Source organism: Amblyomma americanum, chromosome 5 (assembly GCF_052857255.1).
Source record: "Amblyomma americanum isolate KBUSLIRL-KWMA chromosome 5, ASM5285725v1, whole genome shotgun sequence".
Taxonomy (NCBI): domain Eukaryota; kingdom Metazoa; phylum Arthropoda; class Arachnida; order Ixodida; family Ixodidae; genus Amblyomma; species Amblyomma americanum.
The window spans coordinates 66,567,264-66,628,211 of record NC_135501.1 but is presented as its reverse complement, the minus strand read 5'-3'; the positions used below and the strand labels follow the sequence as shown (position 1 = coordinate 66,628,211).

At 45.9% G+C, this 60,948-nt stretch overlaps 1 long non-coding RNA gene and 1 pseudogene across 2 annotated transcripts; one reads left to right on the top strand and one right to left on the bottom strand.

Annotated features, from left to right (window-relative positions):
• Window positions 1-23,133: 23,133 nt before the first annotated feature.
• On the bottom strand, window positions 23,134-34,314 carry LOC144133945 (putative phospholipase B-like 2 pseudogene; annotated as a pseudogene). The gene is made up of 4 exons (XR_013315112.1): window positions 34,277-34,314; window positions 30,519-30,671; window positions 25,476-25,635; window positions 23,134-23,337 (listed from the first exon to the last, which is right to left on the bottom strand). The product of XR_013315112.1 is annotated as a putative phospholipase B-like 2 pseudogene (transcript).
• Window positions 34,315-49,126: 14,812 nt separating this feature from the next.
• LOC144134759 (uncharacterized) lies at window positions 49,127-51,358 on the top strand. The gene is made up of 2 exons (XR_013315245.1): window positions 49,127-49,212; window positions 51,261-51,358. It is a non-coding gene; the product is annotated as an uncharacterized LOC144134759 (long non-coding RNA).
• The last annotated feature ends 9,590 nt before the right edge of the window (window positions 51,359-60,948 follow it).

The window sequence follows — 60,948 nt, the reverse complement described above, 5'->3', positions numbered from 1 at the left end:
AGCAGCGACTTCATATGCACTTCAATAATTCAAATACAAATGAAATGTGCAACAGACTACATACATTGTCCTATTTACTGAGTACAATAGTTAAAATGCAAGTGAATATTGTAATGGAATACACGGACTTCATTCATCAACTTAACTACGCCACAAAAGAACAATGTGCACTACAATCAAACTACGCAACAAACGAATAAAAATTAGTACCATAAAGAGTTTGACATGTGAGATCCCGATGAGAAGGCAAACACACACACACACTCACTCTGTATGCCCAATTTCACAATTACCACTCAAAATCATAAAACAGTCTTAGAAAATTGCCCAGAAACAAACATGCTGCGCAATGCGGTGCGCGTTAGGGCAATGGAACCAGAAAATTGCGTTTTAATCTTGTTTAATAGAAATGGTACGTTGTACGTTAATGTTTGCAGAAGATAATTAGTGCGTGGCCGCGGTTCAAACCATTCCTCAGACGACCTGGTTCGATATGTGCGAGTTTGCAAAGTAAGAGTTCACAGCTCCTTCAGGAACTGCTGGTAAGATACACTAGAGAAGTACAGCAGGTATAGTAGACGGTAATCGTAAATCTGTTGTATACTGACCAACTTGAACTGAGTAAAGAGGTCATGAGTGTTGTGAAAGTATGAAACATTAGCGATGCAACGAACAGCTTTCTTTTCGAGCCTATGTAGTATAGTTATGTTTTTTTTAGTAGTCGTGGCCCAAATTAACGTGCAGTAGTTAATGTGGGACCGAAAGACGGAGTGAAAAACTTGAAGTTTAATGTTAGTTAGAAAAATATCTCGAGATCGACGTATTAAGCCAACAGCGGAAGAGAGTTTTTTCACCAGTTGCTGTATATGCGCATCCCAAGTCATACGGTGCGATAGTACCACTCCTAAAACCTTGTGCTCTTTGACTATATCGATTGTAGAGCTGCCCAAGCGGGGCTCGCCAATCAAACTTACTGGTTTGTTTTTTGAAGCAAACAGAATGGCTTTTGATTTTTTAGGATTTATTCTTAAACAGTTTTTGCTCGACCAATCAAGCAATTTGCAGAGAGTTTCATTAGCGGTATGCAGTAGGTGAGAACTATTATCTGATGTGAAAAACAAGCTGGTATCATCAGCGTACAAAACAAACTTGACATGCTTATCAATACGAACCACATCGTTAACATAGATATTGAACAGAAACGGTCCCAAAACGCTGCCTTGAGGGACGCCGCATGGTATTTCTTTAAAGGACGACAGACTGCCATCGATAACTACAGATTGCATGCGTGTTGCAAGGTACGACTTTAATAGTGAGTGGGGTACGCCCCGAATGCCATAGTGATACAGTTTATTAAGGAGAACAGTATGGTTGAGGCAGTCGAAAGCTTTGCTATAATCTACAAACACCCCAAGCGTCAGTTTATTCGCATCCATGTTTTTGAGTATCAATTCCTTTTGAATCAAAAGGGCGGACTCGGTAGAGCACCCTTTTCTGAACCCATGCTGACATTCAGAAAGAAGTTTATGCTTGGTAAAAAAGGGGTCGAGACGAGACAGAATAACTTTTTCAAGACCTTTTGAAAACACTGGGAGAACTGACACTGGTCGGTAGTTGGCAGCATCATTTTTGTCGCCGCCTTTATATATAACTGAAACTTTTGCGCGTTTCATGTTTAGTAGAAAAAAACCAGTCTTCAAAGCAAGGTTATAAATGTGTACGAGGGCTGGACAGATGACGTCGAGGACGTATTTGACCGGTCGGATCTGGATATTATCTATGTCAAGGCTTTTACTGTTCTTTAGTGACGTAAATATGTTGTAAACCTCAGCTGTATTAGTTGGCACCATAAAAACAGTGTTCAAGAGGTTGTCGTCAAGGACGCAAGACGTTACAGAAGGAGCAGCATTGTTAGTCATGGCAGTTATGTAGTGGGTGTTGAAATGCTCTGCTAGAGCACCCTCAGTAAGCAGTTGACCTTGGACAGTCATCTGAAACTGATTAGGCGCAGCTGTACGCAGGCCGAGTGCGTCGTTCACAATCTTCCAGATCCGATCAGGACGAGATGTCGAGGCATCCTGAATCAGCTGCTGAAAGTACTGCACTTTGGCTTTCCTTAGTTCTGATGTGATTCGATTGCGTAGTTTCTTGAACTCTGCTAATATGGAAGGCTTACGCGTTTTTAAGAACAGGGCGAAAAGCTTATTTTTATCTTCAATCATTTTTACCTGCTCGATGCCGATCCAAGGTTTTCTTATCGATCGACGCTGCCTAACAGATTTAAGTTTGAAGCATGCTATGTAATGGGCAGAAAAAATAGTCATAAAAGTGTCGTATGCTTTATCTGCAGTACTTTCTGCAAAAACCTCAGACCAGTCAGTGCTAATAATTTTATTCCTAAAATCATCCATACTGGTGTCATTTATAGATTGAAAAATGAACTTTGAACGAGAAGGTTTGCGACGCACAGCGACGTCTGAATAAGCCATAAAAACAGGACAATGATCACTGAGGCTGCAATTGACGGTTCCAGCTGCGGTTACTGGTGTGTTGCTGTTCGTAATCAATAGGTCCAAAACCGATGAAGTTGTTGATGTGACACGCGTTGGTGTTTTAATGACGTTTTGAAACCCACAGGCTGCAAGTTTGTTGTTCAGTTCAGTAGAAGAGGTATTACCTGCAGTAACGTTAATATTAAAATCTCCACCAAGAACTAGCCGCAATCGTTACCGAAAAGGGGCAACAAACGAAAAGGGGCGCTACCGAAAAGGGGCAACAAACGTGGTTGCTGACGCGTTGCCGCACGCGCCGGTGAATGATCTCTCATTAGACGGTGGAGAGGAGGAGCCGCCGCAGCAACTTCGCCACGCATCGGGAAAGCGGAGCCGAGGCGTGAAAGATCTCGCTCGATTGCACGCGCATCTCGTTGGTGTGAAGGTTCCCATCGATGCTGAGTTCAGCAGAGAAGAGCTTATCAAGGCTCAGCAGGAAGACTCGTACTGTCGGAGGCCGGTCGCCGGCCTTAGTGAAGAGACGGACCGCCCGACGAATCTAGTCAAAGGGCGCCCAGGAACCGCAGGGAACGCGGTAGGCGCGAGCTCTAATGCAGCTTGCAGTGCTGCGGGTGAGCTGGAGAGTTTCCTGCTTGATGCCGCCGCAGATTTGCTGAAATACGTGCCAGGCAAAGAGGACTGAAACGAATGCTTCAAAGCCGTCATCCCGCAACAGCTCAAGCAAGCTATAATGCAGCATTGCCACGATGCGGACAGCCATGGGAGAGCGCCACAGCCTTGGATGAAACTATGTCGGTTCGCTACCTGGCCTGGAATGAAGGTTGAAGTACGCAAATACGTGCAAGCCTGCCATGTCTGTCAAGAAAGAAAGCCGAGAGGGGGGAAGACCACCCGGCTTGCTTCAGCCGATCGTGAGCACAAATCCATGGAAAATCGTGGCGTGCGACTTGATCGGACCGCTGCCGCGCAGCAAAAGAGGGCGCAGATTTGTGCTGGTGGTCACTTGCCACTTCAGCGGGATCGCTGAACTCTATGCGCTGCGAAAAGGCACTAGGAAGGAGATCTTGGCGAGAATCTCAGGATTATTTTGTCATTTTGGATTCCCCGACTGGTTAATCACCGACAATGCATCATACTTCACGTCAAAGGTTTTTCGTGATACGTGCGCAGCAATGGGAGTACGGCAGCATAAAACGACGTGTTATCATTCGCAGTGCAATGTGACAGAGCGTCGCAGTCGCGATGTGAAACCACTGCTCGGGGCATACGCCCGGACGCACAGCGTCTGGGACGAGCACCTCAACGTCATCACCATCGCTCTGCGAACGAGCGGAAACCTCTCTACGGGCTTCACGTCGGCTTTCCTGATGTTCGGGAGGGAGTTACAGACGCCAACTGACATTGTCCTTTGCCAAAAGGAGGGATACTGCTCCGGCCCAGACAGCAGCTGCCGACTACGCGCGGCGTGTGCGAGAACGCATAGAAAATGCAGTGAAGGAGGCCAGCCGCAATCGCGCAAGAACCAGGGCGAGCCAGAAGGCGGCCTATGATTTAGCGCATCGGGACTTGGAATTCCAAGTGGAAGATTTGGTTCTCAAACGCAACCATGCGCTCAGCGATGCGGGAACGGGATTTGCGGAAGACCTCGCGCCCAAATGGGTCGGCCCGTTCATCGTTGCTGAGAAGCTCTCGCCACTTAACTACAAGCTAAGGAATCCGAACTCGGCTCGATTCAGCGGGCCCATCCACGTAGGGGAGCTAGAAGGTTACTTCCAAAGGGAAGTCACCGTGGAGAGGTAGGCTCCGGCCATGCGAAATCACGGGCAAATGTCGCTGCCCCTAATGCACTCCTACAATACCCGCAGCAAGCGAAAGCGCTGCTAAGGGGACACACTGGGCGCAGGTGGCCCGGACGGCGCCGGAGGCGAATTAGCGGACGAAGGACGGAGGGAGCCGCGGGAGACTGCGCCCACCGGCGCAAAGGGGCGGCCGCAGTCACAAGGAAGTCAATGGACTTCAAAATTCTGAGAAGCGGGCAACGCGATGACCTCTCCAACCCCTGCTCCTCAGACGAAACATTACTGGACCAAGTGCAAGCTACGACAGATTAGAATAACATGTAAGAGAAAATGGAGAGCGTAAATGCGTTTCCCAGAGGACACTACGGGAGGACGGTCTTCAGCCCACAGTAACCGCGGTGCTCACTCCCCACGCAACCATCATGTAGGCACCGTCGCAATTCTCGCTGGAGCGAGCACGGGGACCTTTGCACGAGCGTCGGGCTGTCCACCAGCGGCAACGGGCTCGCCGACAATGGTCAGCGAGAATACGCGACCAGCCGGCGCCGCAGCAACACGCAGGACCACAGCCGAGACCGCGGTAGCACGGAGGCCGCGGTACAACAAGACAGCACCCGTCGCCGCGGCCACACGCAGGACCACGGCCGCGACTGCGGCTGCACGGAGGCCGCGGAGCTGCACGCTGGCTGGCCGCAAGCGCCTGGCCCCCGCCACCAGGTTTCGGGGGCCGCGCCCGCACCTCACCACCCAGATCATGCAGCTGGGCACCCAGGATCCGCTCCGGCCAGGACAGCCGGACCCCGTGGTCGGTCCATCGCCCACTAGTCCGATCTGGCCGGCAGTGCGCCACCTCGCTCCTACGTGAGCATGGCGCCGTGGGATCGGCAGCTGCAGGTGGAGGCGGGCCTGGCGCGGGAGCGAGTTCCTTGCATTTTTCGTGGCAGCACCTGGAGGTAGGGGCGACCTCGACGCCGAGGTGGTGCGGGCCCGGATGGCCCGGGACCCTGTGTTCGCGGCCAGGGTGCTTCGAGAAGACATCGCCCCGGAGCTCCCAGCCCTGGTCGCACAACCCGGGCCAAGGAACGAGCACCCTACCGCGCCCCCTCACAAGGAGCACCACCCCCCGAGGACGACTAGATCGGGGCCATGGCGATGAACTTCGGTCTTCTGGGGCATTTATAAGCGGCACATAAAGGTAAAGATTTCAGAGATCATTTCACTCTACCGTACGCTGAACTCAGGGGATGTTCGGTATTTAAGGGCGCTGTACAAACGTTTGTTTTCCGCATGCGCATGCGTCCTTGAGACCATGTGCCCGGGCGCGCGAGGGCGCGTTGCGGATGAGGTGCTGTACGATCAACCTTGCAGCATGCGACCGAGCGGACGACTACGGCGTTCTGATTGGTGCACTCGGCAGTGCCGCCCGTGCGGCAGCACAGGCATCTGCCGTAACAAATTACGAAGATATCTTGCCGTGCGAATATACACACGTTGGTATTGTGGCTCACCCGAGACATGTTTAGCTGTGAGATTTTTCGTAGCAGGTAACACCCCGATCGGCTGTGATAGCCGTGGATCTCGGCGCGCCCAATTCTGACGTCCGCGAACGAAGTCGGAACAAGGTTTACATCACTGCAGGCGAGGTTCTAAAACAGCGTCAGCGGGAAACGATAAACTTTTGGGCGATTTCCACTTCAGAAATTGAAAAAACGCATCAGACTGCGATCGTGACACAACTCGTTCGACCGTTAGTCGGCTAGACTCCGCGGAAGGCCACCTATATATGCACCGTACTACTACGATCTAAGATTTTTGCCTCCTAATATTTGAAGAGTGCCCCAATTGAAAGTCACTTTATACCCTAGTATGCAATAACGATTTCAGAACGACGACGCGATTCGTATCGCGGATTCTCGGAGCCAAGGATACGGGACCAGAAGCTATAGGTTAGCAGTACAGTCATATTCGATCGATTCTAATTATATAACAGGTAAATTCACATACCTGAGATCAGGCACCGGTTAAATCATCAGTTATTCAAACTAGTGCACTGCAGTCTTTTTATGTAGATTTTAATAGTCATTATTTTGTAGCTTTTTCATTAATCCACGCACACTTAACATATCATATATAAACGCTGGTTGTTACTGTCAAGTAAACAGGCCTCCTTGCTGTCTCCCCACTCAACTGTTATTGCAAAAGACACTTATCTATTCATCGATATCAGAAGTGTGTCTCAATTGTGCATGTATTAAAAATTCTATATTTTAGCACACTTCTGTCGAATGCGAACGCAAATACACGAAAAAATTATGGCGTTCCCAGTAATTTGGAGTATGTAAAATCAGTTGTAACTGAAGCAGTTTTGCATTTCACAGAAGAGTGACCGTGCAACAGTACTGCTTTCTCTCTTTAATGTTATTCAATCCGTTAGAAAAGCTAAAATTGAAATAGCACAGTGTGGTGGCAATTAAAGGGGCCAAGCCATCTATCACTGCTCGGAAATGCAAAGCTTTGTTTATTGCACTGTGACAGCGGGCGACCAGTTTTATTTTAGCAGTCAATTTTTTTTTTCGTTGCCTGCGAACTGCAAGGACCCGTTTGACTACGTCACTTGGTGATCCTTGCGGGTGGAGGGGTTCAACATTTTCAATTGCATTAATTTTAATCTAACTCCGCCGCGAAATGGCACGTTGACAGGTTGCCGCACCTGTCACCTGTCAACCGTCCTCCTCTCCACAGCCCGTTCTCTCCCCCTCTTGGTAGGTGGCCACACCTGGCAGCCATCATCCTTTCCCTCTGCCTCCTTCCACCCTTATTCCTCTCGACTACTAGGAGAGAGGGGTAGACACCGGAATAGGATTGACTGAGCTATATGAAAATAGCGAAGACTGGCGCAGCCTAAATTCCTAAAAACGATTAGAACCAAAATAGAACCATAAACGGAAGAGAATAAAGAGCGGAATATAATTAGAATTGTGACACAATCAGAGTTAGAATAGATTGGCATGTGAAAGAGAAATGCTGCCGTATTTCCTCTGCATCAATTCCATTGATCGACCGTATATTTTTGATGGTGTAACCCTTACTAGGTTTCTTCGGCAGTCCCCACAAGTCTCACATCGTTCAGTAGCATACAAAATGCGACAAAAACCTTCAAGGAATTTCTAACGGAGACACAGCACGTAAGAGCACTCAGAGCATGGTGTCAGAAAACATAAATGAAAGTCAACTAAACTTACAAAGATCGAGGGACTCCGGATATCTCCCGTGAAAAATCCAGCGTGTTTTTCTCCAAGGCGTCATTCATGCCAGCAAGTTGCTTCATTTGAAGGTAAGCCTGTGATTCGAGAAGATAAAAGCACGTGCCCATGATATCAAACACTTCTGTAGAAACGTATTCTCCTGATAGGACGCTGCTCAGACTTTGCAAACTTACTCATTTAACCGGGTGCTAGTTCTAGTGCTGTTTCGACTGGTCAGTTAAAGCTGTTATTGATAAAAAGCGGTGCACAGTGGCCGCATTCTAATGCCTTTTACCAAACTTATGCTGCCCTAATAGCCCAAAAAGGATATCCATAACAGGAATCAAAAGGAGTGCCCCACCTATCTGGCTTACAGATAGCATACATTGCTACTATTGGGGGAAGCGCATCAAATATCTTGCACAGCATTTTAGATATACAAAACGTGAAAGATAGAGTTATACCTATTAGTCAAAAATTCAAAAGTGAGCGTTCTACAATTAAGGTGTTATTAACACGTAAGCATTGTATGGCTATGCAGGCGGTTTCGGCGTGGAGTAAATAATCTTGGTCCTATAACGGAAAACTAGATGGTATATCGGAAAAACAAAATCGCCGGATAGAGCATCAAAAGAGGATGTGCAACTGAAAAAATGGTTAAGATAGATTAATTAGGTAGATAATTAAAGCCAAAAACGTCCAAAAAGTGGGCGGGGCAGGGGCAAAGGTGGCGGCAAATTTGAAAGCACCGTAGGTAGGCGGAGCTAAACCGTGGCGCCAAATTTGAAAAACCGGAAGTGTAGACGGAGCGAAGCATGATGCGAAGATCTAAAACTCAAAATGGGCAATGATGAAACTTGACTAATTTAAGCAAAGAGGGCAAAGAGGGGCGAGCAGGCGTCAATGCTTACGCATTCCTTCAATGCGAGGGCCACAGTGATGTCATAATTTTGTTCTTTTTGACTTTGCATTTCCGCTCGCATAAGTAGACTGGGCTGTTGTCTTTTCTTCTTTATACATCATTACCTAATTTTGCATAGATTGTGCACGTTGTACAGCGAAAATATCAATTTTTCATCCTGACGAGGACTGCACGGCTGCGGAGCCGCGTCCGGAATGTTATCTGCTTATTTGTTCCATCCCGTCGGACCTAGTATGCCTGAATAACATCTCAATCAATCAAGGACTAAAGCACGTGCCAATTTTCTGTTATGCTTTACAAGGACATCACTGAAACTATATTATATGGTATCTTTTACGTCGACAGCTGAACGGAGGGACTTCGCATGCGTGAGCGTCCTACGTAGTTTCCTCACCACATTAGAACAATGAAATAAAAAAAATTGAATTAATATTCGAAAGTCGCGGAATGGAACAGCAGTTTTCGATTAGTACCGAGTTGCTGAATAGGGCAAGGAAATACGTCTACTTAGAGCAGGCAGAGACCGCAAATACAGGCCTCGAGAAGGAAATAACTGGAAGAATAACAATGGGGCGCAATTGGCAGTCTCTCAGATCATGAATAAATAGGGGTTGGCTATATTCTGCGCATTTCTCTAATACCTAATTGATAGTGCGAATATTATCGACTAAACTGTCGAGTAGCCTTTCTGAAAGCCAGCCTGGCTTTTTGGTTCATTGAAGAGCCGGAATGCTGTATTTCTATGAGGCAATTGCCTTAGTGAATGCTTTACAGGCAACAGACAATAAGCTGACCGACCTGCAGAGTTTACATCCTTAGTGTTGCCACTTTTATAGATTAAGAGATTAAATGTTCTCGTCCAACAATCCGGTACGCTCGAGGTCGTGAAACATTGCACATTCCGGGTAGAAAATATTTCTAGCACAATCTTCTCACCGTCCTTTAACAGAACTGCTTTTACCTGATTCTCGCCAGCCACTTTCTGCCTCTGCATTGAATGTAAGGTTTTCTTTACTTTCTCTTTAGTTACAGCAGCGATGCCCAGTACATCCTTAACAATTCCTCCATCATTAATATCATACTTTTTTCGGCTACTATATAGATTTAAGCATATTTCGGCGCCTAATTCAACTATCTTATTCATATTGGTAACGACATTGCCCTCCTAGTCACTTGGTGCGTAGATGTGAGATTTGCCAGGCCTATTTTCTCTTGTCCGATATCAGACTACTTCCGCTTTTTACCTCATTCTCGATGGTCAGTTTGTCCTTATGTCCTTTGCCTTAATCTTATTAATTAGTTTTCGCAGTTCATATAGCGTTGTTCCATCTACGCGGTTGCCCGCTTTTCTGCTTAGACGTTTCCTAATCAAAGCATTCTTCTGCTCGTAGAGCTTTCCAGTATCCCGTCTGTCTACTCTACCTCTGACTTCTAATGCACACTTTAGTATAATATTTGTGAGATTATCGTACTTGACTGGAACACTAAATCCGCTGTTCTCTGCTAGACCAAAATATCTGTGATTTTATGAGATCCAGAATTTCTTTACCTTCCCTCTTACAGCCAGCTAGCTGATCTGCTTTTTCCTGACTTGTTCCCTGCGTTCCGTCTTGAAATCTAGGCTACTTCGCATCGCATTTTGACGAGCACCGCGGCATCCAGCATGATGCGAACGTGCCCTCACAATAGCGTCTTTTTTATTTTATACACGCCATTCCGGTTCTTCTAAGTCCATTTGCGGTTGTCCTGCTTACAGAATGTAGCTATTATGCATAAGCATTTCTTTCTGGGCGCGCCAGTAATAAATTTTCCTGCTATTCCAGGAATTTATGCAATAGTCCCTGACTACATGGCCTCCTGCCTGCATCTTGCCTACCTTGGTAATGAAAAAGCCCATCGGTGTACTGCATTACGCTTTCTCTCTACTTACTGGTGATTCCATATCTTCACAGAACCTTTTACTATCGCGTCATCATGAGTGGATGTGGGTGCGTAGTCGTGTAAAACATTCAATTACGATCTCTTATTCAGCTAATTACAGTAACTGCCACCTTCTCGTACTGCTGTTATGGTGCATAGAATATTGTCACACTTGCGCAGCAGATAGGTCTGTTACCGGCCTTTATCGTATATCATCGCATAAAGGCAAAGTTAAGCAACCAGCTGACTAGCCTCAAGATGATAAATCCCGGCGCTCACAAACAACGACAAAGAGGGGACACAGCGCTTATTCGCAACTGCAAGACTTTTTATTCAGAGGCATCTATATACACTACAAAAAACCAAACTAAAGATCTGTGGCTAGCTTGCAGACACTAGCCTGCTCGAGCCTGCAAGTCCTGACTCTGAAAATCGGCCATATGCATGCCACATGACATGAACGCGCCTCCCTTCGCAGGTGCGCGTGTTTTTTCTTTCTAATTTTTTCGATCCATGCCTCTGAGTGCCGGCCGTTCCAAGCCTCATCTCCGGTGGTGAAGTAGCAAGAGCTGTCGACAAGAAAATGCAATTAGGTCGCTTTACAGAACGGGTTCTTGAATTGGAAAAGGAATGCATCTACTGAGAAGAAATAGTGACTGCATATTTGGACCACGATACCTCAAAACCCCAAGAATAGCAGCGAGGCGGTGCGCTTTTGGCAAGTATTCTCAGATGATGAGTGGCAGTTTACGAGTATTTCGTAACAGGGAGGTGGACAACAGCAGTATCTTTCTGACACTCACCTACGGGTAAGAAACGTGGAGGCTAACGAAGAGGGTTCAACTTAAGTTCAGAACAACGCAGCGAGCTAGGTAAGGAAAATGATAGCTGTAACTTCAAGAGACGGGAAGAGAGGAGTGTGTGTCAGGGAACAAACGCGCATTAATGAAATACTAGTCGAAATCAAGAAGAAATGGGTATGGGAATGGCATGTCACGCAAAGCCAAGACAACTTATGGTCGTTAAGGGTAACGGTACAAGACCGGGTTAACTGGAGATACACGGGGGAGGCCTTTTCCCAACAGTCGCTGTACTCTGGGTGGTGATGATGAAGAGAGCACCGACTTCCTATAAGCAGCACCAGCTGTCTACATCCCAATAACTCTGCGTCGGCGATGCCCGGATCTCGTACGGGTGCGAACGAACATGTGATTTCTTTCAAGCAGTTTTTGCACGCTAAGCTGCGTAACTTCCCATGTCGGGTATAACGCCCCTGCCTTCAGCGGAAGCGTAAGGATTTGCCCGCGACCGAGAATGAATAAGGCAAGCCTATTAACGCACTTCGTTCATCAGAATACTGAGGTCTATACTCGTCGGCGTCAAGGCCCGTAGTGCGCGTCGCCGAAGCCGCAGCAAATAGGGTGCGATGTGCAAACGCCGCGGTGCATTCCGCCAAAGCTTGGTCGTAAGCACTGGAGCGTGAGGACCACAGTGTGCTTTCCGCACATTTAATTGGTCACTGGAGGCAAGCAGAAGACGAAGAAGCCACTCAAGCGTTTCACGAATGTTTCTATGAAAGGCCACGTTTATACCGTCTATATTTGTTTAACAGTGTGCAGTTCCGCCACTACCTGTTGGCATAACATTGGCGGCTAAGGCCGGCAGGCGTATGGCCCGGTCGCATGCTGCAAGAAGCGTTTCAGAGTGCCATCCTTATACTGAATTTTATTAGAACCCAACCTATCGATAAATTTTGAGTTACATTGCCTTAACCATGGCGTTATTTTTTACACACGACACTCCATTACCTTCCAATTCTAAACAAGTACAAGGAAATCGCAAGACCCGCGGGTGCATTGATTCACTGTGACATACAGACAGAAAGAAATGCGGTCAAAGAGAAAATAATTATTGAGCAACCTGCATAGAATGTCTCGATTCAGCGGCATATTAAAATACTTTTTCTTGTACATGTTTATGCCTTGCGCGCATCAATTTTGTGCAACATATGCGGATAGAGCGACAGAACCAGTCAATGGGAAAATAACGCTTCGGCAAGTTCCATGAAATATATATGTAGGCCGGCATTCTAAGTTATGTTGGGCACGCATATTTATTAATTTATTGGCTTACAAACAGTAATAGCTTAAGTTGCACATTATAGGTAAGCTTGAATGCATAAAGAGCCGTTAGAGGCGTTACAAAGGCCGTGTCACCTTATCTATGATGGAGGTATTTTTTCAACTCTTTTTGCTTTGCCGCCAGCCATTCCGAGTAAAGATTGTGGGGGCCTGCCCTGCAGTCCCCTTTGTAGGCTTACCCGCGATGCACCCCACAGCAACGGCAATGCCTCAAGGGAGGGGCGCATTCCCTGGTTTGTTACCGTAGCTAACAAGAGAGGGCGCCACAGAGACTCCTTGCGCTCGCGAGTGGGACGTAGCCTACAGCATCACTCTCTTCGGCTGGGATCGTCGGCGCGAGCGGACTTGTGGCTCGTTGCTCCGCTCTGCGCCAGCGGGGCGAAGAAGGGGCGGGGACACTTGCGACCGTATCTTGTCCCGTCCAGCCTCGGAGTACATCTTGCCCTGGCGTTGGCGAACACTCGCTCATAACCTTGCTTGTAAGTCGGACGACCTCGATTCATTAGCGTACTTTGTTTCCAGCTGGAGTTATTGTTCTTGTAGCAATAAATGCCTGTTTGTGTCAGCCAGTGTGTCGTTCCTTTGTTCCCTCAGCGCAAGGCCCGCCGTGTCGGCGACCGCTCGGTATCGTACGCGATCACGAGGTGAGGTCTAGCGGTTTTGAACTGTGTCAGCCGCGGTTAAGCGGGGAGAACGTATTTATCTTCCCAATTAAAAACCCCACAAGAACCTTCCTCTGTTCATTGTGCACATTGTCTCTTTGTTGACTGTCAATCGCATATTTTGTGTTTTCTTGCCACTGCCAAGAGGCAGTCGGCAGTATTTATTAAATCAACAAACCGCATCGCAGCAATTAAAAACAGCTGCTCTATCAACTAATAAGTATACTCCCGTCACAAGGTACATGTGGTACGAAGCACTGTTTATCACGAAAAAGAGAAGGAAAGTTGCGGCAGCAGCTCATCTTGCAAGTGTGTTAAGACACTGACTTCAAAACGACAAAAGAATCAAACAGGTCGTGCAGGTACTTTGAAAACAAGACCATGGGTCGTATTTTATAAGCTTTCTTTCTACAATTGCTTACTTTTGTCCTTCACTATTCACAGTGGCAGCCTGTTATATCAGATACCCGGCAAGCAAGATCGCTAAGCGGCTTTCTATCGAAGAAATACTGTGAACCAATGACAAAAGCGCAAGCGAAGGAAGACGAAAATAAATATTGCAAAATATATCTTCAGATCCCTTTTTGCCCTCACCCTGATATGAACAGAAGCATCCAGCTCAAATACTTCTTTGTTTAGCATGAAAAATTCTTACGAAAAAGGCTGGGGTGCATTCTGCGCAGATTCAGCAGCCAACATCCATCTCCACTTCACATGTGAATAATAATCCGCATTACGACGTCCACTTCTTAACTGGTTATGCTCGAGTTCGTAAAAAAAACCTCACATTCGTATTTACTATACAAATTTCTAGCCTCTGTCTATCTGCTCAGCTTCAAATCTTTCTAATTTTTCAAAATATATACACACTTTACCATGTTCCAAAAAGAGTTCTTGTGTCTCTGGCGATGCTGCTCCCTCTGTGAGTATTGGATGTTCCTGTCGATAAACTTCTCCAGCTTGTGGCAGTATTCAGTCTGGTTGTTGCAGTACAGAGCAAAGAGGTTCGTCCAGTGATATTCAATCAGCTGCCGCTTGAGATGAGCTTCCAAAGCCCCGGCTGCATATGCCTGCACATCATCCTGCACTTGCTCACTTGACTCCACCTGGAGGTACGACCATCTGCAGCATTTTATCAGCAATTCCGTTTTTTTAAGAGCCCTTAGATATCCACAGTGCCAGAAATGTCATGAAATACGTTGTAAACACGAGATCCACGTGTTAGTAAAGAACAGGAAGATGATATGAAGCTAGGTTGCGCTCTCGACATGTCGTATGTGTTTCTTTGTTGTGTCCCGTCTCCTTTGCACAACTACATACCCTTTCAACGATGAACCAACTCGCCAAACAAAAGTATTAATTGAACATATTTCTCCTACATTCCGCTCTGTTCTGTCTGCATCGAAGATTCTTGACCCCGCTACTACGTGCGTCAGTTTCATCGCCAGCACCGTCTGCCAACATAGATGGCGCTCTGTACATGTCGTGTGCGTTTCTTTGTTGCGTCGCGTCTTATTCTCGCAAGTGCCAACCTTTTCATAGATGAACCAACTCGTCCAAACAGGAGTATTAATTGAATATATTTCTTCTACATTGGGCTGCGTTCTGTCTGCATCAAGATTCCTGACCCCGCAACCACGTGCGTCAGTTTCATCGCCAGCACCATCTGCCAACATAGATGGCGCTCTGTACATGTCGTGTGCGATTCTTTGTTGTGTCCCGTCTTCTTCGCGCAAGTACCTACCCTTTCAAAGATTAATCAACTCATCCAAACAAGTGTAGTAGTTGAACATATTTCTCCTACATTCGGTTCTGTTCTGTCTGCATCGGAGATTCTTGACCCCGCTACTACGTGCATCAGTTTCATCGCCAGCACCATCTGCAAAGCTAAATTGCGCTCTGTACATGTCATGTGCGTTTCTTTGTTGCGTCGCGTCTTATTCGCGCAAGTTCCAACCTTTTCATAGATGAACCAACTCGTCCAAACAGGAGTATTAATTGAATATATTTCTCCTACATTGGGCTGCGTTCTGTCTGCATCAAGTTTCTTGACCCCGCAACCACGTGCGTCAGTTTCATCGCCAGCACCGTCTGCCAACATAGATGGCGCTCTGTACAGGTCGTGTGTGATTCTTTGTTGTGTCCCGTCTTCGCGCAAGTTCCTACCCTTTCAAAGATGAGCCAACTCGCCCAATTAAGAGTATTACTTGAACATACTTCTCCTACATTGAGCCCTGTTCTCTCTACATCGAAGATTCTCGATCTCACAATTAATGCGTTTCGTCGCCAGCTCCGTCTGCCAAGCTAGGTTACGCTCTGTACATTTCGTGTGTGTGTTTTTTTTTGTTGTGTCCCGTCTTCGTCGCGCAAATATGTACCCTTTTAAGATTTCCTCACCCAAGGATCATAAGAACTAAATTATTTTTCTAGCACTCAACATATGCGACAAAACGCGACTTTGTGATGTCCTTGTGGAGCTAAAGTAAATGTAGTGGTTCTACGGCTTGCTCTAAACTTTACCCACTTTTTCCGCTCTCTAGAACAGTCCGAATGCAGAAAATTAAAAACATGAGTGCTGCTTAGTGCACGGAGGATATGAAAAAAAGCTCTGAGAGCTACAAGCAGCACCAACGCTATCAATTGTTTTGATGCTGTAAAAAACACCAACAATAGAACTGAAATAGAAATGAGGCAATATGGATTGCAAGAACAGCATAAAAAGCTTTCTGGATCTGAGCACCGCTCTGTGTCCGCCGGGTAAACATTGCTTGAACAACAGATTTTTTTGAACAACAGATTGCTTGAACAGCACGCTGTTTTTAATCTGGCCTACAGTCATTCGCATCCATGTGATCACGCATTACGAACCAATCCAAATCGCATTTCCATTCCAGAGAGCTTTGTGGAAGAACAGCAGCAGTGAGATTAAAACCGTAAGACATTGGGATGAACGACCGAAATTTGAAAAATATTGCGCAGCCAGCCTGCACGCACAAAGCACGGCGTATTGGGCCACTGTATTGGGCCACTGTATTGGGCCACTGGACAAAACAGTGCTATTTTCTAGGGTAGAGTGTCTGTACTTTGATTGGAGTCTTAAAGGTTGTCTAGATGTTCGTGAAACCAACTTTATGCGTACCTCTTGGAAGGATGAGCAATACCATGATTTTGGAAGAGTGTATCCTTTCCATCCATGCGCTGTGTTCATTTGCACCGCAGTGTGGGCAAAATGCGACATTTTTAAATTTCAAATTTGAGCAAGTTTGACCATGTTTCTCATGAGTTGACCTTTTTACATTTGACGAACGCGATGCCAGAATGGTGGGAAATAATTCTGTAATATTTTTTTCTGCAAGAGTGGTATATTTGGTGGCGCTGAGAGCAACTGAAGCAGTGGTGCTCCGTCGTCGGTTGCGACGAGCTGGGCCTCGCTCGGAGTGATGTCAGTGCGGCTGGGCTAATGCGCATCTTCTGCTAACAATGACCGCGGGGAGAAAAAATGGCTGTGGTTTAGCTCTGGAAAACCTGGACTGACGCGATAGCTACGTGGTTTAGCTCTGGAAAACCTGGACTGACGCGATAGCTACATCTGGATTCGCTCTCTCCCCCTCTACACTCCGCCCGACTCGGTTTCGCCGGCGCGCCGCGCCGCGCCACGTAACCAGCCGCGGCGCCGCCACGGAGCTCAAGGGCTGCCACGCAGCTCAAGGGGTTCCACGGTGAAGCCTTGAAATGCTAGCGTAATGTAGCTATCGCAACAAAAGAGCCATGCTGGCTACTCATGGGGCCGACAATACAGGCATGTCGTACTACGGCTTGAGGCGTTCAACATGGAGTCTCGCGGACACGGCGGCGGATATCGCCAGACTGCTTGAGTGGCTCGGTTATCTAGTTAATTGGGAGGTGCGTTTCAGGACGCGGTAGGGACTGTTGATATTTTGAAATATTTTTCTGAGAGACGCCGGGAGTACTAGAAGGTATCCACAGCCACAACATCGAACCAGGTGGAAAGCCTAATGCAAGCTTATCTTCGTCTTTGCGGTGTTTGTGGCGCCCCTGCATGTCTGTCGTGAATGACCGTGAGATCTGGCGAAAGTGTTCGGCGGGCTGGGCAGCTTCAGAGACAGTTGCACACTCACAGCGGGAGGGCTGTAGGGGAGAACTGTGTCGATGGGAGCGGATGGATACCGGCCGTAAAGCAGAAAACACGGAGAGAAGCCGGTGGTGGATTGCGTAGCACTGTTATAGGCGTACATCATGTACGTTAGAACCGAATCCCAGTTAGTCTGCTTCAAGGGTAGGATTATAATGTTCGGTTAGACAATTTGTTTGTGGAAGGCAGGCGGTACAATTCCGATTAATTATATTCCACTCGGCGAGCAGAGCTTCAACGACGTCAGGCAATAAGACGCGTCCTCTGCCACTGAGGAGTTCACGAGGAGCACCGTGGCGAAGAATGAAACGCTGCAGAATGAACGACGGCACATCACTAGCTGTAGCATCCGGGAGGCTGCGGTTTCAGCATACCTGGTCAGGTAATATATGGCAACAATTACCCTGCGGTTTCCAGCAGCGGTGTACGGCAGACGGCTGTATAAATCGATTCCGTCTCGGTCGAAGGGGCGAAGCGGACAGGGTAGTAGTTGCAGCTCACCAGCGGCGCGATTAGGCTGTAGCTTACGGCGTTGGCAGGCCACGCATGAACGGACATACCTGAGGATGTAGTTGTACATGACACGCCAGTAATACCTGAGACGGATGCGAGTGCAAGTCTTGAATACTCTGGCGTGACCGCATTGCGGGTCAGCGTGGAAACAGGTGTAGATTTGGGACCATACAGGGCGTGAAATGAGGAGAAGCCATTTGCGTTCATCAGGGTTATAGTTACGTCAGAAAGGAGGTTAGCCCAAATGGCAAAATGTGAAGCTTGGCGGCGAAAAATGCGGGATTCCGGAACCGCAGATGAAACGGACAGAAAGTGGAGAAGAGAGGCAATCCATTGATCTCTACGCTGCTCTGAAGGCATGTCGTTGATGGCGGGCGAAGGCCCAGTGGCTTCGAGGGCGGAGAGGCTGGCAATCTCGGCCAGTAGAGGGGAGCGGGACAAGATGCTGACGTCCTGATGCTTGCGGCCTGACCGCTAAACTACGCGTATGGCATATTCTTGGAGGCGGAAAGCCATTCGAGCAAGGTGGCCGGAGGGATCCTTTAACGAAGAAAGCAAACAAAGGGCATGGTGGTGCGTTACCACGTCAAAAAGAAGGCCATAGAGGTAGGGGAGAAATTTGCCGAAGGCCCAAACGATAGCCAAGCACCCTTTTTCCGTGACTGAGTACTTGGGCTCGGGTTTAGTCAGGGTGCGGCTGGAGTAAGCAACTACACATTCTTCGAATCCAGATTTGCGCTGAGCAAGCAGAGCCCCGAGTCCAATATTATTGGCGTCGGTGTGAACTTCGGATGGGGCTTGCGGGCAAATTGACGCAGGATGGGTGGTGCTGTGAGGAGAGTGCTTAAGGTGTTGTAGGTCGCATGCAGGCGACCAACTAGAGAAATCCACGTTGCTGCCAACGAGCTGAGTTAAAGGGGCAACAATCAAATAAAACACCTAAAATAGAAACAGAGGCCTAGGAAGCTGCACAGTTCCTTATGGAAGTTAGTTGGGAAAAGTAGTCACAGCACGAAGTTTGGCGGTGTCAAAACGAACACCCTCCTTTAACACAACGTGGCCTGAAATGGTTAATTCGCGAGCAGCAAAGTTGCACTTTTTTAAGTTGAGCTGCAGGCCGGCGTCCGTAAGGCGGTCAAGACGTGCTTGAGCCGGGACAGATAAGTCTCGAACTCACTCTAGAAGACCACGACGTCGTCCAGATAGCACAGGCAAGACGTCACGTTAGGCCACGCAAAATAGTGTCCACCATGCGCTCGCAGCATTACTGATGCCGAAATGCATCACATTAAATTCATACAGACCGTCAGTGGTCATAAATGCGGTCTTTCGGCGATCTTCGGCTGCCATGGGCACCTTCCAGTAACCAGAGCGCAAACCGAGAGAAGAGAAGAGTTCCGCTCCTTGAAGGCAGTCCAGAGCGTCATATATACGTTGGAGAGGGTAAACGTGCGTCCGTGTTACCTTATTCAGGCGGCGGTAATAAACGCAAAAACGATTAGAGTCATCCTCCTCCTTCACGAGTACCAGGGGCGAGGCCTACGGACTTAGGCCTGAATCAGGCCGCTCTGAAGTATGCATTCAACGTATTCCTGATTAACATGGCGCTCAGTGACAGAGACACGGTGCGGGCGCTGACGCAAAGGGGCATGGCCACCGGTGTTGATGTGATGGGTCGACGTGCGGCTCAAGGCGGATTGATTAAAGTCGAAGCTGGAACGAAACTGATCTTAGCAGCGCAAGAAGTTGAGTGTGTTGAGGTGCAGGAAGGGTGGCATTCATGGAGCGAAGTAAAATGTCTGTAGTTGAAATGTGCGGGAACCGGAGGGCTGAGGGCGTTTGCGACGAGGGATGGTGGATCGTCATTCTCGTCGCGATAGACAATGAAATCAATGAGCTGCACGGTTCCGAGACACTTACCGCGACGCACAGCGGAAGGATACGCAAACGTATTGGTCACAAACAATGCGGTAAGGCCAGCTGACAGGGTGAATACGGCATAATGTAGGGGTAGTGACTTGCGGCGGCGATATATTGGCGATGGCGCAAAAAGTACGGTTCCGTCGCGAAAAAGGTCACAAACTATGGGCACAAGAAGAGCAGAGCATGCAGGCCGCTCAACATCTTCGGCACCGACGGGTTTCTAATAACTAGCAGAAGGGGAAGCTCAACGCAAAGAACTTCAGTTAAGCAGGAGCACAATCGATGACGGCATTATGACGCGACAGGAAGTCTCAACCCAAGTTTATGTCATGAAGATACGTTGGAAAAAAAATTAGGCAGTGGCTTAGCTCTGGTTAAGCCAGGATATAAAAGCAAAAAGCTTCAGTTATGCTTGGTTTGACGTCATGGTTATGCTTCGTAGCTTAGCTGGTATTGTATACATTGTTTATCTATAGGCGTAGACTTGGTTACTCAATGGCATATGTTTACGAGTTAGACACAGAAGTCGTACCACGTGGTCGTTGTAACGGCGAGTCTTGGGATTTTCCTCTTTTGAAACTCTTGTTTACTCTTCCTCACTCGATTGGCTGGTGTGTGTGTGTGTGTGTGTGTGTGTGTGTGTGTGTGTGTGTGTGTGTGTGTGTGTGTGTGTGTGTGTGTGTGTGTGTGTGTGTGTGTGTGTGTGTGTGTGTGTGTGTGTGTGTGTGTGTGTGTGTGTGTGTGTGTGTGTGTGTGTGTGTGTGTGTGTGCGTGCGTGCGTGCGTGTGTGTGTGCGTGCGTGCGTGCGTGTGTGCGTGCGTGTGCGTGTGCGTGTGTGTGTGTGTGTGTGTGTGTGTGTGTGTGTGTGTGTGTGTGTGTGTGTGTGTGTGTGTGTGTGTGTGTGTTCACGGCAATTACATCTGGAGTCCCGCAAGGTTCTACGTTGAGTCCTTTGTTATTCAATCTATACGTTAATGATCTTGCTACCACTGTGCCTGTTTTATTGTTTCAATAGTCTGACGGCACCGTTAGTGTTTCACACAATGAAATATACTGATGCAGTCAGAGATGAACGTAAAAGCGCAAAAAACAAGGACGTAGAAAAAGGCACACAACCTACTCGCCCAAACTCAGCCTTTATTGCAGTTACATAATTACAGATGGCAGCTATTGAAGGCAAGGACTTGTTTAAGCCTAACCTTATCAATGTTTGTACTTGTAAAACGCAACTTATATGTTTTCATAACCCATTAAAACCATTTGAGTTGAGGCATCTTCGTTATTTTCATACTTCCTCCTGTTTTCAGTGTAACTGTGCATCAGTAACATATGCGCAGTCGGTCAAATATCTTCGACAGTGATCTTCCTTAGAACTCAAAACTTTATTTCGTTTGCCAAAGACTTCGTGCTGTATCGTGTCTGCTGTATAATATCAGATATTCCATGCCTTTTCCTGTCCGTAAATGTGTTACGCATACTCTAGCATATAGTGCGCATAGAGATGGAAGCACAGGGTGATTTCACTTCTGCGTTCACTTCTAAAGAATATTGCCTACGACCTGTATATTGGTAATGACATTGATATTTTTAGAAGATTAAACCTTAAAGTTTTTACGCTTTGTTAACAGAAACTGTTGTGTTAAAATTTCTGGTACCGTGAGTTCATCAATCCATAGGTTGTTGCACGTGGTTTAACGCCAAAATACCGTTACTACGTTCCTCGCTCCTCAACCCGGTACGAAAAAGGCACACGTCAGTACTATGTGCCTGCATGTTTCAATGGTATGCCACCTAGAGTACTCGGCAACAAAACTAAATACTCAAATGGCGTCCCTCATAGCCTGAGTCGCTTTGGGACGTTAAACTCCCATAAACCCACAAACCTAAAACTAATTACACATTGAAAAAAATGTTTTATTGAATTTTTTCATCCGTTGTTATTTTCTTAATTTCAAATTACTCTCATCCCTCTTGCTGGTGTAGTAGTTATATCTCTATGCTGTTAAATCTTTTCGTCAATTTCATTGCAACGTCTACATTTTCCTTTGTTTTGCCGAAGTTCGCTGTCTGCCAGGCGCGGCGACTCAAGCCCTTTGAGGCTTTAGTAGGCCTGATTTATGAGCCACCCGTCCGTCCGTCCGTCCGTCGTTCCGTCTCTCTCTGTGCTGTCGGTGATCCCCTGATCGAGCGCGCCGAGTCGTTGAGGGCAACAGCTCCGAAGAGCAACCTCACGCTTCACTGCCTATATTGCAAAGAGGGCAGGTCTATGGCAGACCTGCGAGGATGCAAGATTCTCATGATTCATCGCGATCAGCTGACGCGTGGTATCACCGAAGCGTTCACAATCAGGAAGAATGGCGCAGATTGCGTCAGTGCACCTTCAGTTAGCTTCCTAGCTGAAGAAGTATCGAACTAGCTAAAGAGCGCTCACCTATCACCTCTGCTAGCTGATATTTTCATTTAGTGTTTTTTTTTGTTTGCTTGCATCTTTTCATATTATTCATTGCCCTATCTGCAATATACCTTAAGTTGTTGCTTGTAGCACTAAGCTTATCTGCTGTTACTCCTCGTGTCCCGTTTTTGAACTAAATTGACTTCAACATAACGATATCTTCATTCAATAATTTCAAAATTAGTTGTCATATTATTCACTTTCGTTGCCGCCAAACTACAAACTATTGCATCACAAAATACTCAACGTTTTAACTTGGTTAACCTAATAATAGTGCGGAAGCACTGATTTTTGGTAGAATTCGGCCAAGGTGAAATTTCGGGGGTAACCGGGGCCAAGTGTGAAGGCAAGCATTGTGTTGGGCATGGTCAAATATGGTTGCACGTCGATTTTTTGGTGCAAATCATCCATGGTCAAATTTTGGGGATGGCCAATTTTTGAAACTGGAACCGGCTAAGTTAGGAGGTAACCATCGTGTTCAGCACGGTCGATTGTGGTTCGGTATTGATTTTGGACAAAATCTGCCAAGGTCAAATTTCGGGGATGCAAGGGCCAAACTTAGTGGTGACCACCGTGCTGGGCATAGCCGAATGCGGGGTTGGCCGGGCCATATTTGTAGCTATCTGTGTTATGTTTTTTTTATCTTTGCATGGCATCGCTGCTACTAGGTGTCGGCGTAAGATCGGATGGCAAGATTCTCGGTCGGTGTCGGTGAACGTATGAGTGCTTGCGCACTGTAACAGCGAGTTAGGTTTCTGCTATGGCAGACAGCGGCGCTCAAGACGTGGTTCGAGTGCAGCATTTCAGCTTAATTCAGGCAGCCAGCGCAATAAACCGATTTATTTGAGAAGCCAAGAGGAGCCCAACGATGCGCTATTCTGCGGGTTCGGTCAGGCGGACGGATAGGGCCCCCGCAGTCCACCTAGTGCCGGTTGCCACTTGTGGTGGACCGGGCCAAACTGCCACTTATCCGGATGACCAACGTGGATGTCCGGAAACCCGCTGGTGCTCCACTGGAACGGTGGCTGAGTTATCCAAGTGGGTCCGCTCACTCCCACGAACTCCAGAGATGCAAAAAGTTCGCTATTCGTCACCTGCGCATGTGTAAATATGCGCGTGCTGCTGTTGCTTTCCACCGGGTTAGAAGATAGCCCTTTCCCGCGGAGATTTGCCACCATTTCCAGTGCTGTTGGCAAAGTGCTAACTTAAGTCTGTGTAAGTAGCTCGACATAAATGTACATTTAGTCGAACTCATAACCTTCACTGTCAACCGGCTTACCTAATGGACTAAGTTATGCCTGCTTTTTGTTTGAAACTCGCTCTTCTACTCCGAACTCAAATGAAGCTGCGATTTATCAAGAATAAACAAGAATAAGGTTGATTTTACTAAAAACTTAACAGGATCCGGTGAAACTAAACGGGCTGAAAGTGTAACAGAATACAGCGAGAACATATTGAGGCAGTAATACTCGTTATCATATTCTTAGCTGACAGTGACCAAAATAAACTGCCTGGTTGCTGATTGAGAGTATGTTTCTCAGAACAATGTCTGTAATTGTAGGGCGGAGCGTGATACAATGTTAGTAAAGCTGCAGGTTGGCCTACTCAATTGTTTTTTTTTTTTGTGCTCAACTTCCTCAGAATGCAGCTCTAGTTACGACAAGCCATTAAAAAGTAGCACCCAGAGAGGCAGAGTGTGAAGAATGAAATATTTTTTCCCGGGAATTTCGTCCCTACATATATATTTCAATATAATCGGCTTCTAATTTGTGGCGAATGAGAATTTCTTCAGAGGACACCGGACATTTAGTTATTACTGGTTACGGTAAATGAGTTCTGAATCAAAACACATCAGCCCTACGTCGGCAATTTGGTCAGGCACGTCGTGCCGACATCAAAAGCTATAGACCAAATTAGGTGCTAGCGTTATCTTTATCGAGGGTTGTTCCAAAGTTTCTTAGCGCGATAAAGCTAAATCATTCCGAGTGATGGCGCTTGTCGAGGCGATAGACATGCTGTTTCACCTATGACTCTCAGCAAAATGCTCTATTTACACTTGAAGAGCAATGCCTTCCGCATAGCATTGTCAGCGCGCTTGCTGTGTAACTAGCATTATATATTTAATTTTTTAACCAATAATGTTAGGCTCCTATATTTATTGGGAGGCTTGTAGCCCACCGGTGGCAATATCCTGAAGTTCAAGGAATTTCGAAACTGCTCTTCTCGTTGCCGCTGCAGCACCAGGAATTTTGGGACGGCTCATTGCAAAACTGAAATGCGTGTTTAGAAATAGCGCTTCGTCGTGAGGCCCTTGCCGTTCAGCTATTGCACATTTTACGCACCTTTCCAACAAGAGCTGCCTTGGCGTCGCCATATCGCTCGCTGGGCTGTTGGGTGCGCCTGACTTAAGTTCATGGAATGCGTTCATGGAGTGGAATGGGTTTGCAAAAGCCCCGAGTGGAGGCGTTACGGCATCCTAGTAGCCTGATAGAAAGGTCTATACGTGGTCGTTTTTGTAGCTGTGTGGTGGGTTCGACTCCCGCTTCTGGCCGGTTAGCCACCGGCTTCTTCAAATAGGAACGACAATAGTCCGGCCTGGTGCTAGGCTGGTGATCAGCCTTGTTCTTGGGAAAGGAGCCTGCATTGGGATGTGCTGGGTTCGACTCTCGCTGCCGGCCGGGTACCCATCGGTTTTCTAAAATGGATACCAGCTAGGCCCAAGGATATGCATGGCTTTAAATCTAAATAAAGAAAGGATCACCGCGACGTTACATAGCGCCGTGCTCAACTGCCCAACGGCCACTTCGAAAGCAATCCGGCCGCGCCGGTCGACCCAACTCACTGAGCGCCGGCGTTAATGGCGCTGAACGCTGCGCTCGAGTGGCGCCTCATGGGCATTGCAGGTTGCCTATAGTAGAAGGGCAGAAGCACGTAGCCACTGCCACCTCTTTAAAAAAGTTCTGTTTTTGTGCCCTTAACGGCGGCAGCACCTCCGGCGCTGTCTGTGCGATTGCGTTTAAAGAAGAGCGGAAAAATGAATAAAGCTGCGACGATTACTTGGTTAGGTAGGGTTTCCCTTAAAATGAGGAAATATTAAGGCCAGCTAGGATCACGGCTTGAAAAACTTAAGCCACAAACTGAAACTTTCATGCCCTAATGATCAATAAAGTTCAACATTTGAACCTGCAAAATGTGATTATCAGTTTCCTCTACAGCTATGACATGTCATTACCTTGGCGTCAATGCCACCCACGGCGCGGCGATACATCTCTGGGAATATGTACTTCCCTGACAGGCAGAGAAGGTCATGGCGTGCAGCTACAGCATACACAGGGTTATACGGCGGAGTACAGTTGCATCGTGATAGTGGGTCGTTCTTGTAATCGTTGTATCTGCAAGAAAAACGTATTGCACCTTAACCAACCGCACAGATTCGGAGTTTGCATTCTCCATGTACAAACCAGTAAGTGTTGCTCTCTTTAAACTGTTTTGAATATATGAATCTTTAGTACAGGATGCAACAAGGTCGGGTTTTATTCCTTGGATGCAAATTTAACGTGCTCAAAGTGAACTTATTGTCAGTTTTGAGGCAGCATTTTCAAAGCGTTCAAGACACTGGTGTACTCGAGGCGATTCAGTCAGGCTCATGTTCACGAGACAGCTAAGAGGCGTCTGAGAATTTTCGTTATGGAGCCTGCATTCTGTCCATTAGTCCACATTTCTTTTCATCACCATCAGCCTAGCTACGCCCAGTGCTGAGCAAAGGCCTCTCCCATGTATCCATGTACCCTGTCCTCTGCCAGCTGGGGCCACCGTATCCCCGCAAACTTCTTAATATCATCCGCCCACCTAACTTTCTGCTGCTCCCTGCTACGCTTGCCTTCTCTTGGAATCCACTGCGTTACCTCGCCAATTGGCAATCGCCAATTTCATCTCTCCACACATGTTCAATCATTGCGATGCGCTAGCGTAATTGAGGGCAAAGCGGCGGACACAGAGGAAGTTTCCCGTTTTCAGAACTGAAAATGGAAAAATATGAACTACGCTGACAGTAAATTTCAGACAAATAATGAAGAAAATTCTGTTTTTGCAATGCAGTAGTTCAGAGGCGCATTATCGCATTCCACCAGCCAAAACAAAAATTTAATTTATCGAAGCTATATTAGATCTTAATATGCAGTGCTTTCGTCGATGACGCAGTCGGTTCACTTCAACCAATCGTTCTGCTTCTTAAATTTATGATGCAGATGTCATCCGCCTACTTATATAATTCTTATACGTTCGTCAAGCAACGCGAAATCAATGGCTCTATTGACAAAAAGCTGCACCTTTGAATTCAACTGAATTTTTTCTACAGGGAATATACTTTAAACCGAAAAAACCAGACGTCATAGACATAAATGAACAAACTTGGAAATAGCACTATGTTTCAAACTTAATGCAAGCTGAAACGCAAGTTGAGATTCCGGAAATCAAAACGTCGTGTAAAAAAGAGAGCTATTTGTGCTAAAATACAGTGCAGCCAGCACTTCAATTGCTAATATAAATGTCGACGGTAACTTAACTGAAGCCACTGTTAAAGCCAAAACAATTTCAAATTGACATAAATTTATTGTTTTCCACTCTGGAGATGCGTTGGCACCAACTGTACGCATCAAAAGAAAATGCAGACAGCATGTCAAACAGGGAACTCAAAGCTAGGCATTACTCGCTGAATGTATCTGCTAACATAGTGAATATTTACGACAGAAGCTTATCGTGTACAGAAGTAATCAGTGGCCGGCTTTTAAACGCATCGCAGCAGACAATGCGAGCGTGTTTATCCGCTGCTGGCACTAAAGTGGCAGGGCACTCAGGAAACCGAACTTTTATAACGAGATCATATGTCTGCTGTAAAATATGGAGACATTTACCACGTTGTACACTTTTTTCCAGCCAAGCTTACAAAGGAAAAATTAGAGAAGTCATCTGTATTAGGAAAGAAGACAGTAGAACTCAAAGATAAAATTTTACCGACTATTTACAAGCTACGTATCCAATGTGCTTCAACAGGTCCTCCAAATCACCGCGGAGGCTCAGTGGTTATAGTGCTCGGCTGCTGGCCTGATCGACGCGCGTTTGATCACTCACGGCGGTCGCATTTGAATGGAGGCGAAATGCTAGAGAACCGTGTATTGTGAGATGTCAGTGCACTCTAATGAAGTGCAGGTGGTCGACATTTTACGCAGCTGACCACTAAATCGTTCCTCACAGCCTGAGTCGCTTTGGGGTGTTAAACCCCATAACGAAACCGAACAATACACTTGGCCTCTTCGAAGACAATCATCCTGACATTGAACAACTCATGCAGAGTTTGTCGAAGGTTTACTCGTGGTTACTTCACTAGTTGAATATATAGGCGATATAAAGGATGATATTTTTTAGCGTTTACAGATATTTTTTTGAAAAACTCTGCAAGAATCGTCGGTGTGGTGTCTGCAGGTATATTGCACAGAAAGGCGGTCATTATGTCGGTAATCAAGCTTAATAATTAACTGTTAACAAAAATAAATAATGAACTTTTTAGCTTTTATTTTAGGGGCAAGATTATATTGCGAAATTGCTGGCCAGCTACATCCACGGTGAGACTAGTTTAAAACATTTTCTATCTCGACAATGTGGTTTGACTTATCGAAAGTCATAATTGCTCATATCAAAAATTGTTGTGTTGGCCTTGTCACTTTGCACATTTATAAAGTATTGTCGCTCGCATATATCCAACAGCAAATATAGACGGCGTTTTTGTATTTTATGGCACAGATGCAGTTGAAGTGATTTTGGCGACGATACCATTCGCAGCGCCACCATTTTATAAACATGCAAAGCGGCCAAGCTAACTCAAAAAGCTTTGAAAAGGAAAATTTTGACGTTGGATGTTGGAGTATTGGCTATTGGATTGTTGGATTATTCACGTTAGACTGTTGACCCATATCATGTTTAAATGTCTGCTTTGCTGTATACTCCAACTATAAGGAGGTATTTCTCATAGTTTGCCCAATGAAAATGGGGAAAACATCAGCCTGTGTCCAGTTTTTACAATAGCATTTTAAATGAAAAAATCGGACTTCAGCTCTCTCATTACGTAAAGCCTTTAAGTACTGGCAGAACAAGATACAGACAGAACTTTTCCCTTAAGTCAATATTTTCTAAAAGAAAATCTCACATGAATAGCTTTTTCTCGCCCACCATAAAAAGATGGAATTCCATCTCAGTAGAGGTATAATAATGAAAGAACTTTGCACAACAGTTAGAAACATTTTTGTCGCCCACAAGCTAGGTGAAACATAATCAGTGTTTCCAAGCCACCTTTTTTCATTGTACGCAATTCAAATTCCTTCATTTTTTGACGTTTTTTTCGTCTTTGTGTTTAGCACAGCAATCTTCCCACCTGTTTGTAATTTCATATGTGCGGTTTTTCTCCTTTTTTCTAGTCATTGTGCTAGTGCTAGAAATTACCCGTTTTGAGTAGCACTGCTGAAGCCTGCATCCTGTTATTGAGTTTTTATTGTTGTCTTGCATTGGCATGCCTTGTATTGTATTGCCACTCCTGCTTGGGCCAATTTTTGGCCTTAGGATAAACAAATATCAACTACAAACGATACACAATCCGACCCATTCCTAGGCACTATGTACAGGCAACCAACGGAATTAGTGAACAGAGCCGGTTAGAAAGGTAGAGGAAGTTTGGCTAAGTGGCGCGGTAGAACTGCTTGCTGTTTAACATCTCCGCAGTGTCACAGGTGAGTACCGGCGTAGATTTAGGAAAATAAAAAGACGAAAAGCATATAAAATTTCAGAAAGTGTCTTTCGGCCGGCCTATTCATTTTTACCGCAAGGAAAAAAAACAATAAAAATGGTTTACATGTTCTGACAATGATCCTTTATGTAGTTATTTTTCGTTTGCAGCAAAAAAGAATTAGGTGCCGCATAGTTACTAACAATAGCCATTTTTTACTCCCGCGTTGTCTTTTTCAGACAAGGTGCTACGCATTTATGGTCAATCGTATATCCTTAGCGTTGCTCCATATAACGGGCATTAACGCCTCAACCACGCCTTTGCCACGTGGAATAAATTGCAGGTAATTCTAATACCGTTCAGTGCTTGCTCGGTTTATTCCTGGCACTCGGCAATGAATGTATGCTTTTTCAAACGATATCCATGGCTAATTGTTGTTGCGTGCCCATATGCGAAGCTATTGCTATTGCACACGGCAAAAAGAATGATTCCGGGAAAACTTTGGCAGCATGCAATGGTTCAGCGAACATCTAAACATTCGCACGTCGCCTCATCTGCAATGCGATACCGTGCATATAGGGCCGCTCTAGTCGGAAAGGACGCCACCCGCGTTATTCGATCAGTAGTGAGATTTATACTAGAGCATTATAAATTAGGATGACGCCATTGCTGCGAGTTATGGAAAACAAAATGATAGGGATAACATTAAGAGCGAGGAAGAGAGCAGAATGGGCCAGTGGATAAACGCTGTTTAAGAATATCCCAGCTTAAATCAGCCAGAGGAGAAAACTTGGCCACTTGAGACAAAGAAATATATTCTAATGGAAGGCAAGCGTACTGAACGGCGTCAGAAAGTCATGTGGGCAGAAGAAATCAAGAAGTTTGCAGTGGCTATATGCACGCAGCTGGCAGAGTACAAAGTTGATTCGATAGATATGGGCGAGGCCTTTGTCCTACAGTGAACATATGATGATCGTAATGATGATGATTATTAGAAACCAATATAGCAATCTTAACGAGATTCATTTCGATTCCGGCATAGCATTACGCAGCTGTGCTTGTAACTGCACCTGTAATTATCCCCTTATTCAGTAAGGGTTCTTCTAATACAAATCATACATGAGAAATAGATAATTCATTCTTACAATTTTATCGGTCGCCAGTTATCTTGGATGATGGGTAGACCACGAATTATTGTGACATGAGCACTGCACACGAATGAAATCAGCTCTCGCTAATATAAGTTTTCGTTGCCTGATGCGCACAGCTAGAGGGCTGTATGCACGGCTCACACAGACTGTAACTCACGGTCCCTTGCTGAGTGATTGGGCCAGGCATGGAGCTGCTAACTTCGTCCTTTACGAGGTTCGGTGCAGATGTAAGTGGAGCTCAAGCATCTAACGCTGGAAGCTGTCACTTTCGTTTCATGCAGAGAATGTTGCCATGTAGTGAAGGAAAGCATTTGCTTACGAACACTCCTGTGCGACGACATTCACCTACCCCATGTATTTTAAAGTAGAATCCAAGTCCTTGAGTTTGGTGTGGTCACGCCTAAACATCTTGGCACGAGGGCAATCGTCGTACGTGTAGTAGTCGCCGTACAGTTCCACTTTCTGCGGTTGTCCACTGATGGTGTAGATGTCCTCGAAGTAGCTGGAGGACGGAAGCATCGACAGTTCATAAAATTAAGAACTCAAAGATTACTACAGCGATGATGAACTACATACATTTATCTCTATTATTGTCGCGATTATCCGCCAGTGGTTGCTAGTGCGTGCAGAAAAGAAACGAATAAAATACAAGACAAATCACACACCAACGAATAAATACACGACAACAAGCACTCAACACTGGAAAACAAAGAGTGTTCACCAAGTCATCGAGCGTCCCTGGTGAAACGATGCGGATGCTATGGCCGGGAAGAACACTGGTCGGAGAAGCGGGGAGCGTTGCAAGCTTCTCGGAACGGCGCCGTAGACCCCGGCAGCAGGCGGAACGGAGGTTAAACACAGGGTGGCGCTCGATGGCCCGGTGATTGAGAAGGTCGCACACCAACACGCCAACAACGCGCGCGCCACAGGAGGTCGGCGGCTGGTGGTGTATTGTTGTACGCCCCGGGAACGTGATTATGGCACGGCAGCCACAGGATGCAGGAGGTCTGGCGTCGGCGATCCAAGGGAGGCGTACGAATACCGCACGGAACTGCCGTCCGACAGCTGCCACCTCCACGTTTGAACGTCATGTCCCTGCTGCGCTGCCTTCCTCAACGCCTCGTATCTTAGAAACGTCATCCCTGCGCTCCTCGTGTCATACAGCACTTCTTTCTATTCTCTTCTTCCGGCCACACTTGCGGGCGCACCGTGCACCGCGGCTTCGCCAGCGGGCGCAACGCTCCGATGTCAACTCACAACACTTCAACAGCTCGCGCACGTGACATCACAATTAACGCCCTTAGATTAGCTTTCATCAGGTAATCTCATATTGTTATCAATATTAGCAATTTTCATCTGACTCCTAGTGTATAAGACCCGTCCCACTAACAACGCTCATGTTGTGATACCAGATTATTGACGCCAGGAGTCAAATCTCACAGAATATATCCACCATAACTGAACTGCCACCTGCCCCAGTGCAAGCGCCGTGGGTGTTGATGCTGACCCTGAAAGCACTCCTTCAAATCATGGCCAATGAAGTACAACGCCGGTGTACCGATACGTGGTTCCTCGCCAGGATCTCCACTGTGCGCATAAGGCAATTCACGTGAGCGTGGTACACGCCGACCATAATGTGGACATTTTGTTAGGCGGTGGTGGTCAGCAGTGGAGCTGTCGTTACTTCTCTCGACATCGTTTTTCCTTCTACAGTGCTACCTTAGTAAAGGACTCACTCCGAGGGGCACACCCACCCTCCCCCCACTAATGCAGCCAAATTCAACCACACCCATACGGGATAAGCAGGTCACGCAATGGGTTATCTTAATACGCCGCATGCAGCACTTAGCCAAGTCAAGCCTCGGATAGGTGAACTCACAGAGATTGACAGTGGCAAGCGACACGCAGCTGTCCTCTCCCTTCGTCACAAAGCATGGCGCAAAGTCTTGCAGCGAGTTTACAGAAATGCCCCTATTCGAAGCTTTCTCTCCCTTGAACAAAACCGTAGTCCACCGTTCTTTTATGGCGCAACATTGAACCCATGTAATACAGGCGCCGTATTCTCTGCATATACGTTTCTTTTTCTTTCAGTTTGGTCCTCCGCCATTGGCGACTCGTCAAAGGGACGTAGTAGAAGACGGCAGCTGGTCAGAGAAAAAGCAAACCCATGATGTCACAAATTTACAGAACTGCGTCCGGAGCCTACGTCACACTGGTGGACCACTGCGAACGGTGACAAATGATGGTGCGCAACGGCGCATTTAACACGTCTGAGGAGCTTTACCGATATTAATCCAGCCTCGGCAGCGAAACGAGGCGGCGGTGGTGCGACTAATTGAACCAGCATCGACCGGCTGCCTAAGCCGGGCGGGATTCGGTGACAGGAGGGTGGCTATCAGCGGCGTCGGGGCCAGACCGGGCGTGGCTTGTGATTGGCCATTTTCTCTCCTACCTGTTATGGTTTCATCGCAACTGACAGAATGAAAACGAAATTGGAAAGCAATTAAACGCTATAAAATATACCCGAGGTTGACATGACAAATTCAAGCAGTTGAAGGAGCTTCATTAAAACTCCCGCGTTCACCTGGGAGCCAGCAAGAACGCTGTTTTTTGAATAAGGCGATGCGTGTTCCTGAGAGGATAAGCAGGAAAATCACCAGGTTCACGTAATAGTTTCGCTTGTCCGCGTTAAATTGGATTTTCGCAATCGATGATTGAAATACTCATACGAAGCAAGCTATAGTACATTTCGCCATCTACTTTGATGGTCAAAGCTTTCTTACAGATGCAGGCATTTTGGTAACTTATCTGAAAGAGCAAAGTAACACCCTCATGCTAATAATAACACCCAAATCTAAGACCTCATTGCGTCGCCTGTTTGACATATATCAAAATAAACATCAACAAAAACATAACGGACACTTAGCTCTGTATACAAGGTAGGTAATATAGGACTCACTGATACACAATAAGCGCGAAGTATGACCCACAGGGTGTGCACACAACGTTATATGGTAGGGCACACTGTACGACTAGGTTACAGCAATTACAGCATTGCGGCGGTCTTGAGACATACTGGCCCATCCTAAAGAACGTGAGCCACACCTTCGACTCGAATAGACATGAGGTGGCGGCAAACGTGGCAATAACCGTATCCGTCGGAGTCTTTACTCCTTTAAACACCCGGGTGCAACGATGGACGGAAATCACCCCAGCAGGGGAGAGTTTCTCCAGCGCCTCTGAAGAACTGAGCCGCGGGTCAGCTGCCCACTCTAGTCATTTAGAGCTCGACAAGTGCGGAGGAATAAAAGCGCTCACCGAGTGACCTCCCAAGGAAGTATACTTCTATAAATCAATGACACAGGCCTGGTCTGCTCATCTGCACAAAATTCCTCCTCTGCCGGTTTGCCGGACATCACCGATCATCATGAAGAAAGGCGAGATGGCCTGAAACGCATCCTGGATTGCATTCGGGTTGTTCTATTATCTGCCGCCTCTATCCAAACGGTCTGCAGCAACACGAATGCTGCCGATGCCACCCGGAAAGAAGGCGTCCAGGGGGAGTCAGTCTGTGCGGAGGCTTGCCGACCAGGGGAAGTTCCCCTACCCAGGAGAGGACGTCTACATCTGCCCTAACCACCGGCAAACATTTCGCATTGAATAGGGTAGCGCGTCCGTCCACCACCCTGCCGTCGTCTTGAATAGCCGAGTTTGCTAGGGTAAACTCGTTGATTCCGCTCACAATCTGGTCGCACAAAATGCTGTCTCAAAATTCTGTGAGATTGCATATTGCGGCCAATCTCTTCAACGAAGCAATGCAGTCACTTACGGTCTCTCCCTGTTTCGGAGCCATAAGAAAAACTTGAAACTTGCTGCCACTTCCAACGCGCGAGGAGCGTAGTGCTTGCCTAGTATTGTTTCATTATTTCAAATCACGGATTTAGTCGTTAAGAGTTGTACATTTCGCACGTGCTGCATCGAACTCCTGAGTTTTGCCTTCAAGCCCTTGTTCTGCTTTTGCAGGCCCCTAAATGTATCCTAATTTGGTTTAACAAACAATTTGTTCGTTTATTGTTACCATTGGCGGAAAGAATAAAATATACTTACGGGACGTTGTAACTCGCTCAATAGCTGCTGCTGCACAGTTGAAGACTTATATCGTCGTATCTCGTGATACCTCTGAAACATATGCACACAACTGCAAAGCAAGTCTTGTCTGAGCGTCGTAAGCTACCTAAAAAACACTGCAGAGTTTCAGTACACAATCTGAATTGTAGATAATTCAGGTAGTTCTTTAAGCTAATGATTAACGGTGAGCCTCGACCCATCCTGATCATCAAAAAGTTATCCTTGTTCAGGAAACCTTAATCCTCTCCGCCCTTTAAAGCTGGACGCGGCTTTGAAAGTCCAAAAATAGCCACAAGATAGATTTTTCATTGTTGTATCGGCTTATGAGCCTCGTTTTTTTTCTGTACCCACGTTTCATTGGTGAAATTTCCCGGAAAGTACTGTGAAATAGTGTTTCGTGCATTACGCCGGCTCTGCATTGCGGGAAACTCTAAAACAAGTGGCGCTCCTCTTAGATACCTAGATACTCACCTTGCGAAGCAGATTTCTGCACGACTGTTTAACCCAAGTTGACCCCTTTTGTTTTGTCGCAGTCCTAGCAGCATAGTCGGCACATTTTTTTCTTTAAAATTTGTAAATTTTAATTTCGTGCACGGAATTTCCTTTTCACTCTACCTACATCCAGGGCACTGCATCGCAAAAATTCAAAACCAAACTTTGCACTTTGAAAAATAAAAAAATTCTAAGAATGACCTGGCCTGTAGCAGGCCAGTAGGCACGCAATCGATGTGAGCCAGCCTTCTGCCGCATTTATTTTTCACTATATTCAGAGGAAAAATATATATTAGCAAACATATTTCTAGAGTTGTAACAGTGAAAGTTTGCGAAAGCAGTCATAAAGCTATTTCTAATATGCTCAGAAAATTTCATTTCAATATATCAAGAAACACAAAAACTTTTGCTAAACGACTCGCCGCACCTTAAGTAAACTGCGGATGAATCTCCTCACTGAAAGCAGCCATAGAAACCACAACAGCGCATAGACCTGATCCCACCTGTGTACAGTGCTTGAGTAGGCGCCTCGAACTGCACGGCAGACGCCCGGCGGTAGCCTCTAAGTTCAAGATAGCTCTAACAAAAGCGCAGGGAGTGCGAATGCTGCATGCATTCGAGGTCAGTCGGGATATCACCATGCTATACCCGTAATCTCACCGGCCAAGCGCGCAAGTGAATTTATATCGGTGCGTTTAAGTTTAAGACAAGATAAGCAAGCTCTGCAACGTACTCTATCAATGTTACATTGTTCTTGCATGCGTTATATCCTCGCCCCGGTGTTTAAAGCTTCGTACAGTTCATAAGATTCATAAGTAAATATGTTTAGTTAGAGAAACAACATGTGAAATGAGATTTAAATATCTAAATTAGAACTATAAGTATCTTACTTTCTGTGCGAAAAGGCGGTGAGCCTTATTAACTTCCAGTTCTATCAATCTCGGCTTTCCACCACACCGGCGGCAGGCACATGGCTACGGAGCAGGCAGAACAGATCGCTTGCGTCCGACAGGATACGTATAAGTTCCGCCATCCTCTGGTCTGCGTCAGCTAGCGATAAACACATATGGCTAGATTGGTTGCTGCACATTCGCCGAAGGCGTCACGAACAGCGACGCACCCTGTAGGAATGTGTTGTTACTCCCAAAGCTAGATTGCGTTGCCTCGAAGGAATGCTTGTGCACCGCAGTAAGCCAAAAAGAGCTGCCCATTTATCGCAAACAATTTTATGACAGCGGTGACACTAAGCAAAGGCGAGGGCCTCAGTAGTTTGTGGTATATGACTAAGGCTAAGCCACTCATTGCTATGTTAAACAATTGGGTGCAGAAATTACTGGGCGCAAGATACGTTCTGTAAAGAAAAATCTAGAAGAGGGGATTGAAGGCCGCAAGGTAAATGTAGGGTGGCTTGCGTAACATTATGTCCTCTACGGGACCTTGTTACCGTTAGTGCACCTGCGTCCAACTCGACTCATTTCTTGTCCATATCCCACGCACAGGCTTGTAGAAACTTGACACCATGCTCGAAACTTACGCATGACGCAAATAAACATGGCTTTTCAGCGATTCGTTTCACATATACGCAAGCAACCTGTAAAGGCACTGACACTTCACCTGCTCTAAATTTTACGCCTAGCTTTGACAAGTGCTTTGCTTCGCGGTGAAAAAGTGCCGATTCCTCGCCTGGCAAATTTTCTCTTTCCCCCTGCCTTCACCTGGGTTTCGCAAAAGAAAAAAAGACTCCATGAGATAGCTACCTCTGCATACCTGTCAAATTTTCATCTTTCTCAAAGTATCATAAAGTGCTTCCGATTTCTGTTGTATGTTGTTATTCTGACGTGTCTGTCTAGCGTCTAGATACAGTGCAACAACAATTTTGACGTTCATTTATTTTACAGATCTTTTGGCGCCAGGTCAAGAGTCCACAAACGAACCAAAATCTAAGAGTCACACACGGACAACCCGCAGCATTAAAATTCTTTAAAAGCCTGAGAGCACCTGACAGGGAAACAGAACATACAGATTTCTAAAGGACACTGAAGGTTATGGTTTGATTCATGAGGTTTAACGTCTCAAAGCGACTCAGGCTATCAGGGACGCCGTAGGTGAGGGCTCCGAGTAATTTCGACCACCTGTGGTTTTCTTAACTGACACCGTAAAGTACACGGACCTTTATTGTTTTGCCTCCATCAAAAGACGGCCGCTACAGCCAGGACAGAACTTGGGTCTCTAGGGGCAGCAGCCGACCACTATAACCACTGAGCCACCGTGGCGGCTCTAAAGGACACGGAAGAGACTTCTTAATCTTCACAATATAAGAATAAAAGGCGTTATGTAGAGTTCATGGCACTTTCTTCTTCAAAGTAGGGAATATGCTTTGGACACTTTATAAGTGATTTTAGTTACCAAGAATAAATTATATTTAGTAACATATTGACACCACGTATTGAATGATGGGAAGAAATTGCTCACAGACCGAAAGCCAAAAGATGCCAAGGCAAACAAAACGACCTCCGATGGGCGCAAATTTGAACCCGTCGCAAAAAAAGTCCTGTCAAACACAGCTATTTGAGCTCTTAACAGATCTTCATGAATCGGTACACGAATTAATATATACTGATGCCATATTTATAGATTTTTCAAGAGCTTTCCATCGCGTTCCCCACATAAGACTAATGAAGAAAATTAACAACCTACAACTGCACCGCGATATCACCCGTTGGATCGGAGAATTCCTAAGTAATCGCTCCCAAAGCGTCAAAATTAAAGAGCATTCATCGAGCAGTTCACGAGTCATATCGGGAGTCCCACAGGGATCCGTTTTAGGGCCATTACTATTTTTAATTTACATTAATGACATAGCATCTAACATATCATCTAACGTGCGACTGTTCGCTGACGACTGCGTAATCTATAGAAGGATAGTCACCCCCCTTGATGCAGTTATTCTACTGACCGACTTAGTGCGCCTAAATGAATGGTGCCAGCTATGGCAGATGGAAATTAATATCAAAAAAACAATGCTGATGACCTTTTCCACGCGCACTAATATACCTTCTAATGTCTACACAATTAATGAGAATACAGTTGAAAGAACGGATTGTTTTAAGTACCTAGGTGATTATCTCAGTGCTGATTTAAGCTGGAACACCCACATAAATCACATCACAAACAAAGCATTTAAGAAACTGGGACTCATCAAACGTCGTCTATATCTTGCCAACCCCGAGACAAAGCTTCGCGCGTATACTACACTCATAAGGTCAGCTTTTGAATATGCATCTTTAATATGGAGTCCAAGTAGCGTTTCATTAATTAACCGTCTTGAGTCTGTGCAAAATAAAGCTGTGAGGTTCATCCTTTCTTCATACTCACCGTATGAAAGTGTGTCATTATTGAAGCAAACTATCAGTATTCCGGACCTTATCACTCGACGCAAGTTCTCTCGTTTATCGTTTTTTCATTCCTTGTACTACGATGGCTCCCCGTTCACAGCTGATCGCATCGCCCCTGCCCATCATGTTTCATCCCGGTCTGATCATTCCCACAAAGTGCTACCCATCTTCGCACGAACACTGAAATATCAAACATCACCCTTACTATTATCTATGGCAGAGTGGAACTCGTTACCGGCTGACATAGTTTCTGAAACTGAGCTATCACATTTCCAAACAAAACTTTCATCGCACCTTGGACTACAAAATTCACCGTGATATTTTCAGTATTGTTGAAGCAATACTTATACCTATGTATCTTTCAGCGACTGCAGTGATGTGTGCATGCAATTTGCATATATAGTTATTCTTTGTATTTGTTAACTACTATGTGCCAATAATCTGTATTGTGTTGTTTTCATGCCCTCCCCCCCTCCCCCTATGTAATCCCACTTGGGCCTTTAGGGTATTTAAATAAATAAATAAATAAAATATTCTGTACCGATACTGTCTCATGAACTAGTCTGGGAGCATTACAAAAGACACAGCCGCACTCAAAGACCTCACGGGTAAGTGTGGTGTTGGCTAGCCTGTGAGTGTCTATGGTAGCAATAAAATGTCTCATAGAAGATGCGGGTTTCAGTTTATTGGGAGTGTGGGGAGCCTAGAATGCATTTTTTTTTGTTCGCACCTAGTCTGTATTAGCGACAGAACCTGGTTCTTGGATCTGCTATTTTGAACGATCACGTCGCGCACCTGCTTCGATGTTCCTCGCGCCGAAGATATAACTTTTCCGTACGTGCTAAACGTGACGAAAAATCTGGGCGCAGTCCCTCTCGTCTATTTCTTGATGTCCATAAGGAAAAGCTCCTCCTTTCCCATGCTAAGCCAGAGCAGGATCTAGAGACTTCATTTCAAATTGCCATTATGCCCAGCTTGTAACAAGGGTAATCGTGCGTGGTTTAGGGCCTTCCGGAAGTTTTCCTGCGCCCACTCCGACAACTGCTCAATGGTTGAAAATGCTATATGTATTCGGCAATAAACTCCTTTCATGCACCGTTCCCACCCACAGTTATCTATGAACCATGTCAGTCTCTCATTTAACCCTCCGTGGTGTCCCTCTTACGCCACAGAGGGACTAAAAGGAACTGCATAAATGCAGTACCAGGCGGAGCACCACGACTTCTGTTTCGACCTCATACATGACCCATTACAGGACTGCTCTTCGCACCTCTCTAGCTGGATGCGCCCCAGAAATAAAAATGCGCTCACAAAGGTGCCATATCCAGGCAATAAGCATATGGTAAGCCGCATAAGGAAGGATATTTATGTGCAGCGTTCACCAAAGTTTAATGAACGAAGCAAATCTCAAATCTTAAAGTGCGAAATCAGGCATGGGAATAGGATCGAATGCAGTTATTAAGAGACAAGCAGGGCGATGTCCTTAAGCAGTATCCACACGATCGACGAAATAGCCGATTTCAGCCGCAGACGGCACGCCAATTGACTCGACTACATCGTCCTTGCGTCGGCGACGGGCGACGCCGGCCGGGCGTTTTTTCCTGTCAGTCTGGAATGGCGGACTGCTGGGTTCCTAGAATTAGAACTCTCAAGTCTAGTAACAATAGTATTTTTGTTGTGTCTTTTTACTTCTGCTGGGGCGCTTTTATGCCAACAACGCGGCGCGATACCCGGCGTGCAGTTCTAGTGCCTGTGTCGCTCCTTGGGTGACGCTAGGAGGGCAGCGCGACGTGAGGAAGGGAGGGAGGAGGGCTACGAAGAATACGCGGACTACCAGGTGCTAGACTACGACAAATTTCCAGTATGTCCGTTCTGGCATCTCCTCTCACTCGGCCATCTGCACGATCGGTACAATCAGCACGTTATTTTTCACGTCACCTTATTTCCGTTGTTGGGCCCTCATTATGAGTTCCTCTTCAGCAACAAAAATAGCAGAGCTGAAGTCACCATGGAATTCTACCTGCGCTTTTAAACGCCCCGAAGTACTCACGACGCTCATAACACAGACATCTAGAGAAATGAGCACCGCACGCCTATCGAAAGAATTAAGTAAAACGTAATGATAACGGCACGATGAACGAGGACAAAAGTAGAACAAAAGGACAGGACCAGAGCTGCTCCTCCCGTGTGTGTTCCACTTTTGTCATCGTTCATCGCGCCGTTCAAATTCCATCTTCAAGCATGAGCCAACTAGTCCAAGCAAGAGTTTTACTTCAAGCAAATAAAGCCTCAAAAGAATGCAAAGAGCGAAAGCTTCTGGTGAGGATAAGGAAACTGCAGATCTACTCACAGACGGTTGGAACACAACGTTATGCGAGCGCACAAGGCTTCTTTGTCATGAACTGACTTGTAAGTGCTCCAATACGATAGAGGAGTGGAGTCACGTTAGTTTTTTTAAATTCTGAGACCCATTTTGAATTCATTATTGTGTTGTGTTTAATGGCATGTAGGCAGCAAAGGTCTTGATGCGCAAATTTTTGAATCCTGAAACAGAAATATTGCGCTGAAGGCACTTATATGTTTGTCGGTGTGTAATTTTATCTTTCCTGCTGTGACACTACCAGGCCACTTTAGAGCTGCCTCAATCCTCACAGTATGGTACTGCCTAAAGGGCAATGATTGCCTTGCCTCTCTTATCATCTCTCTCCAATAAGGGTCATTCCAGATCCAGTGACCCTTAACCACCCTCCTATGCGCCACAGTCCTGACTGCTGCCTTGTCCAGTCGCTTTTCGGCTACTGGGGCTGAGAGCCAGAGTTTATCTGTTGTATGCAAAGAGGAGGGGCAGGCAAAGTACTCCACTCATATGACTAGCATCTGCTCTTGAGGAAGGGCGCGTTTTTTTGTTTTTTCAAGCGATGTTTATTGCCGCAGGGCAAAAAGGTTATGAAATGAGAGGTGATTAAGATGCTTAAATAAATGAAAAAAGATGGGCTGATCTAATGAAATCAAGAGTAAACGATGATATGGACCCGTTGTCCAGGCAATATAGGAGTCCGTATTGTCCGGGCGCATTTTTTCGTTGATGCATTGTTTAGCATAGCCTAGCACTAGGGTCACTTCGCCGGGACCAGACAGGGACCCAGGACCAGCTGTTGAGATCCATCAACTCTCGGCGTTCTTCGTTTCCGGCGAAGAACTACTGCGGTATCGGGACTGCTGCAGCAAGCTGGATGATCTGATTTTACTCTAAGCCATCGCCGTATTATAAAAACACAGGTGCCCTCAATTGTTATCCAAATGAATTCGGATGTGGCTTGCCATTCAGGATAGAGCAGAGCCGTGCTGACGTGAAAGTATTGCCACGAAGTGTGGGCGCGAAGCAATCCGACTTTAAAGTATCTGACCGCATTTCTGCTCTGAAAGCAACGCTGTAACTTATTTGGAAAACGGCACTTACGGTAAGTGCTCATGAATCCACAGCATACCGCCTGGCACAGGTTTTCCAGGAATAAAGAGCTTGTAGTCTAGGACAAGCATTTGTGTGGTGGCGCTGAAAAAAGGAAGAGAATGTGAGAGCACTACATCGCAAGTAAATGTAGGAGTGCATCTGATATTAGCATTGGTTACAGATTATTCGTTTAAATTGAAATAAAACTATAAAACACACAATTTCGCTTTTGTGGTACGAGTAACGCCGCCGCACACTCGGTTAAAAGTTTTCGCAGCATGGCTTCGGAGATATTAGATCCTTTTCAGTGAGGTTTGAAAATTCTGCAGCATTTTAAAAGAGCGAAGCTTCCCACTTAGACACTGCTTCCTGATATCAATTACTAACGAAGAATCAATTTAGAGACAAAACTGCGAGTGAAGATGCAAGAACCTCCTTTTTTGCCAGTCTATTGGCTTCTAAATTCCTTGTAAGAGAGTAGCCTAACACATGCGGCCATGTGAAGAATAAAGGATATTTTTGATGGAACTCATTGTGCTCTAAAAAAGAACAAACTTGCGCCCACTAAAGCGCTTCTACAATCCGGCGAGGTAATTGCCTATTGTACTACGATTGAAAGGAAATGGCGCTGATATTTTGCGTCAAAGTGCTAAGCCAGCACAGTGCGGACAATGGCACAGCGCGAAAGGCGTAAAAACTAACTCAGGTAGAAAATCGAGGGAGGGTCACAAAACACAGCGGAAATTGGAAACCTATCACGCACCTGCGTTGTACAGGCCTCTATGCAATAAAATGAGACGTCTCTGGTTGCGCTCACCTGTTATACTTCATGTACGCGTGAAAGTTGCCTTCTGGGTTGGTATGACGTATTTGATTCTGAACTCCTAGTCGTTTGAATGAAGACAGAATCAACTCGCTCTCTTAGTGCGCGGCCAAGGTTCAATTTCGTACATTTAATAATGTTATAATTTAATGCCGGGGAAGCTGGGTGCACGACCACCAGATAAGAAGGGAGTTCAAAAATTTGTTACTAGAAAACGCACTCGTGGAACGTAGCCACCGTAGGACACAATGTACTGCGAAGTCTGCTTGAAGATAAACGGAAAAGATAGCGTGTGACAAGGCAGCATAAGCATGTGACGCAGCGTCTCTACTAGGGCATATTGCTAGCTTTTCACCGAAATACAAATGGATCTGCACGGTGTCGGTGCAACATAAAAGGGCGACCGTAGCACCCTTCTACTAACAAAATCATTGACGCACTCTCCCAGAGAAATCGTAGAATTATTCCGAAAAGGCTAAAAAGTAAATGCAACGACTATAATTGCATAAAGAGTCAAATGCAGTACCACCAGCAAAGATAACCGAATGTCTGGTCGTCTCATTTAGCATTAACCCATCTGAATCCCCCACGAGCGCAGACCGCTGCTTCGTTTAACATCGTTTCATTGCAGGTTGTAGCATTCTGCAGTTGGACATTACAACTCGAGCTTTAAAATGGTACCGTAATTACCTCTCGCAGCTCTGAGTTTATATATCTTTAAAAGTTAAAAATTTCGTCTTTGCGTACTATCTACCGGTGCGGACTGTAAAGTATTTTTTGCTCAGGATTGTTGAATATGTCATGAATTTCTCAACGCTTTTGCTATTTCGGGGTATTTTGGTACGTTCTATGTGTAAGCACGTAGACTTTTGTGCTCTGATGACACCTCATGGTTCTGCGGGCTATGTACCGGCTGTGGAGAGTGTTGTAAAAACAAAACTTTTTTCAGTGGAAATGGATGGTTTATGGGAGTTTAACGTCCCAAAGCGACTCAGGCTATGAGGGACGCCGTAGTGAAGGGCTCCGGAAATTTCGACCACCTGGGGTTCTTTTACGTGCACTGACATCGCACAGCACACGGGCCTCTAGAATTTCGCCTCCCTCGAAATTCGACCGCCGCGGCCGGGATCGAACCTGCGTCTTTCGGGCCGGCAGCCGAGCGCCATAACCACACTCTAAGAAAAAAGGTTGTGAGAAAGGGGTAAAAAGGACTTTTACCCTCTTTAGAGGACCCTAGGAATAACTTTGCACCCGTTAAAAGCACGCTACTGATCACTTACCCCCTTTTAGAAAACTTACACCCTACTTACGCTCTCTACCAGTGTTGATAACTGCGCGTCCTTTCTTGCCCCCAAAACAGCGGGGTGATTATACTTTGCTCGCATGCCGCGATGGGGCGCTCGTGGAGAATTTTGTGTGAAGTGCCTCGATGCGCGTGGCGACTTCACAGAGGGACGGGAAAGAATTTATATAATGGTCGATTTCTCAAAATACATCAAGTAAAAAGATTAAGCTTAGCAGTCTACGCTCAAAACGGAATTCAAATGCTTACATCTTTTTTTCGTATAGACTGTTTCTAGTACGACTAAAAACATTCCATGCTTTAATTTGACATGATGCGGCGATCAGCTCCAACGCTCACGTTCTATGCGCATTTATTCTGTGTCCGTTTTAAGCAGTGCATATTTCCTCCTCGCGCTCAGCTGCACGTAATGCCAAGATCGGCGGGCCCTGATTTAGTGTCATGATTAAACTTGCACCATAAGCTCACTCTCGTCTGTAGGACAGTCGTGCTTTACATAATACTTCATTTTATGTTACGAGTGATAACGCAAATGCAATTTGCCCTTGACAGCCTTGCTGTTAACAGGGCTGGGGGTGAGCCCTAGGTAATCTTTTACAAAGGAGCAGAAATAGGGAAATGCTGAGTGGCGCATACACAGATGAACCTACTGATTTGTGGGAAGGAGTCTTGGGTCCTCTGACGCTTTCTCCTCCTCCCTGGCAATGGAATTTTTTGTTTATTTCTGTGTAGCTACCTGACTGACAGATACCAATTTACAAGCTTTAATGGACATTCTTCCATTCTAGAACCGATTGCATATGGTGTTCCACAAGGTTCAATCCTGGGACCCCTGCTGTTTATAATTTATATTAATGATATTGTCCTCATACCAAATACACCCGATATTATACTTTATGCAGATGACACCAGTGTGTTTTTTTCAGGAAAACAGTTATCTACACTAGAAACCCTCGCGAACACCTGGCTACATGAGCTTTCATGCTGGCTCCGGATAAACCAAATGCAATTGAACGTTCGGAAAACAAAGTACGTAATGTTTAAGCCGCGAAATAAACCTGAAAATTTTAATATCCAGGTCAAGTACCAAGACTCAGCCCTTGAACGCGTTTCCATTTATAGGTTCTTAGGTGTCCTATTTGAGGAAAACTTAAGCTGGACTTCTCATATAAATAAGGTTCACACAAATATCTCTAGATCTCTAGGCATTTTGTATAAAGTGAGATATTTGGTTCCCAGCTCTATTAAACGTCAGTTGTATTTTGCTTTAGTACAGTCTCATTTACATTACTGTCTGTTAATCTGGGGCACCACTACCAAGACAAACTTGCGCAGGCTTGAGATATTGCAAAAACGAGCTCTGCGTTGCATAGAAGATGTAGGTCCGCTAGAACATACATACCCATTATTCTTAAAACATAATTTACTCAAGATAAACGGACTGTTTCAACTAAAGCTTGCATATCATATATATCATTAAGTCACCCGTGACCCAGTTTCCTTTTATGCATTCTACTTCCCTAACAAGAAACCTTATGATTTCAGGTATAGTCACTTTCAAATGCCTCTGATGAGAACGAATTATGGTATGCAGCACATTGATTACATAATTCCTGATTTACTTAATAAACACCCACGTATTATGGAACTTCTGCAGCAGCCTCGTTCCCCCCGTAACTTCAAGAACAATGTTAAAATGTAACTTCTGTCCCTGTCTCCTCCATAAAGTGTCCAGTTTCTAGTTTTTTTTTACTCGCTGGGTGTATGTCCAGGTTCGCTATTTTTGGTTTTGTTGTCCTAAAGACGTAGGAGACATGCGATGCGGTTTTCATTGTTTTTGGTTTGCGTGCTATTTCTCCCCTTGCCTGTATGTTAATTCTGTGTATCTCATTGTTTGCTATGTCAATTTTTTTGTTTTGTCCTAGAGACATTTTAGCTATGCGTTGTTGTTTCCTTCATTTTTCATTGCATTTGTGTTAATTATGTGTAACTCATTGATCCTTACATATAATTCATGTAGTACGTATTCGATGTTGTTACTTTTCTTGTTTTGCTTTGTGTATTTTGCTGTATAATTTGCCACCCCCCTGAGCAATGTAACGGGTGACGGGGCCACGTCAGGCAAAAAATGAATTGCCTTTTGTCCCGTCACCTCTGACAAATTGATGTCAAATAAACTTCAAACTTCAAACTTCAAAATGACTTTTGAATGCTATACGCCAAGAGAAAAACAGAAAGCAGAAAACGTGCTTGTCATAAATAATTATGGTGTAATCAATAAAAGAGTGCTCAAACTTTGTTAAAGCTCACATTTCTCATGCACACTCGCAAATTTCTGTAGCAAGGGCTGGACAGGAAAGGGGAAAAGGAAGGCGCCTCTGGCCTCGTGTCACTGCAGCAATTAGTCCAAAAAGTTTTTTGTCGCGAGTCCGCTCCTCCAGATTTTTAATCCGCTTTGTGCTGCTTCATTCTTTCGGCGAAGTTCCTGGTCTCGCCGATGTACGACGCCGAGCGCTATTGTACTCCAGCGCAGAAAGCTCTTGAATCATCATTCAGACGCGAGGCAATGTTAACACTTCCTAGGAATACTTGTCCCCTCTTACATACAGGGTCTACGTTCAGTGACCCGGCGGATGACTAACCGAAGGCGGGATAGAGCAACGGACGCGCAGCTCGGGAGCCACGCTAACCCCTCACCGTGCTGTCCTTGCTGTCTATGCACAGCGCTGACTTCCTGCTCACAGGAGTACACTCAAGGGTTTGAAGTTATCCCGCATTAGAAGCTTTTCGACTGATTTGCTAATGCGAGCGCAAGTGAGCGTGAATCCTAGACACACGTGTGAACACTGCAAGAGCGTTGTGAAACTTATTTTTTATTAAGTATGCTTTTTGACTGAGAAAATTTCACTACGTTCAGGCCAGCGCACAAATTTGCGTCCCACATCTTGTGGACCATCTCTACATGCACATTTTATCGATTATATGTGTGTGTGTGTGTCTAAGGCCTCGTAAATATGAGTAAACTAGTACCTGTATTTTTAGTGTACATTGGCTTGATTTGCTCTCCTGTGACAACTACAAGCTTACATTTGCTTGATTTTGATATCTGGCGCATTGTCTTGGCCGTTATTTAATAATAACGCTTGGAAGATCTTTCAAAGTATGGATGGTTCATGGTTTATGAGGGTTTAACATCCCAAAGCGACTCAGGCTGTGAAGGATGCCGTAGTGAAGTGCTCCGGAAATTGCGACCACCTGGGGATCTTTAACGTCCGCTGACAGCGCACAGTACACGGGCCTCAGGAACTTCGCATCCACACAAATTCGACCGCCGCGGCCGGGATCGAACCCGCGTCTTTCGGGTCAACAGCTGAGCGCCATAACGACTGAGCCACCACGGCGGCTTTAAAGTATAGAAGATATGACGATACGTACCAGAGTTGTACGTAACGCATTACATGTAATTGATTACTTGTAATCAGCTGCACTTTCTTGCAATTTTGTGATTAATTTGTTACTTTTTTTTCAAACGGCAAAGTTCCAGGCAATTCAATTACTTTTTCTGTAGTTGATTACAGGTAATCAGTTCCTTTTTTCCAAAAAAAAAAGCTGGAGCCGAAGGTACTGCTTTCCTGACGGCAAGCAGTTTTCTTTGTGACCGAGCGACAACAGACCGGTTGCCGAGAAGCATCGCGCACGATCATGTCCGCACCACAACCGGGTCAACGCCGTCTTCTATGGGAATTCTCCTCCCGAGAGGTATCACGTGACCGCTCCGTAGCCCCCCCCCCCCCCCCTGTCTTGTATGATGGCGCCGCAGCTTACCTCTCATTACACCCAAAATCGACGCAAGGTGTTCTAAAAGTGATCAGTGCGGCCGCTAATCGCTTCGCGAGAAAACGTAGGAACGTTTTTGACCGCAGCTTCGAAAAACAATTGCCCTCGGAAATTAAGAGCGTAGAACAAATCATTGAAAACTAAACATTTTGACAGATTTGTCTGTCTGGTTGGGTTTGAAGACTTGTAATAAACTGCACATCTCCAAACAAAAATTTTAATTTTTGGTTGGAACATTCCGAGGACTCCGACCATAGAATCAACTTCGAAGAAACCCGCATCCTGGGAACCGAAACAAATTACCACAAAAGGCTCCTTCTGGAATCCTGGCACATACAAACCACCCCGAACAACATCAACCGCACAAAAGGAAACCTGCCCCCAGTATATGCCCAGGGACTTCGCTCTTCAACTCAACAAAAAAAAAAGTCGCCATTGACCGCCTCCCCACAGTGCGACAACGTGACTAACAGCCTTAACGCCCTCTCTCCTTCCACCATGCCTTTCGCACCACCGCTGTCATTCCTTTGACCCCCTCCTCCCCTCTATACTTAAAAGACACTAGCTACAGCCTACAGCCCTCAGTCACCCCTGATGAAGGAGCCGAGTCAGCCTGGAAACGTTCGGTTAAAATTAAAATTTTTGGTTGGAGATGTGCAGTTTATTAAAAGAACAAATCATCAAGCAAGCTGCTGCAGTTCACTGCAGTCTGAGTAAATTTTTGTCATGGAACTATAAATGTTGGGAGGAAAGTAACGGAAGAATAACAGCCTAGTTTTCAGTAATTGTTACGTTACTTTTCTGAGGCTGTAATTCACCCCGGTATTCATATACATTTCTGATGGAGTCATTTCAATTGTACTCGGTTACTTATTTTCTGTAAGGTGTTGAAGAATGATATATAACGGAGCTGTGTCAACTTTTAGTTTTCTTTCTAGCAATAGTATAGTAGCGATTGTCGTACATATAAGAATTAGCAGAAACAGAATCTGAAAACAGGCTTTTTCCGCTTAAGTGCGTGCACTTGCTCATTTTCTAACTTATACGCAATATTTCAAATAACTTATATTAAAGCACGCTTGCACCACCTTCATAGTGGCTGCCATTTTAGAGACGAGAAGCGCAGAGCATATGTACATTCGCGATATTTCCTACCGCACACTTTTTTTAGTATTCAGCCGTCAAGAAAACAGGCGATTTTCTGTTCGGACAGTTAACCAAGGAATTTTTTACATATGCGCAGAAGCAAGCACCCGGCCGGGAAGGGCCGCTGCACGTGCACAACAAGCGTACCTAAAGCCGGTAGAATGTCTCCGGTATGCTAAATTCCTCTAGCAAGAAAGCATACGCGGGGGACACGCGGAATCCGGTCCGGGGAACAAAAAGAAGAGAAGAAAAAATCTGCCCGCAGGAGGAGGGAAGCGCGACCTGTCATGGCACTGCCTGATACTGGCAGCTGCTGCAGGGCGCAGCATGCACTTAGCGTCTCTGGACAGAGTTTGTCATGCTATCTGCTGTCCGACTCTGTACCTGTGGTGTGCAGTCGCTGAGCGAATAACGCGTTTCGATAGCCTGCCAACAGGCTAACTTTGCGATGACGCCGTATCAGTCCTGGTAAGTACGGTCGACTGTTTATCTGCTTATATTTTGTAGAGGGCGGGGTGGCGGTGGGGAATTACGCTCATGTACACTTTTAGTAAAACAACTCAATTTTGCCCTCGCCAGTTCGTGGATCTTAGAAGAGATATTAATTGTCATGGTCCAAATTGTGCAATGCACCCTTATATTCCCAGCAATAAGTTGTGGATACGAAGCAATTAGCTGTTTTCGGCACAGTCGCCTTTCTTGAACTCTTGGCGGCGGGTGTACGCTTACAAATGCATGCGACCTCAAGCATGAGTGCAGCTAATGTGGCCTTTGAGCTTCAGAAAGTGAGTCCTACTTTCTTTCAGAACCTTGATGATTGCTCTGAGTGGTTGAAGTTTAAAAATTGATTGAACTGGAGTACAAACCTTTTTTATGATGAGGCCCAAAGCCATATGGCATCTTTTTTCCACATGCAGCTGAGTGGCGCGGTCAGGATTTTCTCTTCTTTTTAATGCAGAAAAAGGGCCTGTTTTTTCCCCCGAGCTCGACCATTAGCTCCATGCTGCTATGGTCCTGTTTAATCTTCACCAAACATTGTTCTATCGCTATTTCAAGTCACTTAATCCTGACGAGAGTTGACAACTTGCAAAATAGACCATTTGCAGAAATGTGTAAGTCAGCTTCTCAGCAAGGCTTTTTTTCCAATCAAAAGGTCTCGTTCCCGGACGACACTCTCGCATTTTTTGTGGAAACGAAAAGAGTGAAGTTCCCTCTTCATAGCAAGCTCGGGAATGTCGCCAGTTTACTTCAAAGTGGCCTGGAGAGAGCCATCAAGAGTACAATTGTACTCACGCAGTCAACCTTCGGTAGCACTGCAGTAGAGGCTAGGCAGGAAATAGAAGGGAATGGGCCTTTGTTCCTGTGCGCCGGAAGTAGTGAGCTACCTCACGCTAAACTTTCTAAAACTTTTCTACTGAACAACACCGTCGCGCTAACTTCCTTCCCTTCCCGCTCCCCCGCGCACTCCTAGCCAGTACAAGGAACAACCCACTCCCCACTGCTCTGTGACGAAGGACGGTATCCCTCCTTTTTCTGCCTACACTCTGCTGCAGGCAGTGGGCGGCCATCCGGAGTTTTCATTCGCTCGAAGATTGTGAGTGTGTCCTCTGGGTTCGAGACATTTACCAGTCTTCGTTATCACTTCCTGTTCTTGCCACGAAAGGGGAGATGGGTTAGTCGGTCCCGAAATAGATTAAGGGGATTCCAACCTTTTTCTGAAAATGCGAGACTGCTGTCTGTAAACGAGTACTTTTGGTCGGAAGACATCCTTTTGAAGAACCTGACTTATATAATATTCCAAGTTGTTGCAGAAAGAAACGCACTATCTCAGTGCACATACGCTTTTGTTGCGCGCAGGCGGCAAAAATTCAGCCACAATTTTGCTAGCTAGCGCCAAAAGCATAACTGGACAACAGCTGAACAAGAGCTCACTTCAGGTCATTTTTGTTTGCAAAAAAATGTTCCATGGTCATAAACTGACTCTAACTAAATGGTAGCACCACTGCATGCACGAAAGCAACGGGGTGAGTGAAGACGCCCTGCTTATCATTTTACAAGCGTCAAATATCCTTCGGAACGGTTTCTTATGTCTTGTAGATTTCAGCTGCAAAATCGGGCCCCTTTGAATCAACGCCGAAAGAACGCTGTAATTAAAAAAAAAAACTAGGCCATTTACGGAAGTGGGAGCTGCGCTCTATACTTCCACTGCATGTGAGATATGTGTACTGCACACCAAATGTAGGAGCCTTCTAGTTTGGTCTAGCTGGTGGGGCATGCATGTTCTTCAATCAGTGCCATGAACGATTATGCAATGATTTTGTATCCAGAGCTTGTGTTGTTCATTCTTTTACTTATTTCTTGGCCTGTACAGCATGCTCGCTTGGAAAACACCGCACATAAGCCTTCGCGCTTCAGACCAAATTGTCGCAGATTAAATTTTGATCTCATGATTACAATTTATGCGTTAATTGTGTGTACTGCCCCTCATGTTTCAAGGATTTCTTTTTGTCACACAGGTTCGCTTGGAGAATGGATGCCATCATGACGTTGACAGAAGACTGCTGAGTTATGCTGCCATTTTAAATTCCATAAGAAATAAACCCTGTCGTGCATACTGGTGTACAATCACTGGAGTCCGAAACTGCACTCTGAAGTGCAGCACGGCACGCCACAATCTTATCGCACTAACACGAACATAACCAGGAATGTGGGAGAGAAAAACATCTGTGAACTTGATGGCAGTGAGGTGCTTATCATGCCTTTTCAGCAAGCAGCTTTGTTCTGTAGGTGTATTGTAATGCTGCGTTTGGTTTTGATGTGTGTAATACATTAATGTAGATGCACCATTACCGACACCTACAAAGTGAAGTGGTTTGCTTTACAGGCCCAAAAACGGTCTTACTTTAATAACAATGGATGCCTAGTATCAAAGCGAAAGTGCCTGTGCCCTACATTCGAGAAGTTGTAACAATACACTGTAATATGGGATACATTCCTCTGGACGGTAACGTTACCCGTCCAAAAGAGACGTAAGGATGCACCTAAAAGAGCAGAACACACACTTTCAGAGCAATGTTATGCCCACTGACGTGGTGCAAAGTTGCACCATAGAAGCGTTGTAAAAAACTCTTAAGTAACAATAGCCCCTGCGAGGGTAAGCTTATGCTTACGTTACCCTTCCTAACATGGCGTAAAGGTGCACCTGAAAGAGGAACCCATATGCTCTTGCAGAGCAATGTTACGCTCATTGATAAGGTGCAAAGTTGCTCTGTAGGAGGGTTGTAATAAGCTCATTAGAAAGGATTAACTGTAGCCTTTGCGAGTATAAGTTTGCGCCCTGGGATTGAGCATAAGCTTAGTCTGAGTGGGCGCAAACATGCACCAGAAATTGAAGCATATGTTTACACTTTCATGGCCTAAGCGTTAGTCTTTCTGAGGAGGGGTAACGTTAGTCATCAAAGGGTTATACTTACACTTGGCCAGACGGAATAACATTACCCCGATAACAGCCTAAACATTACACTGTGCGCACTTAGGCCCCCGACGAAGGTGTACCGTTACACCAAAAGGGGGTCGCCACAGCGTCAGTGGCTTTACCCCCTCAAAGGACAAAGACCGCTCCTTTTTTTCTTAGAGTGCACTCAGCCACCGCGGCGCTCAGTGGAAATGGAGTCCTGTGGAGTATACACCTTGTGCGGACAGGATAGCGGAAGTCACGGTACTACCAATATGTCGGTACTCACGTGCCAATGTTTTCTCTGGCCATGGTGAACGCCCACTCCTTACCCGATGTGGCGAGACGGTTGGCAATGCCTGTTCGCTCCCATTTGAACTTGCCAGCATCGGGACGCACCAGCTTCCACAGGTTTTCATTCTCGTTTACGAGTTCCGTCTCCGTACTGACCTGCGCAGTGTACACCGTGTATAATCTCCAAAAACTGAACACGCAGGATTATGAGCAATGCATGCAGCTACTTTGCATCTCCTCACGCGCTTAATGACTTCAAACGAAATGGAGCGCGCATTAAAGGGGTGCTTTCTTTGCACACAGAATCGTATTCTCTATCGTCCGACCAACGCCTTCTGTAACTTCGAAGCCTGCGCCCAAAAATTTGACACCACTTTCTTGCGGCGGTCGCCACCCGCCGCCGCCTCACCGCTTTCGTAGTTAACATCAATGTTGAACAGAACCCAATCGCTTGTCATCGCCATTTGCTGCATTGTATGAAAAGTTTTGTTACTCCAGTAACTATACAGCTGAGAAGAAAGGTCAGGTGTTGCCGTTCCTTGCATGTGGCGATACATACATTATGCAAGTAGTTCCGTGTCATTTAGAGGAAGTAGTTCGTGCCAATGTCATATAACATGGTTGAAAAACCTGATCATGGGGTCGATGAGTTTGTATTTTCCTGAAATTCCTGAAATCATTTTCCCAGAATGTCGAACGAAATCAACCTGGATTGATGTGAAGCAAAAGCGAGGCTGTGACTATGACTACTAGTCTAGTAGCCTATAACTATGACAATATGACTACTAGCGCTGCTTGTACCTGCACTAAGACAGCAGCGTCAGCAGAACCCAGTCGCCATTACGTGTCAATGAAAAGCTCTTACCAGTCGCATTCACCTGTGTGTGATAAGAGTCAGTGTTTTATCAGGCCCGATGTTTCATTATAGCCGGCGTGACATCACAGCTGGTGTTTCGTTCTCCCCAGTCGTACAGCAGGTGCTGGAAAGAGCGGTAAGGCCACCCGCTACGGTTTGCAGGTGGCGTCTTAACACACGCAGGCGGCGTCTTCTCCTTGGACTTTACACAGGAGACGCCGACGCCGGACTGTTTTCTCTCCTTTTGTTTCCTCTTATTGCTCGCTCATTAAAAACATTGCACAAAGCGCGTCCCTGCCCGACTATGATACGCTGCATTCACTTGACGCAGAAATAGGCCTGACACCAAATCACTCTGCTTGCTTGCTCTGCGATGCTAGTTGCTGAACACACAAACCACCTGACATCCACAGTGCTCGGGGCACCCATTCGTCGGTGTCAAAACCGACAGTCACCGGATCCCGCCCGACAACGAAAACACACCGAGCGCGGGAGTCTACGAGCGCGCACACAGCAACATACAGCCCCCGCCATTGCCAAAGGGACCCGGACAGTTATCACCCTCCACGCAGTGACCTAGCCGACGCCATATCACGTGAGGCGCAGGTCTGGAAGTTATAGGAGGCGTTGGGCCGACCCAGTTCTTTCACTCCAGCTTTTATGCAAAATTACTCCGCCTACTCCTTCAATGTTCTTCATGAAGAAGGCGCCAGTTAAGGCCACTTTGTTATATATACTTAAGGTCATCTGTAGCTCACAAGTCCAGCCGATGTCAAGTGGTAGCTGTCCCACGATGTTAGCATTCCTGGGTAAGCCGTCATGGAAAGTGTGTGGCCTGGAAGAACATCATCTGAAAGGAAGTATTCGGGTATTAAAAATGCCTTTTGGAATCACAAGCGGCAAAACTCCAAGAACATATCTATAAATTTTATCTCGCAGATCAATCCATGGGGTACGAAAACATTTCCTATGCGTTCTGCTTTTATCCTCGGCTAAAGGGAAGCTACGAGCCAACAAGCTCTTTATTAGACCGCAGTTGGCTGACCGCCGTTACAGTAAAGTATCATAAAAAACATGGCGTAATTTCTTTTTTAATTCTCTTTCTCTGCTCGAGAGGTTTGTCACAAACCTTCAAAAGCGGGGAATTTTCACATCTTGGGGGAAATTTCTTTTTCAATTTTCTTTCTCTGCTCGAGAGCTTTTTGACGAAGCTTCAAAAGCAAGGAATTTCCACATCTCGACGTTAGGAGAGACAGAGGTGGACACTAATGAAATCTACGCAAAACCGTTAGCTTTCCAACGACCATCACTTTGAACCAACCCTACTTGCTCCAAAGCACTACCTACTCACCACCATTTCGCCCACATTAGCTCTATTTTTTGTGCACAAATGTAATTCATTGGTCATGCTATTATACATTGTATAATTATTGGATAAATCATTAGCCTATGACCTCTAACTGTCCAAAGTCAATCTCCTCGTCATCGCCAGCCCAGGGTTACTTATTAGCCGTTGACATTCAGCACCTAGCACATATCTTAACGTTGTATACACAGTTAACTCTTTTCTTTCCCGCTACCCTACTGAACCACGATTGCTTGTTCTCCGCTTTCCATGGCCCGTCTCCACCCCTTTGCACCTCATTTGTACTGCGAAAGTCCCCGTACGCTCACCAACACCGCCAAGAATCTTGTCATCTTTCGATCGTGTGCCATTGTCACAGCGACGCCACCTTAAGTTATAAGAAATCAAATCATTATCCAGGACTGGCAGTCGAAGACGCGGCGGCGCGAACCGATTAGATTCGCGGGCCGCTTGCTCGAGAGGACTAGGCTATCGCCGCAGCCCAACACGCCTCGTGTTAAACTGCAACTCACTTTCATACTCTGCTTTGCACACCGTCTCCTAAGTCCGCCAAAACTGACGTGCTTTCGCACTACAATCAGTTTAACCAAGTCAAAACCCTGAAAAATGATTTTTTTTAGGTAGAGGTGTCTTCAGACGGGATTATCTTCTACAAAGGGCCTCTGCTGTAGCATCGCAATGGGCCCCATGAAGAGAAGGCTCTGTTCACGCAATGGGCCCCATGAAGATTCGGATGACGTTTCTCAGCATAATTCGGCTGACGTTTCTCATGAGCATCATTACACAAACCCGCGCTGCTCATTTTTCGCCTCTACGGTCATATCTGTCATTTTCCTTTCTAAAACTTCATATGCCTTCCTCAATTTTTTTTTGTGTCGGGATATAGCGGGATTGCAGCGGAGCGCCAAAACTAGAGGTGCAACATAGCAGGCTTCTAGGAAAGAACTGCCCGTGTCCGCCTTGCGCCCCGATCACGCCCCGCTCTACTTTAATTTCATCTGCGACACTGCGTGCCTGGCACCAACGCACCAGCTGGGAGCGCCGAACTGAGGGTCACCGCGTTGTGGCGTCGGTCTGCGTTACAAGGCCCTCCCTCTAGACGGAACGGCGAAACGGAAGCGCCGACGAGGAAGAGAGATGGGACTGCCTTGTCGACTGAAATACAAGAGGATATGGCAATCACATTGCAGGGTAGTTGCGTAGGAGGTGTCCCGATGTAAGCCGATTTGAGAGAGTCCAACGAGAGCTCCTCGCGACCGTTCAGGAGGATGGTCGCGGACTTCGCCGTCTTATGGAGGACGTGGTACGGCCCCTCATAGACGGGTGCAACGGGCGCCTTTACAGCACCTCGCCGGAGAACATGCATCGAAGACGCAAGCTCTCGACGCAAGAAGATACGATGATCGGAAGATCGAGGCGGGGCAGAGCGCAAAGGTCGAATGCAGTCCTGTAAGCGTTGGAGTTACTATAGAGGTGGTGGCGAGGGAACAGGAGGAACGAACAAGTCTCCGGGAAGCCGCAGGGGTGCACCGAAGACGAGTTGGGCCGCTGAACAGCTGAAGTCACGACAAAGAACAGCACGTACGACAAGAAGCGCATAGGCAGGTGGTCGACCCAGTGCTCCCGTCCCACGCGTGCTGTGAAGGCAGCATTTAGCTGTCGATGGAGGCACTCGACCATGCCGTTGGCACAGGGATGGAACGCTGTGGTACGGCAGTCTTTAGTGTCCAGTAGATGGTTGAGAGGGTACAGTCAAATTGCCGGCTCTGATACGTTGTAGCAATGTAACAATACCGGGACAGCCGAACCGGGAAACCCATATAAAACAAAGGCTTTGGCAACCGTTTCTAGTGATGTCCGGAATGGGCACGGCTGCGGGCCAACGGGTGAAGCAGTGAATCATTGCCATAATGTACAGGCACTTTTGAGAGGGAGGAAGCGGTCCAACCAAGCCAACATGGACGTGGTCAAAGCGACAGCCAGGTGGCAGGAAAGACTAGATGGGAGTCTCCATGTTGCGGGTCACTTTTGGCGGTCTGGCAAGCCAGGCACGAGCGGACCAATAACGAACATAAGTGTTGATACTCTGCCAGATGTACCGCGCGGTAACGAGGCGCTGCTTGGCTCGGATGCTGGGTTGACAGATGTCATGAAGTGAGTGGAAAACCGCTTGCTGAAAGGCAGCCAGAATGAAAGCGCGAGGTAGGGCCTTTCACGTGTCCCACCAGATCAATCCAGGCACAAACGTATGAGGCACCCGCTGAAGCTGAAAGGAAACGGGAGTGGTCACGCAGGGCTTGGAGCTAAGGGCCCTTGAGCTGCGCCTTGGCTAGTCGCTCCCAGTCCAGAGCAGATGGAGGAGTGCAAACGGAGGTGACGCGTAAAACATCACCAGCTGCCTTGTTGTCGGTGCTTTTGATGTGGCGGATATCCGTTGTAAACTCCGATATATAGGCCAGGTCACAGAGTTCTCGTGAGACCTACTTGGAAAAGTTGGTACGGAACATATATGCCATATGCTGCTGGTCCGCCAGAACGTAAAACTGCTGGCCCTCCAAGAAATGTCGGAAGTGCAGTATGGTAAGCAGATGGCAAGCAGCTCCAGGCTAAAAACTCTGTAGCCTGTCTCAGCGGGCTGGAGCTTCCGAGAGAAGAAACCCAGTGGGTGCCACTCAGAGTCGATTTGGTATTGTATTGTATTGGGTTTTAATGCACATAAGCAACTCAGGCTATCATGCGCCAAACACTTGGTATAATTTATTTCAACAATTGGGTGTCCTCAGTGAAAGTCCTTGTCCGGACAAGGACTCCGAGGAGCCCCACTAATCAAATGTAGACCTCAGCCTTCCTCTCAGGCCTGAGAAAATGGATGAGGTGTATCATAGAATGCGTCAAAGCATAAGGTAAGAATTTTTAGAAATAATAGTTCTGTGATATTATATTTTGTTTAAAATCGCTGCGTCTTTCAGGAAACTAAAAACAAATGAGGTTCTTACAAGTGGATTATCTCCTAAAAGTAAATTGGGGTGGAAAGGAATGCATTCATTGTAAAATACGGTAAAATATTGTTTCCTTAGCCGTTCGAGTTGTGTGCACGAGAATAGGATATGATTTACTGTGAGCTCATCTCCGCATTTCTCACATAAAGGTCTGTCTTGCTTTGTCATTAGAAAGTTATGTGTTAGGTGTGTGTCTCCAATACGGAGACGGCATCGAATAACTTCGATGAAACATTTTTGGTGTGACCATGACTTCCATTCCTCTACTAATTGTTTTACTAAGTGTAGCTTATTATTTCTTTCAGTGTTCCATGGGACTGCCATTTATACCTGATTTTACACCGTACCAGCTTCATGCCATCTTTGTAAGAAATGTTCACGTTCTTTATTTCTTTGTTTCGAGCTTCTGCAGCACATGCATCCGCCTTCTCATTGCCTGTGATTCCGATGTGGCTTGGCACCCAGCAAAATTTTGTCTTGTCCCTGTGTTGTGGCTCTTCTTATGTTATGAATGATGTCCCCGATTAGTGGTGTAACCGCATTTCTATGGTAAAGTGAGGTGATTACGCTCAGAGAATCAGTGTAAATGATACTATTCACAATATTCTTATTTATAATTTTTTCTGCAGCCACAGAGACTGCGTAACACTCTGCCGTGAAAATGGATGCGTACTCAGGCAGCCGTACTGTTCTTTCCCAATTATTTTGAACCACAGCGCTTCCGACGTAGCGTGGAGATTTTGTTCCGTCTCTATAAAATGCTGTGTATTCTCTGTATTTGTCGTTTAGGGTTACGTATTCTTGTAATATATGCTCATGTGGTGTTTGTTTTTTCTGAAACTGTGTTAATGTGAAGTCGCACATAGAGGGCAGGCAGTACCAATGCGGGAGTGGGTCAGGTTTGTGGGCAATGTTAGGCAATGTGTCCATTACATCTATTTATTGGCATTTCTCTTCAAAGCGCAGAAGAAGTGGTATGATTGCCAGAGGTTTGTTGGTAAACAGTGTTTGATATGGGCACTTTGTAACTATTGGGTAGCATATGTGCTTTGGCATGGAACGAATTTTAGAATGTATGAGCATGTGAGCATAGTTTTTCTGTCTGTGAGTGATGGTTCGTCAGTTTCAACATAAAGACTATTTATGGGCGACGTTCTGTAAGCACCAGTTGAAAGAAGTAAACATAAGTTTTGCACTGGGTCGAGTCGTTTTAAGTACGATGGCCTTGCTGAGCCATACACTATGCAACCATAGTCAAAAATGAAACGTACTAGAGAGCGATAAATCTGAAGAAGGCATACCCGATCGGAACCCCAGTATTTACGGGGAAGGACTTTCAGTATGTTCAAAGACTGTGGTGATTTCTTTTTCAAAGCGTTTATAAGTTTTTTATCAAAAGTTATGCCTAGGAGTTTGTGTTCATTCTTAAAAGGTAACTGGGTTTCGTTTATGTGTTGAGTGGGATCTGTCTGTACGCCCCGTTTGAGTGAAAAAAGTAACGCCACTGTTTTCTGTGGAGAGAACCGGAAACCGTTCTTATCTGCCCATGTTGCCAGTTTATGTATTGTAAGTTGCATTTGTCTTTCGCATGTAGATATGTTGGAGGATGTGCATACTATCTGAAGGTCGTCAACATAGACAGAATACATTATAGACCTCGGGATTATTTTCCTAATAGAATTCATTTTTACTACGAAAAGTGTTGTAATTAAAATGCATCCTTGAGGTACTCAATTCTCCTGAAGAAAATTCCTTGAGAGGGTTGAGCCTAGGCGCACGTGGAATGAACGGCTGGACAAGAAGTCTTTTAAGCAATTCAACATTCTGCCTCGGATTCCAAGCTCGGTAAGATCTTGAAGGATCCCGAACCTCCAGGTCATGTCATATGCCTTTTTTAAGTCACAAAATACCGCAAGACAGTGCTGCTTGTGTATAAAAGCTTCTCTGACAGTATTTTCCAGACGAACCAAGTGATCTGTAGTAGAACATGCCTTTTTAAAACCACACTGATTGATATCAAGAAGGTCACAAGATTGAAGGACAAAAGTTAATCTGATGTTCAGGACACTTTCAAACGATTTGGCAAAGCAACTGGTAAGAGCTATGGGTCTATAACTGCTGGTGGAGGCTGGTTCTTTCCCGGATTTAAGAAATGGTAGAATATGAGCTTTTTTGCAGGATGCGGGTAGTTTGCCTGATACCCAAATTTTTTAAGGAATCTTAGAAGTGCTTCTACGGCAGACTGGGAAAGATGGGCCAGCATTTCATAGTGTATTTGGTCGGGTCCTGGGGCTGTTTTTTTGCCGGAAGATAGTACTCTATTGATGTCCTGCAGAGTAATTAAAATAATTGTATTGTTCATTAGCACCTGCACTCATTGGGAGTCTACGTGTTTCGGACAGGTTTTTGTATTTTAGGAATGACTGGGTGTAATGTGACGAGCTTGAAACTGCAGCAAAGTGCTCACCCAGTATATCTGCCTGTTCTCTCATATTTGTTTGTGTACCAGGTTGTGTCAAAAGCGGCATTGTGTATGGTGAGAAGTTGCCATTTAATTTTCTTACCTGTTCCCACATTCTTTATGTGATCTGACTGTTTATGGATGACACATACCTCTGCTATGACGATTGCTCAGCACTACGACAGACATACCGAGCTTTAGCTCTTGCTTTTTTAAAATTTACTAGGTTCTCGTGTGTGGGGTACCGGCGAAAAATACCACAAGCTCTATTTTGTCGTTTTTTTGCATATTTACAATCTTGTGTCCATCAAACTTTTTGATTTGGTCGTACCGTTCCTGAAGACATTGGAATAGCCAAGTGGGTGGCAGCTAAGATACAATCAGTGAACTTCTCGTTTATTTCATCGATGTCAATATTTTCTAAAATTATTTTTTCTAACCTGGCTTCTGATCTAAAAAGTTCCCAGTCAGCTAAAGAGAGCATCCAGCGTCGCGGTTTTGTCGGGGTTATTTCAGGTGCAGATGTTAGTCTGATTATTACGGGGAGGTGATCAATAACATATGGGTTGTCTATGACATCCCATTTAAAATCGTTAAAAACCGACGGCGAACTAAAATAGAGATCTAAACAGCTCATTTTCCCTGAGGCTGGAGAGCAGTATGTTGTTTTACCGGAGTTCAGCAGACAAATATTATTGGTCAGAATAAAATCCTCTATAATTTTTCCTCGGGCATCCGTTTTTTCACTCCCCCGGAACGAGGAATGTGCGTTAA